Raw genomic sequence first — 72,089 nt, forward strand, 5'->3', positions numbered from 1 at the left:
ACCCAGCCATGACCCGACCCATGCTCACTCACAAACAGAGACAAAAACAAAGCAAACCGGTAATGAAACAGCAAATAAAGAATGTAATGAAAACAAATGAAATAAGAAAACAACAATACCACCCCTGTTCCCCTTACGGCAATTACATATTAAATACAACAAAGCACAAACAAAACACACACAGTAAATCATGAAAAAGTTAATGAAAAACGGCAACAGTTGAAATGTAATGATGAAAATAGAGAGTCCAGAGATCCGCACGTTGAATGTAAATGTAAAGATAGTCTTACCAGTAGTTCCTGAAATGGTGAAGATGGGTGGACGGGTTCAGGATTGCTCCTTTCTTTGCAGGATGGCCATGAATCCACTTACAGTACTCATGTACACAGGCAGACGGCAGACAAAATGAATAAGTACAGGTAATCCTACAGAAGGCAGGCAGACAAGAACTTGTAACACAAATTACAAAAACTTTTTTTTTTGCTTTTGGTCACTGGCTCCCTTTTTAAAAGCCACGCTGACATCCTTTGACCTCAACAGCCCCAGCACCCTCAGCAGAAGACCAATCAGAGCCACTGCAGGGACTGCTGGGAGTTGGAGTTTCAAATTCCATTGGCTACTTTCACCATCCCAAACCATGGTTTTCTCTACAGTTGCTTTCTGTTCTCTCTACAGCATAGCATTGCCACGAAAAAAAACCATAAAAATTGTGGCGGATATTTGCAGTTTCTGCCAACAATTATTAGTTAGGTTTTAAGAAAAAATTCGTGAATGACTGAGGCCGCAAACTCTGAACCGCGGAGTCTACTGTATAATTTTAGCAATAAATGTGACATTTTTATTATTAATGTGTATTATTAGTGGGGCAGTATGGTTTCATGCCAAGAAAGAGCACCACAGATGCAATATTTGATCTGAAGGTATTGATGGAGAAGTATAGAGAAGGTCAGAAGGAGTTGCATTGCCTCTTTGTGGACCTAGAGAAAGCATATGACAGGGTGCCTCAAGAGCAGCTGTGATATTGTATGAGGAAGTCAGGAGTGGCAGACAAGTATGTAAGAGTTGTACAGGATATACTGTATACAAGGGAAATGTGACAGTGGTGAGAACTGCGGTAGGAATGACAGATGCATTCAACATGGAGATGGGATTATATCAGGGATTGGCTCTGAGCCCTTTCTTATTGGCAATAGTGATGGACAGATTGACAGATGAGATTAGACAGGAGTCCCCGTGGACTATGATGACCTTGTGACCTGTAGCCAATTGCAAAAACCCAGTTGGGGAGTTGGGGTCAGATGTGTAGAGTCTGCCCATTTTCACCGTTGCAATGGAAGGATTTTCAGGATCAGATAACATTATCTCCCATATGTCCATTGGCTTAAAAGGAGTACCGAGCAATGTTCCAGGGCTTTATACTTTCTTTACGTGCAGGACCCCACTCCTGAACTGGATTTTTGCCGTTGGATTCCTTCACCTGTTATACAGCGTAAGCCATCATTAAACAAAGCTAAGTTATTTCTCCTATGTGATTTCTTATCGCCGTATCACTAAGGGAGGGGTATCACCTTTTTATATCACATCTATATAGCTTACAGGTTATGTAACACGCCACAAGTATAAAACAACTCATTCCCAGGGAGCTATCGCCCCCTGATGGAAACAAAATGGCATAGTCGGCAGGATTGTGGCTAAATTACTAACGGCATCATATTTAAAAATGTATCATATATAAAAAATACGCTTCTGATAATGTCGCCATGAAGGTCTTGGTCAGGTACTGAGGATACCGGGATGGTTGCGCACACAGTCATGGACTACCGTGGCCAAGTTATACTGCTCCAAATGCCTGGCCCGAAATGGAAGGTAACATTAACCCTGAGAAAGTTCAAGAGGCAGTCTTGGAACCTATGTTAGAGTGCAGGGGCAAGAAAGAAAAGACAGCTGCCAGCGAATTGAGGTGGGTTCTGTTAATCGCATTACACGGGTTGGACTTAAAAGTCCAAAGTATCTCTATAAAATGTGGGCATCTTAAACAGAAAATAGACAACTTACAAGAGAAACAAATTATCTCTTGAGAGTGCATGGAAAATACCATGTCCCATGCGGATGAGTGGAAAATAAATGCACTGCTTTAGTAGTACGCTTAGTGCAGGCTAAAAGATGGAAACAAGAAAAAAAAAACACGCTGGAATTACTAAAGAACTCATTCCCAGGGAGCTAACGTCCCCTGCTGGATACAATATGGAACATGATGATCTACTGTGGCAACCCCTAACGGGAGCAGCTGAAAGAAGAAAAAGCAATTAATGTGACTTTTTCTTTAATCTTTGATATATTTTGGATAATTCTATGGGAATAATCTATTAATTACTGCAGGAAACCAGTTGTTTGCTCTGTTTTATAGGTAAAGCATGCTAGAGTTTTTTGTTTGTTTGTTTTTTCTGTCCTCCTGGCCATCTGACTTTACTTTATTCTTTGTTACTTGGTATTGCCTAATCTTATTTTTGTTTCATATAAACTTTCTTCATCTTGTAAAGCATTTTGAGCTACACCAATTGTATGAAAATGTGCTATATAAATAAATGTTGTTATTTTTGTTGTAGAATCAGATCTGCCCTTGGCTGTTTGTTATTTTCTTCAGGTACTCCAGTTTTCATCCCAAAGAAATGCATGCTAGGTTGAAGAATAGATGGATAGATAGATAGATAGATACTTTATTAATCCCAAGGGGAAATTCACAGTTTTATAATTCTACATTAGTTTCATAACTGTATACATGTGATATGTGAAAGTGCAGAACAGGCTCTTTTTTGAGGGAATAGACATCCTTCACATCTTCTACAACTCTGGTGGCCAATGTCACTTTCTATGCTGTGGTGTGCTGGTCTGTTAGCATCAGTTCATGAGACGCCTACTGACTAGAAGTTAATTAAAAGGGCAGACTCAGTTATTGTATGCACTCTGGACTCCCTGGAGGTTGTAGCGAAGTAGATAATTAAAACAAAACTGAGTATGTTGAAGTATTGAAGCAATAACTTTAATTTTAGTATAAATCAGTATAAATATTAAAACTGTTAATCCATTATACATTGTGCTTGTTATCTGATTCTGTAAAAGCAGGAACAGCACATACCAGCACTGACCTTTGAGATGGCAATTGATAAAGAACTGTAGAGACTGTACAGACACGTAATATAAGAAAGAGGAATTCAGCAGGTCCTGAAAGCCTGTTTGTCCAATGTGTAATGATTCTGTGAGTGAAATTATTAAGCCTATTGTTTTTCTTACAAATTTTTTTGTGGAAGTGTCGAGATCTGGGTTTATATTTTAGCAAAAAGGCTGTGTAAGCCCAAAAGCTCCAAACAAAATAAAGGAATTGCCTGAAAGGCACAAACAGAGCAGAGGTTTAAAAAAATCAACAATCACAGTCCCAAAACGAAATCGAAGGATGAAGTTGAAAAACAAAACACAGGGTCAAAATTTCAAAAAAACAATAGCACCCAAACTCACAACACTCCCTAGCGAGTTTAATGAACTGCCAGGAACTATGGGAGGATTGCCCCTAAATAGAATGGAGGGCCGCTCCTAGAGGTGCTGGGCAGGTGGCCCCACCCCTTGTGGGACCAACCACAAATCACAAGGGATATAACTAAGTCCCTTCCCATTTTCCAACATGAAACCAGAAAAATATACATAATAAAATAAAATAAACATTATTACAAATATGTGACATAAAATTAGACAAAATAGACCCAAGACATGACTATGAACCCCAGCCAGGGGGAAAATGCTGGCTGAAACATGACACTGACAGCACCCCCATTACCTGCTGTGAAAACATCCTGTTTATGAAGGCGATTCTCAGCATGACTTCTATGCCTTTACTCCTCCTCTTGTGAACCTCTGTTGCCTGCCACTTCCTCTGTCAATCATGGCACCAAAGCCAAACTGACTAATCAGATTATTCAGTGGGACTAGACAGACACACACACACACAAACACACACACATGCACACAGAAGAAGTAGCATTTTATTATATTGTAGACCATTAGGAGTTTAAAGAGATACAGTAACTGCAGAATGAAAATGGAATGCAATATATTGTGGGCATCACAGACAGGGATCATCAAATCACAAAGTATGAATAACAAAATCGACATGTAACAGACCTTCAAGTGACTGTATTTATTTTCATATACACAAATTTATACGAAGCTTGCAAAGAAAATAAGCAAAACCAATCAGGCAGCACTATAAGAAAAACAATACACTGATAGTGTGTTCTTGGCTCTCCCCACTATTCGATTAACTTACAAAACATTAACCCACTCTTTAGGGTCACCAAGCCTATCAAAATTACTGTCAAATCAGCCACATCAATACCACTTTGGCAAAATTACTTTGGTATTTAAAATTTTTTTCAGGAAAAATCAAATTACCATATAATGAAGTGATGCAAACCAGAAATGTACATCTACAGAATGTTGATCCCTGAAGAAAATGCCGGTATCTGACTTTTTAATGTCAAAGAACAAGAGTTGATTATGAAACGCATGGGCCCAAAAACAAATCTTGCATACGACCTCAAACAGCTTGTTGTGCTGCTGAACCCTGGAGGGGACACCTGCTACCACAAGGTCCATTCATGCACACTTCCACACTCAGACTCACATGGGGATAATTTAGAATATTTCTTAATGAAAATAGATTTGCTTGCTAATTATGCTTTATTACTGTTTATATCTTGTTTTTGTTTTTGCAACTGTGAGGATGAATGTAGGTATAACATTTTTAACAGCAGGGGATAGATGTGAAGTGTCAATGCCAGAGAGCCAAAAACACTACCCAGAAGTCAAAAACAAAATCATATTTCAAGAAACTGCACACTAACAAAAAGAGTTTTGTCATAGTATCTGGGTAGTGGCATCCCATAAAACTTGATAATATTTCAAACATTAAATTATTATACATGGAGCAAGCTAATTAATGTCAAACAATTCTTTACATTAAAAATGTATAAAAAGACCTGCATATGATGGAAGTAAACAAAAAATAAAGAGAAACTCTATAATAACATTTACTGTATCCCTTGTGCAGTGTATGTAGAAGTTGAGGGAGGAGGGTGGGACTCCCTGAAGCTGCAGCTGAGAGACCACCCTCAGCTCTAGTTCAAGATCCTCAGAAATCTCATTTCTTCCATGACACATTAGTTACATCCTGCTTGTGTGCGTTTGGCTCACCATCTTTAGATAACTGGATATACAATATTGGATTTGTAAGTGCTTGCTTTATGATTCAATCAGCTTCTTTAAGGTTATTATTCTTTATATTCTGAACTTAGTTTTGGGTATTTTTTTCAGATGCCTCTTTTAACACAACATTTCATATTTGCAGTTTTCCGTATTTTCTGGAATAATTTCTTCTTTAAGATTTTGAAATTCTTTGTTTAATAAACTTTTTAAAGGGAAAACATCTGTTTTATTTTGGCTATTTGCCTTAGGGTTCGTGGTTTTTAATGGCTCTCCTTTTTCTACTTTTAGGAAATAAAATCTTGGTCTCTTTTAGTCTGTGCCAGCAGTAAAGTTTTCAAGTGGGAGACACGTTTATTTTTGATTATTTGAGGCCTACAATGTGTTTCTAGGCCTCAATGGAGCTGTTTTTTTTTTTTGAAAATATAGCCTCTTTTGAGTTTAGAGACCCCAGAAACTCATAAAAATAAAAAGCAATTAAGGGTTCAGAGTTATGTAAAATGAAGTACAAAAATTTAGCTTGAGCCATTGGTGATTTCACTACAATAATTAGCTTCTAATTAACAAAGTGTGCTGGAACAAATAACTGCAGTCACTATGGCTCTCTTGGACTGAACTTGGGAAGTATTTGCATATACAAACACAAAAAAACTTAAACTATTATCTTAGCGTATCCACCAAGATAGATAACTCTTTGTGAACAAGCAAAACAGCTCAGAATGCCTAATTTGAATATACTTTGGGCACCATACAAATTTACTAAGTGAAAAATATGACAGCTTATACTGAATTCGAATTAATTTCCTTTTTAGCCCACACTAAAATAAGAGCTTTTTCTTTCCTGCAGTAGATTGAGGGAAGTAACTTCAGCTATGAAGGCATGATGGCATACAGCTGTCGAAATTAATTAAAATGCTGGATTTTTTACTATGTATCTTCTTCTTCTTCTTCCCTTTCTCTATGTTGTACTCTACACATCTTGCATCAACAGACACCTGCTCACTGACACTTCCTTTAAAAACATTCACCCCAGTGTAACATTTCAGTTTAATGTCTGTACCATTCAAAAGCTTAGACATCTGAAGACAGCAGTAAATTGAGTGTTGAAAAAGAACTGAACAGAATGAAAGCTATAGCATCTTTTCACATGCAGTAAATTCTGAAAGCATTTGAAAGTTCTTAGACAAGCTGCTGACATAAACTTCTCAGACTTCATGATTCAGTATGTCAAATGATATAGTTTAGTGTGGATATATTTTTTATAGAAAGAACAGAAAGGAATCCAACATGTAAAGAAGAAAAGGCAGGATTTCAGAATGTACAATAATTTGATGAAAGATGCTAATTTGAAAAGACACAAGTAGAAGGGGTCCATGGAGATAAGTTATTTTGGAAAAAGTTACAGATAGCTTCCAGAGTTTGATAGTGTTTCTACAGTATAATCAATACTACATTATTTCTTCAATTTCTTTCCTTTCATATATTGTAGGTATTGTACCTCAAAAAATCTCAAACTTATAGAATGAATTTATGAAAATACAAACTCACTAGGTTGTAATAATACCACATTTCAAGTATTTTATTAACTTAAAGTATAGATTCCCAGGACTGCAGTGGATGCAGGTTTTTGCTCCAACCTAATTTTTAATGTCATTTAATTCTGTGGCTTGTGGATGCTCTTCTTTCTGCAATGTCAAAATGAGAATTTGTAATGTTGTACATTTTCCTGTTTATGTGAATCTTAGCAGATGAATTATTCTTAGTCATTCACTTGTTTCTTTCTTTCATTAATGTATTTATTTCTAAGTACTTTAAAGTAAGCACTTTTAAATAAACCTTATTACAGATGAAATTCCATTTAAATACGAAAAAAATTGTTTGAGATCTGATTACTGTTTGGGAGGACTTGACCAAATTAACAAACAGGTGTACATACATTTCTTATGAGATCATAAATGGACCACTCAGATCATGATTTTTAGGTGGTCAGTAAAAGCATAGCAAACACTTTTAACACACATGTAAATGCAAATGTGATTTATATGCACATACAACAACCACATATGCAGAACTAGATTTACATGTTGCACGGCAACCAGTGGATCTCTTCCTGTGAACACTGAGGACACATTTTAATGCCATTTGTAAATGTAATCCATCTAGATTTCAATCTGATAATCTGAATCCAATTTATATATACAAAAATTCATGTTAATGCTAGGTGCAAATGTGCCCATTGACAGTGAAATTTTCCAATGGTTACATTTTCTTCATTAATTCAGGACAACACTAATAAATATCTGCCTATTAAACTAAAACCTGACCAGAGAGATCAGGTTCATCAAAATGAGTAAGATGAGAATTCTTGGTAGCAGTATATTGTAAATTATCACAATAAATGATTTATTGAGCAGCAACTCGATACTGAGTTACTCCAAGTAATGCTATTCTGTGATTTGAGATTATTATGATCCCAAAATTGTTTGATATATAAACAAACATTTTATTGTAGCATTGTTTAATCAGATGCAATTTCCAAAACATGTGACTAGTCAGTCATAGCTAAGAGAAATGACTGAAGTGTACAATTTTGAGTTTGGGCAATGTTTTGCAAAGGTTATAGAAAAGTGTATTTTACTGGCTTTCAATTATTATCTTAAAATCAGTTCCCTGTGCTGTCTAAGAGTATGCAGAGTTGCATTATTTTAAAAGCACTACAATAGTTTTGAAATATTACACATATTTTTGTTGCCACTAGACAGCAAAATTTCTAGGTAGACAAATGTGTTACTTAATTAAGTATGTAATTATGAGAACGGACAGCTGTTAATAAGACCACATTAGATGGTGAGCTGTGACATCTTAAGTGTTTGCAATGCATTGTTAGGAAGCTGGTCAGGAAAATAGGAGGCAACTTAAAACTGTAAATGTAACTATACACTATTAAAGAAAGCAATTCATTAAGTGTTCAAACTTTAGATAAAAAGGAGAAATGCATTAGCTGAGATAGCTTGATTTAAAAATTTTAAATTAAATTATAAAAATCTGCAATCACTGGAGCTCCATTGAGCACCCTTCTTAAGACAGATACTCAGTTTACAAAGTTAAGATGCCATCTTTCAAGATGAAGACAATACAGTAATTATTACTACAGGAAATATCCACTTTAGATCAATCAACTTATTATTCATAAGGCACAGATCATGATGTATTTTTTATACAGAACAACTGAATTCTCCATAGATTTTTGCTGCAATAAACTAAAATTAAATTTTCCACCTACACATGCATACTCAAAATTGTTTTCTTCTATATTTGTAGAACAAGGTGCTTGTACGTTTTTTTTATAGGTATAACCACTTGGCTTTTTTGATTTAATATGAAATTAAAATTTATATAAAGTGTGAATAAAAACTAAACACAACAGAATATACATGTAAATCACTCATTTACACTCTACAAGAGCAGGAGTGGCTTTGAAAGCTTGTAACACTTTTAGTGTGCAATAACAATTCTGATAATTTTTATGCTGTCTAAATGCAGTTTAAATGATCTATATTATTTCATCAAACTAATTTTTTCTTTATGAACAGCATCAATAAAATTTAGTATGATAATCTGAATAGCTGTTTATATGTATTTCTTTTTGCCCTTGGTTAGTCCCAAAGTGCCACTTAATCCAGTTGCTTGTTTTGTTATGGCCGCTGGGAAGAGATTATGCTTCTCATGAAATTTATTTCTTTGCTTCTTTGTTTCATTTTTTTCTTTCTGGACACACAGGATTATTACATAAGTGTTAATTTCATGACCTAATAAGCATTTATTTTTTAATTGTAGATATCAAGCAAATGTATTTTAATATTCCTTAGGCAGCATTTAATTATGATTTCAATAAAACATTTTATTATTTATGACACAATAGCTGATCAATAGTAACTGCTAATTAAAGGTAGGAACAAAACTACATATACAAAACAGAATTAAAGTCACTATACTGTAATGCAATGCAACATCCATTATTTAATTATTTATTACATAATATGAATCTATTTCAATATAAAATCCTTGAAAACATATAACATTTAATTTAGAAATAATCACATGATTTTTAAAACAATCATATGCATGTCAGGTTAAATGGCGATTCTAAACTAGTTGGGTGTGATTGACTGTGGAAGTTTGGATGAATATGCCCTGTTATCAACAAGGACTGCCGCCCCAACTCAAACAGAATATTGACATAATGGCTTTTTAATGGTACTTCACTGGATTATCTGGTTCCTTGTAGAGCCCTTGCTTGACAAAAAAAAACATTTCATCCTAGGAAGACTTTTTTCTACGAGGATTTATTTGCATATGGAATTGGTTCTTTCAGCTTTGTAAAGGTTTATAAAATGCAGACAAAAGAGAACTCACTGTTATTTTTGTAAGAAAATGTTTTTTGAAATACAAAACAAAAAACACTTTTAAGGGGAACATAGGCTGTTCAGATAGAGATTACAATAAAATAAACCCCCATGCTCAGCAGCCACCCCCTAACGCAACCCAACTCAACCCAACCCTGCTACATTAAAATTAAGAGCAGTAACAAAAGAATAAAGGAGAGACCATGAGAACTAACAAGTGGGTGACCATGCACAGCATCGACCCCATTAAAGAGGAGAGGAGCTAAAGATTATGGTAGTGGCCAGGAGCTGGGTGCAGCCTTGCTTGGACTACCTGTACCATATCTGTCAAGGATACAACAGATCAAAAAAACCTGTACTCAACCTGTGTGACTGTATGCAGCAAGATTCCTGTTAAAATCAGAAACCCACTAGTGTTTGACAAATCTGTTATATTCTATTCCTGGTTAAGTTCCTAGAGACTGTTACGGATCTACGGTAAACAAATGAAGGTTCTTTTTGGAACTTTGATATGAAAAGTTCTTTTGACAATCAAACATGGTTCCCCTATGGCATTGCTGGTTTGGGGCACTTTGGCATCTTTAGTTTTAAGAGTGTATAGACATTATACAAAGATGAAAGAACATTCAGTGACAGGTAAAAACCTTTTGGGATGCCAAAAAGGTTGCACGTGTATTTGTTGACAATATGGACCAATTAGAGAGCTTTTACTTTTTAGAATGGTCTTACTCAGACCTCTTCATTTCTTTCTTTGTCTTTCTCACTCAACAGTCTGCCTCTACTTCCTCACAGGTCATCACACTGGTCAATGATGTTTACCATTGCATCATTGGCCACAATACATTAGACGGCGGTGCTCTGATATATATAATCAAAATGATAGACAGGGTTTCTAACTGTACCATCTGTTTACATACAGTACGTAAAATACATAATTAATGTTTCATATAATGCTTTAGAATAAATCTACATAGCACATCTTGCATTTCAGGGATGGATACATTTGTCCACATGTGACAATAGTAGTTACAACCTATTGATTAAACTGAATGCCTGCATTGATTTGGATGCTTCCTTTACTCAATAAATATATTTTAATTCAACAAGTATTGTTACAGTATTTAAATAATTATTAAATAAAGCCTGAGGTTGCCAAGTTCCTGGATAGGATGCGGTTCTAGATTACCCTGAATTGGATTAAGTTCTTTTGAGAAATGGAAAGGTATGTGCATTGTTATTATATTAATCAGAATTAACACTGTATGTATACAGTATTTTTAATTTCCACATGATTTTTTTGGGATTTATTAATTTTTTTTCTCTGGATAACTAATTATTGCATTCAATTTTAGGAAGAAGTATATATGTCATCTTAGGTATAAGAAATAAGAAATACAGTTCAGCTAATGAGTAGCTGGAGAAGCAGATCCATTCCTGATATGTTATGCCCTCTAGAAATTAGGGGAATTGTTTTTTTTTTAACATCCCAGTCAGTATATCCACAATATATAATTAATTTTCATTACAATGAAAAATGTTATTGGTAACAGCATACTCTATGTTGAATATCTGTTGAAATAACAAACCATTAAAATTAAACATTATATCTCTAATATAATACAAAATATTGTTCCCCTTTTGACATATCTAATCTACCCCCCAATTACCCCCTACTGAGTGGCATATACAGTATATATTTTTCATATAAAAGTCACAACATTTACAGTATACAATGAATAATGACTAAAAGATCTTCAAGCTGACCTCCATCCTTCCCTAACTTCCATTTCCTATAGTTTTATCTTTCTCATACATTGTTGGCTTTGTATAAAAGAAAGGTACACAATGCATAAGTACATCATTAATTAATTACATTTTTTTTAAATTTGTAGCTGCTCTGCTTCACAGATGTTGAAAAATGGAGAAGGCATTATTTATTCTGCTTGCAGAACATTCTGTATCAATCAAGTCAATAAATGAATGTTACCAATGTATCAAATTAACAGCAACTAGGTTTCCATCATAAAGCTGAAATAATTTTGTCAGTTATGGAACCAAACAAATTACTCTCTATTTATCTAAAGAGATAGAAATAGGACAGTCATCTCCTAGAAGTAGATGGAAAGGACAAAGATTCTTATGGCGAAGTAGATTGTGTTATAGGAAATTAAAATTGCCTGATTACAAATGTCAACACCAATTACTCTTTCCTATACTCTTAATGAAAAAATATAGAATAGCATGTTGACTTAGCAAGTTGGAAATGTAAACCTTTATATTTTTGAAATATAAGCAAATCAGACTGAATATTTATTACATATTTAAAAGAAAATTGAAAAGATGCATTTCATGATGTCTCTGTCAGATTACATCTAATAAAGTTTTGTTATATTTTTTGACGCTGAAGTTGTGCCCCCACTACCTCAGACATGACTATTAGATTCTGTAAGATTATTATTTATAACTGTTGAAAATCATTCTGTAATAAAAGTTGCCAGGTTTTTAGAGTCAGAGATGGTTCAGTATAGAGTAAGTAATTTTGGTTGATTTCATTATTATTGAAATATCAGCTTTCTAGCAATGAGTGCAAGTGCCATTGGGAAGAATGTGAAAAGTACTTTATGAAAGCACCAGTCCATTTCTGAAATAAGTCCAGTCCAACTCTGGATTGTGAGGGTCACAATATAATATTATATGACACCAATTCTTTACTGGCCGCACTCACTCATAATTGGCAAATGTAAAGTAATTAACTTAACATTTACAATCCAGTCTGGGAGAAAAGGAACTTAAATCTATAAAAACAAGACAGATAGCAGCCCTAGTCAGAGCACCAGACCATCTCAGCACCTGCTCATGCATACATTGACACTCACACAGGACCAATTTGGAATCACCAATACTCTGAACTGGCATTTCTTTGTTATGTGGCAGGTAGACTGGATTATCTAAAGAAAAATCCATGCAGACGCGAGGAAAATGTGTAAATTTTACAAAGACAACAACTGGGCTGTAATTTAAACCCAGTCCTCTGCAGCTGTGGAGCGAAAATGTTAACCACCATGTTTCCCATTAAATATTGCAGCTTTTAAGTAAGCATTTTTATTGCCATGCAGTTTGTTCAGTAATAGAAAACATACAGTACCAACCGAGGACTACACTAATCATTATTCCTATGTAGCCCACACACAACTGATGAAAAACAAGCACTGTTAAACATAAACTTAACCTGTAATATGCAAGTCTAGGGTCATCATTGACCTGAGCTGGTTATAGGTTGATCAGGTGAAATTCATGCTTGTACATGAAATTCAACATGTAACACACCACCACTTTTTGGTGCCATGGTTAATGAACATAGCAAGCTTGCATCCACACTTCTGTCTTACATACTGTACCTTAAAACCTTAGAACATATTTGACATAGCCTATAAGCACCAAATTGTGTACCAAACAATACATTATACACCAAGTATGGCATTAAAAAAATGTTTTCCCTTGTTTTAAATGATCCTGCTTGTTTTTATACTTTTTGTAATAGATATCTATGTCTATATAATAACCTTTTGGTGGATTACAGTTAACATTAGCTAGCATGCAGTGAATAAAATTAGTAAGGCTATAATCTAGCATTGTCTATTTATTAAACTTTAACACATGTTTAGCGTTTCGTCAAAGCTCAGCCAAGTGCATCATTTGTAGCAAAGCAGAGTACAGTTAGTGACAGGCAAGAAAACAATTAAAGAGTCAGAGGGACATTACAACATCTGTACAGCCTGTGCTTTTATGTCAGTCAGTATGCTACTATACTTAAAAATTAATGGGAAATATGTTTACAGTCAATGAAAGGGGATACACGGATAGTTGTTGTCTGGCCAATTGTTTTGGGTCAGTCCAAACAAAAGATCTTACCGATTTGACATCCAAGTCCATAACCCCATCTACTGTTTACAGGAGGAGGAGCACAACCAAGCTATATGGAGAAGGCTGATCAAGAACATCGACCCTACAAATAAGTTGGAAAAGATGAAGAGGAAGAAGAAGTTACTATAAGCATGCTTCTGTTTTATGTAATGGAGGATTGCTTCACTGTTTGTCCACTGAATGATCTTGACCTCTTTCTCTGTTAGTTTAGTAGTCACATTTATATCAAATACATCATACAACTTTACTCAGAGGTCCTGGTTGACTTTCCATTTTCTTTGGCATATTTCTTCCTAATTTTCTTAAGAGATACTGGCTTATATTCCATCACTAAGTTGCACTCTTCCTCTACTAGGAATGAAGTCTCGCCCCTTTCACAGGGCTAGTGCATGAGGTGAAGCGATGACACAATTACCACAGGAAGCACTTTGATAAAGTCAGAATTTAAGTTAAGTACCTAGTACCTACCAGTGCCTAATTTATGTACTACTTTTAAAAATCTTTAGAAATATTTTCATTTTATAAGTCTAATATTTCACATAACCCAGTTTATGACTCTTTATCACACTGTGAGCTTTCGAGAATCAAAACAGCACAAGCACACTTCAAAGCCACAATTGACATTAAAATTTTCTTATTTTCTCATATTTCCATAGGTGGCAACAATGTTTTGCAAATCATGGAGTAATACTAGAGAAATGTCTCAATGGTAAAATGAGTTAAAAAATCCACACCAACTGTGTTGGACTGTACAAGATCCTACAGTCTACTGAAGCTACATTAAAACAATGGTTAAAAGTCCTATAATTTGGTTTTTGGCTCATAGCCGATTTTTTTTTGTTTGATTGTTTAGATTAATTTTTGAAGTGATTCAAATCTGATATGACTGTGTTGTGATTTCTATCCTGAACATTTACACTCTTCAAAAATGGTATAAATTGGAGTGTATTAGCAGGCGTTATTTTTTCATTTTTGCATTTCACATTTCTGTAGAATTATCTAAGGAAAGCGCATTATCTCTGCATGGTAGTATAAACAAGTAAAGTTTGGGTTAGCTATATTTAATGTGCCAGTCTGCCAGGAAGCTCTTACAGTGATGGTGACTGTACAATTATAATTTTATTAGTCAGCTGTATGTACTATAACCACATATATTAAATTTAGGACTTTGGACTAAAGTGACTAGCCTAATAAAATCACAAAATCAAATGAAACTGACATATAGTGAATATCTTTAAATATTTACCCATGGATCCTGTTGACTGTATCCTTGCCAATGAATGCAAATAATGCAATATCACCATCCAATCAATAGGCAGCATCAGAGTTCCTAGCAAGAGACCAGCAGTGAAGAAATTTTTTAGCATATCAGGAGAGAATGTGAAAAATGTAAACAGTCAAGTTATATATCATGGAGAAAAACATATTTGATATTTGTGGAGTTTTAACACAAAATTTAACTTAAGCCCATTTGGATAATGTTTATGCTTTGCATTAAAACAGCCTTTACCAAAGCCTTCAGTGTCTACAGCTGCAGTTCTGTTGCCATCTTGATTGTTTAATTCAGGGGTCTCCAACCTTTTTTCCCCTGAGAGCTACTTTTACAAAATGAAAATGGCCGACAGCTACTCATGTTTTCTAACGTTCATTCTCATAGCTTATTTCAGCCCAAACAAACCAAATAAGCTTGTTTTCCCGAAACATTTACAAAATGTTGGTGTCCACAACTCACATTTTGTATTAAAACATTACAAAAAATATTTAGCAAAATACAGAGCGTATGTAGACCCAAACAAAGCAGACATTTTCAGAGCTGCAAGATTCTTTTATCTGGCTCTACTAAGCTCCAGAAATGCTGAGAAAGCTGGTTGAGACTTTAACTGCACATTATTTTGAAGGTTTACTAATATATAATATATAAAATCCAATGTCTGTCTGTCTGTTTTTCACGGAAGAAATACTTAACAGATTTTTTTTCTATAATTTGCTTGAACATCCATCAATCCATTTATTTTCCAACCCGCTGAATCCAAACACAGGGTCACGGGGGTCTGCTGGAGCCAATCCCAGCCAACACAGGGCACAAGGCAGGAACCAATCCTGGGCAGGGTGCCAACCCAATGCAGGACACACGCAAACACGGGCCAATTTAGAATCACCAATCCACCTAACCTACATGTCTTTGGACTGTGGGAGGAAACTGGAGCGCCTGGAGGAAACCCATGCAGACACGGGGAGAACATGCAAACTCCACGCAGGGAGGACCCGAGAAGCGAACCCAGGTCTCCTAACTGCAAGGCAGCAGTGCTACCACTGCTCCACCATGCCGCTGTGCTTGAACATTCCAGTTGATTTTGTGACTTCTTTCATTTTGCTATGTATTATAGTTCGCTTGCGGTACTGAACCATTCAGTGGGCCGAGGCCTTCCTCACTGACTCACCAGCTTCAGGGCATGTACCTTCACTCCGCTTAGCTAGCGAACAAGAAAACAACTGAATTCAACTTTGTTTGATATTTAAAATAAAGTGTTACTTAGGTCTTAATGAGTTTGAGTCTGGGTATTCTCCTAAGTGTATGCCACATTGAAAATATAGATTGCAATTCAGATTGTGGATTGTGATTTTGTGTTAAAAGGATTGTGATATGATTTTTTGGAAAGATCGCCCACCCCTAATTTGACTAATCAAGTTTTCAAATTTATGTAGGATTCATTAACCCATTGCCAAGCTACATGGAAAGGGGTTGCGAGCTACTGGTAGCTTGCGAGGGACGTGTTGGAGACCCCTGGTTTAAATATACTTTGCCATGTCAGTTTTTCCTAGTCTACACCAGTTTGACAACCATTATTTTATTATTACTGTTGTTGTTGTTGCTAGATTATTATATTGTAACCAATATTTTTTCCCCTTTAAACAACATTTATGATAGGTCAGCGCCCATACATATTGCACTGTATTTGTACTGATTATGCCATTTTGTAAAATTTTGTAACTTGTTTAAGCTGCACTGCATGAAAAGAGGTGTATCTGTACTAGGAAACTCCTGTATACACCACTGATTTTCAGAAGTATCTACAAGTACCACTGAGCGTATACATCACATTCCACCAACTTAGGATACTTCCGGATTGATAACAATTCAGATGTATCTTGCTGAGGGATTCTTCCAGGGTACAGCCATTTGTTGCCATGGCAAATAATCCACTCAAGGCTCTGTCAAGGAGACATTCACAACTCAAGAACCATTTGCATTTTACACCTCTGCACAACTCTGCTGTTCTACATTGGTCTTTTATCTCAACATTGATTGGTTGATTTAAAAAAAAAAAAAAACACTTCCATTGGTCACACTTTTTATTCAGCCCAACCCAAGCCCTCATAGCTTAGTGACTTGATTGGTTATTGGGCAGGTATGTAGACGGACCATATACACTCCCCACCCCCACCCCCCACTGTATTATACATTCCCCACACCGTTTAAAAAATGAGAATAAAATCGATTCAGAAATGTTTTTATTAAAGTAAAACCAAACACTAATAAATATACAATGCAAGAATAAGAAAAAACTGAAAATATGGAGAAAAAAATGTGCAAATATGACGGTGCAAGTAAATTAAAAGCAATGAAACAAACTGAAACAAACACATGCACCAGTGCTTATTAAAGTTCCAAAAATAAATCTTCTTCTGGCCCGATTCCATCAGCTCTTACACGCTGACGGTGTAAGAACATAGCGCATATCTGCCTCCAATCTGGACTGAAGCTGCTGGCAAAGCTCAGACAATTGTGCGTTCCTGTGAGGTAGAGACCTCACAACCCACACCTGTCTTCCATCCTCTTCATCGGACATCAGGTCCAGAATTACAGTCTGCCACAGTTCTCTCTCTGCATCTGTTTGAATGACTCTAGACCTGGACTCCAGCAACTGCAAAACACACCATATGTTAATCCCTAAAAACACCCAAAGATGTACCAAACTTAATATATATATATATATATATATATATATATATATATATATATATATATATATATATATATATATATATATATATATATATATATATTAATTTGTACACTTACTCGCCTTTTCCTTTGTCGGTTTTTAGGCCCTATCCTAATGGAGTCTCTTAGCTGGGACATTCCTGGCTGAGACAAAGAGTATTTCCTCCGCAATGTCTCATAGTAAGTCCTACAGCATGCTGAATAAAAAAATAATTAATTTAAGTGACAAAACCAATTTAAATTATTAGAGGGACAACAATAAAGGGGACATGAACATAATTATAATAACAATTCCCCTTTATATACAAATATTAAGTGTATAAATCACCCTTTATACACTCAGGGTCTGCATCTGCAAAAGTCGTCTTCAATTCCTCCAGCAGATATGTCATTACTGTCTGGTTATGAGGTGAACTTATTCTGTGTGGAAAGAGAGTAGTGTCATTAATTACATTTAAAATGATTACATAAAACCCCATACATAGCATATAAAAAAAACACTGCTTACCCAGTTTGTGGATCATATTTATGCGAGCTGTTTTCCGAATTATAAGGCGCCTTACAGCTTCCTGTAACATTGAATTAAAAACGCTTTAGTAGATACATGCATACATGCATGAGAAACAAAGAATTTTCAAACAACATCGTATAATTCGGACGTGACAAATTGTTAAATAAGCTAGACGCAAGGAACAAAAGTAGATGTGTAGCTAAGCGCTAACTTAGGCTAACTTGGCGAGGTATAATTTTCTACTATATTGTCGGCTAACATAAAGCTCAACTTACCGCAATGCCCACGTTATGTGCCCTCTTGACTCTTTTAAGCGCATGGCTTGACTCTTCCTGTGGTCTTTGTTCGCCGAACTTGCGCTCAAGCGCATCAAGACACTGGATAGCCTCTTCGGGAAGAGCAGTATACTGCCTGCTGCTAATCCCCCCACCCGGCTATGATAACAAAGACAACACCTCTACTTGATAGTCATTAACATATGAAAGGCTTTTACACCTCACAGCCATCACACCTCATTGCTAGGATTCTTGCGAGGATTCTTTGAAACTTCCACCGATTCCTGTATACATCCACATACGTAAGGTATCTGGTTGTTTCACAAAATTTCCTTTTGCATGCTATCTTTCCAAGCACTCTACCTCATGCATCAGGCAAACGTAGAGTTTAGAGGAGATTTCCCATACCATATTTGTCCGGATACAGCTCTTTTCATGCAGTGCTGTCAGTCACAATCTCTGTTAAAAATCTCCTAAATTCACATTGCATGTGTATAGTTAAAAAGGACAGGTGCCTTTCAGCTTGCAGGAAACAGTTTGAAAGTTTTGTTTTGCATTCAGGTTCATATTTTATATTTTTATTGTATTTATTGCCTTTTTTGTGTTTTTTTTTTGTTATATATCATTTTTTTCATCTTCATTAGGAGAATATAGCAATGATACTCTCATGGCAAAATAACCAATTAAACATGCATACGTCAGACAAAAGAACAGCAGTAGTTCTGTTCTGTGTTAACAGTTGACAATTAAAGCCTATGTAATGGGGCACACTTGTAAAAACTGCATAAACATTCAGTTGTCAACCCCATGGACTGTAGAGGGTTTGGGCTGCCATAGGCAGCCAGGGGCACCCAACCCTCTAGTGTATAATATGTTGTAAGTGCCCAAGAAGAAAAACAGGCATCCTGACAGGGGTGGAAGATAATTTCTTACCCAGACAGGAGACCAGAATGAAAGCACAGTCTAGTATACCGGACTAATATAAATGATGGATCAGTGGATGTCAGAAGGCAGTTGCAGGAACATTCCCGATATGAGCGGTGGCAATGGTCTTTCCATGGCATCCTAGTTTGGACACCTGCAGGGATACTTGGGGAGTGAAGTATGGAAGTGCAACCTTGTCATGATCCTTGGGTGTCATTACAGTGCGCTGTATGGAGAAGACCTCCTTGGTTTCCATACTACCCAGAAGTGCTTCTAAGAGGACATGCTGGGTCTGGCTTTAAAGGATTCCACCGCCTCACATTGTGGAGACAGAGTCAGGAGGCAGCAGGCAACACTCTTGGAGGAGTGTATTGTGACTAATCTTTGGAAGGGTGATTTGGATAAATCAATACCTTTTATTTAAACCCAAAGTTGTGTTGGGCATTACTGTGTCTGAGGTTTGGGACTCAATGGTGTTGCCTCCTGGTGGATACAATGTGAACTAAGTGTCTAGTAAAGATATTTGAGGTGGATTTGTCTGCAAAAAATGTACCTTGCCTCAGGCAGCATTATTTAACATTCTGCCCCTGTCCTTTCACCAGTGATCTGCTCATATTTTTTCTGCTAGGTGTTTTGGATTAGTTGCTGAAACGTTTTGAATTAATTGGAGTTTCTTTCTGATGCTATAGACAAACAGTGCAAGAAAGATGATTTTTGTCTTGTTTTCACATTATTGTATTGTTGGTTCCCCTTCTGGGATATGAAATAGGTAGTGTGCTCAGTTTCTGATGCCTTATATGCCATATAAAATTTACTCCTCTCTCTGACAGTTAAATTCCCATATCTCTATAGTATTCCACATTGAACAGAATAATAGTATTTCTGGGGAAGCGACCATCCAATTGGAAAAGCCATCCATTGAAGTTACTAGGTAAAATACTATCATCTGTTATGCACCAGCTATTATACTGCTTAATCAACCTGTGTTTCACCATGTTCTCTTCCAAGGACTAGTACTTACCATCATGGTGAACCTCAAGAGCTGGCCTGTCCAAATGGTGGCCCACAGGCCACTTGCAGCCCAGAAGCGACCTCAAAGTGGCCAGCCTGTGGTCCTGCCAGGGCTCCAGACAGCGACTAACATGATTGCAAATGTGATCAAAAATAGGCTTTGGAGATTATCATTTCTACTTAGTTCACCAGTGGCAAATTCAATTACTGAAACTTTAAACTAATTATATTGTAACATACAGTATGCAAAAGGCCATTTTTTTTTATTTTTGAGCGGATATGTGTCGGTATGGGCTCACCCTTCAATATACGTGTGCAGCATAAAAAATGGTTTATACACTTTATGCATCCACGCTGAGCACAACATACGTGCAGTGAAAATCGACTTGGAGATGTGCTAAGATATTTTTAAGCATCAGTGTGGCTGGTGCAGTGGCCATGTATTCCAAAGGGTGAATTTCAACAAAAGTCTGATTATGCTTATGCCAGAATAATGAACAAAGAGCTGAATATGATGCAACCGATCATCAAAACAAAAGGAAGGCATGCAAAACATTTGGAATTCATGCGCTCATCATGTAGATTCCCCTGATGTGAAGATATTTGTGCCCTGTGGAATTAAGTTATACCTTCTGATTTAGCCCAGGCACACTAAAGTGTGATTGTCAAGTATCCCCTCATGTTCACATATCTTTACATGCCTTTTCTCTTTTCATTTAACACATGCTACGTGCAAAATGCCATCCTGTCTGTAAACATGCACATGCATGCTGTTTCCACAAGTACAACAATGTTATGAAGTTTGCGTTTTAAGGTTGCAGGTGTATTACACGTTATTGTCATTTTCCTGGGGTGCTGTGTGATTGAGGGCAGACAGTAAACTTTCCTAAAATGGTATTGATAAATGCCACTTTATTAGATTTGGCGTGTACACGTTCTGTTACCAATAAATTCTTCAATGGGAGCATATCAACAAAGAAACATGGAAAATAAGATTTAATAAAAAATGTATAATATTACTAATTATAATTAATAAGTCATCACTTGACACCCAAGAAATCTGTACCAACACATTTTCAAAACAAATCATTAAAATAAATGTCCTAACCCATTTTAACACCATATGTGGTGCCTTGCTCTTAAACATTTACTCAGGTAGTTTTTTTCTGGGGGAAAAAAGAGAAGAAAAAAAAGCTTTGTTATGGAACTCAACTTTCACCTCTGTCATATGAGTAGTTAAAACCATTTGAATGAAATGTTATATTAAAAAAAAAAATCCTTGCCTGTCATGACCACCCCTTTAAATTAGGGGAGGATCTCATTTTCACACCTGGCATCATTATCCTATAAAACTCTTTTTACTGTATATTATATGAATAGTTGATCATGGCAGATTAAATCTGATTAAAGTGTGAACACTGTGTAGTTTAAATACTGCACAGCCTTCTATAGCCTGTTTATACTGTATCTACTGTGCCCCTGCATCCCTTCTGCCAGAGGGGACACTCATTTCCATGGCTGAGCATTTGCTGTAGAAACATGTGCCTCTGTAAGCTGCTTCCAAAATGAATACTGTATAGCTGAAATTGTTCAAAATGTATTTTAAAAGAATGTAGACTGTAGACAGTCTTCTGCATCAATTTAATTTTTCATGTGCCTCTCCATCCCATCGACTTTAGGGGACGTTCATTTTCCACAGCTGAGTTTTTGTTGTTGAAATGCTCTTCTGTTTACAAAATGAACATTGGACAGCTAAAATTAAGGTAAATCTATTTAAAACAACCCAGCTAGTCTTTTGTCACTTTTTCCTGTACTGTGCCTATTTGTCCTTTCTACTGGAAGACACACTTATTGCTCTAGCTGGAGAGGTGGTGTTATAATGCATGCTCCCTGACTGCTGCTTGCAAAATGAACATTTGGCAGCTAAATGTCTTCAAAATGTATTTTAAAAGGTTGTAGAAAGTCTTCTTTATCACTTTCATGTCTACTGTGGCCTTCTGTCGGGGGGTTTTGTGGGGGTTCACTCGTTTCCACAGCAGAAGAAGAACTATAGAAATGTTTGCCCTCTACCCTCTTTCATTTTTGTTTTTTTAATTTTCATTTTACTGTAGCAGCTATTAACAGTTGTGTTCTCACAATCAAGGTGATATCAAACAGAGCATTAAGGAATGGAAATTTGCAGGAGTTTCTGAAGCACACTGAGATAGAATCACTTGCTCATCATAAAAATGTGGTGTCCCAAGATAACACACAGATCTCGGACAGACTAAAAACTAAAAATCAAGGCAAGTCAGTAAGTGGTACCAATGCAGGTATTACCTTTCAGAATATCCAACACCAAGGCACAAGTCTTATCAGCTTTAGAAATGACCTCCAATTGTTGAAAAAACATTGGAGGTTACAGTCAAGCAACTGGAAAGCCAGTTTGAAAATATGGAGAGTAATACACAGCAAGAAAGCTCACATGGGTCGGAGATCATTTATTGCTTCTCAATCTTCTATAATGATTCATTGCCAGATTATTGAACCACTTTTGAAAAAAAAATGAGACTGCACTTTAATTAACTGGTATCAAGAAGACTTGTTGAAAAATGCATGTGATGTCAAGGCTGTACAAAGGGAATGGAGAAATGGAATGCTAAAAATTCTGATCAAAGGCCAATTCTCAGACAAGTCTGACAACAGTTTGTGGCAAGTCTTATTAACAAAAGAAAATTGAGCAACTGAGCAATTTCTTTTTCTTCAGTTTAATTCTTGAATAAAAGCATGCTTGGTTTGTTATACCCTTTGTGAAACTGTTTATTGGATATTTGGGTATTTGTCTTCACACATTCTATGTTTCACGTCAAAATGATATCATTATTACTATAACATATGAAAACATTTTCTGTTTTCGCTGTGTATTCAGCACTTCTCTATATTTACACAGATTGTTGTACACGGAACATATATGAAACGTATGTATTTCAAATCATGGTGTTTCATTATCTGTATAATTCCCTACAAATGCATCACCAGATAAATACTTCAACAGAGACTTCAGCTGTGAGCAGGACAATGCCTTCATCTAAATGAATGGGGGAGTGGGGGGTGTAGCAGGCTGTGTTCTGCTACACCACACACTTGCAAAAAAAAGTGGGTGATTATTACAGTGATAAGGAGCTATGCATTTCCTGGTGAAGAATTTAAGAAGTTTAGGGATGACGAAAGAAATCATAAGCTTCAGGGATTCAAGTGTTAATGACGATACATAGTTTGAAAGCTACCCAAAATATCAGACAGACATAAAGGCACAAGGGAAGGATGCATTGCAAAGGAGTAGGAAAAGAATTAGGCACATGTACCTGGAGGTTAGAAACAAGAGAGACTGAAAGATTAATATTTTAGCACCTGAATTAAATCTTTGGGCCCCTAATTTTTTTCTTTTAGGAACCACTGGCTCCTTGAGGTGAATTATTGTCTGGAGTGCTGGGTCCAACACAGAGAAAAACACTTTTCGCAAGCCTTCAGAAATTCCTACATAAACTCTTACATAGCACAGACCATAAATGAAACACTCCATGTAGCCTAGCAACATTTAACCCACAATGCAGCAGTAGTGGTAGTAGTCCATGATACTGTGACAACCAGTTGAATAAGACACATTCTTCAGGGGAATCTTCAAAATGCCGACTGACTTTTTACTTGGTGTGCCACACTATGTGATACTCTATCGTTCTTTGTCTGGACCACGGGGACACCTCCAAAACAAAAAAAAGAGAAAAGATAGCCTTCCTCTTTTCTGCCTCTTCCTGCTCTTTTACCATTTACTCCCCTCTCACCCTGATCCTGTCACTCAGCTCTCTCTAGAGAAGTTCGCTTGGCCCTCACAAAGTACTTTTCCCCTCAAGTCTCCACCCCCCACAGCCCATGCAGTAGTGAGACATCACAATATCAACATAATGTGAGTTATGTAATAAAACCATGCCTAATCACTCATGTGGTGATTTAAAACAGACCTGTGTTCCCTCAGTGTACAGTAGACGTATTTGTGTGTGTTACTCACTGTTATCACTTATTACAGGTCTGTGCACTGATTCTTTGATAGCATTGATAGTTTTTTTTCATATATATATATGACCACAGTATTTATTTTATTTCAAAAGGGAAACAAATGCTATTGCTAATACTGTGTACTATTTTGCTTTTATGCACTTTGAGAAGTCCCTATGTCAGACGTGAGCAAAATGTTTATTTTATTTTAAAAGGGAAACAGATGTTATTGCTAATACCGTGCACTATTTTGTTGATATGTACTTTGAGATGTGCCTAGGTCACATATTACCAAAATGTTTATTTTTTTATTTCAAAAGTGGAAATAAATATTGCTACTGCCTCAGATTCTGTTCAGTTACAGCTTTTATTGTTGTTCCGTGCAGTACTTCTTCTGCTCAGATCCATTTTAGTTGTGATTAAATAAGTTTACCAGTAGACTAGTAAAGCCAGAAACAATGTTATCTCTGAATAGGGTATAACCACACAAGACTATATACATTATACGTGTAGCACTAGCCCCACACAATAATGCTATCCTGTACCCTATGGTCAAATGAGTCATACCAGCACAGTGTAATCCTGTGGAACCTGCTGACCTCTGTGCCTCTGTACATCATTATTTACAGACATGACATACAGAGGAAGGCATTACCTTATTCCCTTATTCATTAAACTATAAAACAATTACAACAACCAGACAAGATACAGTACAGAGTTGATCTCTTCTGTTTTTTATACGTCTATAAAAGTACTCTCAGTATAGTACCATTTTCTTATAAAAAATAGGAATGGTATCAACCATATGAATTACCTGAATGGAACATAATAAAGAAAATTGTTTTGTCTTGGAAAATGTAGTAATTCTACAAATGAGTACATCTAGGTTTCTTTCAGACAGCTGCCTTTTTAAATTCTTTATTGATTTTCTCAGATGCGTAGGCTGTGATAAATTGCAGCTTGTAGTCTACACTTTTAATTACAGTATGCATTTCTTTATGTAAGAATGCATTTACTCTCATTTTGGATAGAAGGTTCTGACAAGAATGATGCTTTAAGCTGCTATACTCATTAAATTTCCACATAAGTACTTTCTTGAAAAACTATGCAAACTATAGTTTTATTTTTTGACAATTTATTAAATGGCTTGTTGGTGGGAATGGGTGGTTAACTCCTGGGACTTGTGTCCAATTCCTAGCCTGGTCATTGTTGTATATGTATTCCTTGGATGTCCATAGATATTTTTTGGTTTCCTTAATTTTGTTCCCTTGTTACTTAATACTAAAACTTTATTTCTTGTTGTTAGGCTGTTTTGTCTCCACAAAGCTGTGGCCAGTGATTTGTGTAGAACCTCAATTTCCATAATCAAATATAAATGATAAAGAATATTGTTACACACGTGCGAGTAAGAGGCAGCTAAAGGGTCTGAGTAAGTGTAATAAAACATCCGACCAGGGGGTGGCGGAGTGCGCTGACTTTCTTTCTCAGTTCCCTACAGACCTTTTGTTTTTTGTCTCTTTCTGATTTCAAACCACATATTAGTTCTATATACCCAACAGACAATAATTTATCCCATCCACTACTCTAACATGCTTGACTCCCACCCAGAAATATTTTTGACGTTATTAAACAGGTCGCGCAACTGACATGAGGCATTAGTGTATCATTGTCTAAGTTGTTGCAAACACCATTTCTGCGTTTATGTGTTTGGTAAAAAATTGATTGGGCTGTGGTGAAGTATTCTAGTAGATGCCTGCAAAAGTCTAGACGTTTCCCTTATCATATTTATGTACGAATAAATTGTAAGTAATGCAGTTTTTATAAATATATAATTATTTTGCTTTATAATTTTCTATATATCCATCCATGTATTTTCCAACCCGCTGAATCCAAACACAGGGGTCTGCTGGAGCCAATCAGGCATCAGCACAAGTCAGGAACCAATCCCGAGCAGGGTGCCAACCCACTGCAGGACACACACAAACACCAAGCACACACTAGGGCCAATTTAGAATCGCCAATGCCCCTAACCTGCATGTCTTTGGACTGTTGGAGGAAACCCACGCAGACACGGGGAGAACATGCCAACTGCATGCAGGGAGGACCCAGGAAGCGAACCCAGGTCTCCTAACTGCGAGGCAGCAGCGCTACCACTGCGCCACCATGCCATCCTAATTTTTTATATACTTTCTTTAAAATCATTTTTAAATGCGTAAAACGAATTTTTTCTTACAAAAACTAATGACGTATTTAGATTTTAAAAAACACGAGGTGGCATTATCATTTTCTGACTTATATGAAATTTGTTTCTTAAAATACTATTATTTTAAATACATTTTTTAAAATAGTTTTTCCCTTCCCCATTGTATTTTGGCAAACAGGAGGGGGCGCGAAATCTTCAGTTGTTCCCGGGCACTGAAAACCCTAGCTACGCCTTTGCTCAGAAGACATCACTTCTGGAGCTGGACCCTTTGCTGGCGTCACTTCTGAAGCCGGCCCATTTGCTGACATCACTTCTGAAGCCGTCCCCTTTGCTGTCGTCATTGCCGAAGCTGGCTGCTTTGCTGATGTCACTTCTGGTTCCGGCCATTTTGATGACATCAGTTCCTCTACAGGCCTTTAAAGCCTCCATCTTGGGCTACTATAGTCAGTTCGGTTTTGGACTCTGTTATATGCACTTGGTGCTATTCATTTGAACCCTTTTGCAGCTGGGAAAAACAATATATGGGTGGTTGCCCAGACTTTTTTGATGTCTTGGACTCTTGATTGTAACAATATATATAACAGAGGTCAGTCTTGTTACACCATGAGGTGTTTGTCTGTAGGTGCACTTTACTGAAAATTTGAAACTGTGACCCTGTCTTACTAGAATAGAGAGCTTGTTGTGGTTATGTATTAAGTAATCCTTTCTTCCAGCATTCTCTCTTTGTTTTATACATCTCGCATTCCTTCAGTGAGATTATGCCTTGCAGAGCCAAACTATCTAACAGTGTCTTCCATTGCTAAGTTCTAGCACCACACTTCTTTCAGGTTAAAATGATACTTATCGTCTAGTTCAGGGCTCATTTCAGAAGAAATGAGAGCACCAGATGTTACTGGCATGTATTACAACAGGATAGTGCTGCTGCTTTTTTATTGGATCTCAGTTAATTTCCTTCATCTAAATCCACTCTTTTGGGTGTTTATTACTGCTACTTTTGTACAACAGGACTTGCATCATTTAATCTTTGGTCAGTCTTCTCGATGACCAAATTAGGGAAAATGATTTTGGGAGAAACTAAATTGACCTGGCTGAAGAGTGGTGTCACTTTGTCTTAATTAACTCTACTACTCTCAGACATTTATTTTTGGATAAGTAATAATAATTTTCTTGTGGTGGGTGATGTATACTTCCCAAAGGATTCTAAAAAATATATCTTTTTAGTCTTATTAGGAATTGAGCATAACTAAATGAAACAAGACTTTAGTTTTGCAGGAATTCAGCTAAAATGAAGGTTAATCTTGATTCTTGGTGATGGAAAAGAAAATAAAGCTATGCTAGTAAAGTCCTACACTTCACACTTGCCACAAATGGTGAATTTAAATTAGCCCTGTTGATTTGACAGAGGATGGGTGTATGGCAGTGAATTGTAATGACCTAATATTCTATCATCCTTGGTTGCTGAGTTAGGCTCCACCTCCCAAAATCCTATAATCAAATAAATGGATTTCGACAAAGAACAGATGTATAATTTTACTTACTGCATATTCATTTTTATTAAAGTGAAAGGTCACCCTTTATCTGTGTTATTGCACTCTTCATTCACATACTATTAGTTGCAAAACCTTGGATATTTATTTTCACATGACTCCTCATGTGCAGTAATAAACAGTTTAAATATTTTTTCATTATAATGTGAAATTACATGCAGATAATGTAGTTGTAGAATGGTAACGCAGTGGCTAGCACTCCTTCTTTACAGTTCAATGTATCTTATTTAAAATCCCAGCTAGTAACCTTATTGAGTTGTTTCATGTTCTCTGCAAATTTATGTGGATATTCAATTCAATTCAATTTATGCTTGTATGGCATTTTTCACTATTCTACTGTAGTTCAATTGCAAAGATGATTTTTATTAAATGAATTAGTTACTGTACAGTATCTCTCTGGTTATGAGCAATGCCCTGCAATCTACTGGCATCCCATTCAGCTTTGGTTATTGCTGTTTTGCTTCAGGTTCCTCTGACTATAAATTTGAATTGTCATGGTTCACTAAAGGAACAGATAGACAGACAGATTTAACCTGATGCCTGGCTAACATCAGACCTAAACCTAAATCCGATGTATATAATGCAAAGTATTTACTAGCAGTGCATCGATTACAGTTTTCAGCTCTCAAATAACACTACAAGTTTTTGATTTTTAGTTTAACCTTAGAATTTCATACAGCATTATTCAACTTTTTAAATAGGCTGGAAAGCATTTTTCTCTTTTTCTTTTGCCACTGGCAATTTTAATGAGAGGTGTAGGAATAAAGCATTGTTTCAATGTATTGGCATGAAACTGAAAAGAAAAGGAAGAAGAAATGAGAAGGAAGAAACAAATGTTGAAGTTACAATGCATGAAATTAAAAGGGCACAAAATATACTTTCTACCTTGAGTGTTTTATTGCTTGCATTCAGTTTTCTCTGCTGACCTGGGAACGCAGTCAAACAAGTGGAAAATCCTTCTGTTCACATTCATGAGTTCGACATTGCAACTCACACACACATTTTCTGTTTCCTTTGCAAATAAGAAGGGGAAATGAGACATCTTCAGTCTTTTGTGTGAAATGTTTCTAACACATTGAGATGATTGCCGGCTTGTAAAAACCTAACTCACTTTAAAAGGCTTCAGGAAAATTGTGATAAATTTGCAGGTTTGACATGAGAAAAAAACTATTTGGGTATGAAATACAAGAGACAGACTTGTCTGTCAGCAAAGCAGAGTAGGAATAGCCTATGGGACCCATATTGCTGTTCATTTGTTTGGAGTGGACAGTGAAAGATTTCAAGCAGTGCAACTTTTAAGAGAAGTCTATGTTCGTAACAGTCTTATGCCAGTAGGTGATTTCTGCTTTGTCAGATAATGCTGTTATAATCTTTAAATCACTGTTGTTTGAAACAAACATTTGTGAAGAATGCTTTCCACTATACTGTGATTTAAAGCTTAGCTTTAGAGCTAAATTGGTTTGCCTACTAGAGCTGAAATACAAGAGGTGTGGAGTATGGGCTGTGATAACCCAGCATTTGACTGCATCTGTTCAGCATGCTGCTAACACCAGTTAACTGATAACAGTTTTATTTTCATATTGAATTGTACAAGCAGTTACATGATGTAGGGCAGCATGGTGGAGTGGTGGTTAGTTCTACTGCCTCATGGATCTGGCTTCTAGGGTTCAAATTCCTCACCCAGCTGTTGTCCTTGTGTTTATGTGGCTTTTCCTCTGGGTACTAAGATTTCCTGTCACATCACCAAGGTCATGCAAGTAAGCTTAATTTCCACTTCTAATTTTGCCCTATGTTAGAGCTCACAGACGCTTCATGAGCTGTGCAACCCTGAACAGGATTAAATCGGTTACCACTAGAACTGCCACACATTTTTTTTTCAGTACTATAATAGCTAAGGCAGTGCTAAATGATGTCTGAATCCTTTTGTCCTCAATAATGGCCCATTAACTCAGCATCCTATTAGAGCATCCCTATTGCCTTTTCACTTTAAGTGCTAGCATATGTTTTCAGTTCAAAAAAACAAAAAAAAACTTCCAGGGTTGTGCTGCTACTCATCAGAAAACATCTTTAGCATGTATTGGTGAAAAGCAAAAGACCACATTTTAAGTGCCTGGGAACATACAGTATTCACTTCATTTATTATTTTATTTGTTCAAGAAATAGCTAAACAACTCACAATTATACTCATGTATTTGTATGGCTATGCAAACATTTTTAAATGGCAGGTGTTACGTAGAGCTACTGCAAAACAGGTCACATCAGTAGTCAGCACAGATCCTTGACATTTTCACTGAATCACTTTACACCAATTTCTTTTGTTTTATTGTGTGTACATGTTCCTAATTTTGACATGGAAAGGGAACTGCAGGTCTGACATTGTGTTCAGCAATACAGGGGCGCCGCAGGGGACTGTACTTTCTCCGGTCCTGTTCAATCTATATACATCAGACTTCCAATATGACTCGGAGTCCTGCCACGTGCAAAAGTTCGCTGATGACACTGCTATTGTGGGCTGCATCAGGAGTGGGCAGGAGGAGGAGTACAGAAAGTTATTCAAAGACTTTGTTAAATGGTGCGACTCAAACCACCTACACCTGAACACCAGCAAAACCAAGGAGCTAGTGGTGGATTTTAGGAGGCCTAGGCCCCTCATGGACCCTGTAATCATCAGAGGTGACTGTGTGCAGAGGGTGCAGACCTTTAAATATCTGGGAGTGCAGCTGGATGACAAATTGGACTGGACTGCCAATACTGATGCTCTATGTAAGAAAGGTCAGAGCCGACTTTACTTTCTGAGAAGGTTGGCATCCTTCAACATCTGCAGTAAGATGCTGCAGATGTTCTACCAGACGGTTGTGGCGAGTGCCCTCTTCTACGCGGTGGTGTGCTGGGGTGGCAGCATAAAGATGAAAGACGCCTCACGCCTGGACAAACTTGTTAAGAAGGCAGGCTCTATTGTCGGATTAAAGTTGGACAGTTTAACATCTGTGGCAGAGAGATGGGCACTAAGCAAACTCCTGTCAATCATGAAGAATCCACTGCATCCACTTAACAGTGTCATTTCCAGGCAGAGGAGTAGCTTCAGTGACAGACTTTTGTCACTGTCCTGCTTCACTGACAGACTGAGGAGATCGTTCCTCCCCCACACTATGCGACTCTTCAATTCCACCCGGGGGAGTAAATGCTAACATTAATTTTATTTTAATTTTTTTCATTTTTATTACTATTTAATTTAATACTGTTTCTTTGTATCAGTATACTGCTGCTGGATTATGTGAATTTCCCCTTGGGATTAATAAAGTATCTATCTATCTATCTAACACACAAGATAGCACATTGTGGAAAAAACAAACTGTGAATAAAGAGCACACAGATTTTAGAATACGGCCAGCTCATGCTTTCACAAACACTACGGACCCAACAATGTATGCAAATGAAAAAAGAAACAGTCAGCTTTCTCAGTCAGTAATATTAGATTCTAGGTGAGAACCCTGGATGAGGTAACATGCCACAGAATTGTAACAAATTATAAATGTTAAGCACAAATTATTGTTTTGGTGGTGTATGGAAATGCCCATTACACTTATTTATATGACCTCAAATGACTGATCAATTTAGTCATTGAGCCAGAGATCCTGAGACAATGGGAGCAGTAAGTTCAATTTGAGATTGTGTTCCAAAAATCTGTGTTCTTCTCCCTCTCCTTCTGTTTCTGTCTTTTGCCTAACACATTAGAGGTTGTTGTCCTTAAGGAGAAATGCTATTTAATGGATCATGCAACACCACAGTGCATGTAATGATTTTGCTCCTTTCAGAAAAATATCAATCTTCTAGGTTGATATGGAGAATTAGTTTTTTTGTGAATGAAGCACTTGACTGACCTACCTGCACAGTCCAGGGCTCCTGATTGTTTATTAAAATCACACTTCATCTTGGACAACTAATGAGAATCTGTTACTCCATCTTGTAATCTTTTTGTCCATAGCCATGTTTTCTTCATGAATGTAGTGAGTTTGTCACTGACCTCCAGGATAGATGTGTATCTTTCTTCGCCAGAAAAATTGAGGCTGTTAAGCAAGTTGAATATGTCAGCAAGATCGGGCACTTTTGGTATAAACTCTGCAGTTTTTTTTCTGCGTTGCAGTTTTTTCTACTTCAATGTCTTGTTTTACATTTTTTACAAACTCTGAAGGCTCCCTGCATACCTCAAACACCCTCTACAAAACTTTGTTACAGTACAGCCACCACACTTCAGAATGAAACAGCAGTTCATCATATTCAGCACTCATATCCTTAGAAAAGTAAACGAAATAACCATGACTGTAATGGTTATGACTTAAGAAAATTCACTGCCGTCGCAACTGTCTTCAAAACTGAATGAAGTTTTGGTTGCATACCTTTGAAAGTAAGTGCTTGTCATTGCAACATGTGGTGTGTAGTTATGACATTTAAGTTGGTAGATTTTATCCTAGCCATAACTTCAATATTTTGACCCGTCATCACACCTGCAAATTTAGTACAATAGATAACACATTTTTCAAAGCTCAGTCCCACATCCATCATGAGATTATTCAACAGTGTGAATAATTCCTCACTCAGTGTCCTCAAGACAGTTTTTTTCCTTTCCACGGGTAGCAAACCAAAAGAATTAAATAAGCTACATCAGCAATATCTGTTGATTCATCCAGCTAAAAAGAAAATAGACCACAAGTACTCGGTCTGTACAGTAGCGGAAGGCAAATCTCATGTGACATATCTTCAGCTCATTTGAGACAGGAACTGTTTTCAGCTTGCTAGCAGCCTCTGTCCCAAGCATAACTTTTTACACTTCGTACTTGGAAGGATGAGTTATTTGCCAATTGCTTGTGCTTTTTTGCTGTTAACAATCCACTGAGCAACCAGGTAGGATGTTTTCTGTGCTTTTTCTGAAATTTATGCAAGTTTATAAATTTGGCTCTTCTTTCAAGTGTATTCCTCACCTTTTCGCCTAACAAATTTCTTGGGTTTGCTTGCATACTATGGGTGTCTTTTCAGTTTAGTTGGCTTCATGGCTCCATTAGCCAGCAACTGAAGACAACTGCTCTCAACTAAACCAAACTCTATATAATTATTATCACATTTATTTTTTTAACATGAGTTGGCTTTTTTTCACTTGAAAATCTAGATGCTCGACCCAAGAATTTTTCCATTATTTAAAATGTTTTGGGTTTTTCCTCCAAACTAGATAGCTTCATTGCTATCAAAGCACTGTCATGAGTGATTGACAGTATCCATCCATTATCCAACCCGTTATATCCTAACTGCAGGGTCTACTGGAGTCAATCCCAGCCAACACAGGGCGCAAGGCAGAAAGCAATCCCCAGGCAGGGCGCCAGCCCACCACAATGATTGACAGTAGTATATACAAAATGATAATTTTTATTGGCGCAGAATATCATTGGAGTATAAGTTCATGTGCTTATGCTCATTCTTGGTGCAAGAGGTCTCACCATGTGTTAAAAAGGTCAGGGTTACAGATTATTGTATTCACTTTTAGAAGCTGAAGCACAGGGCAGAGTGGCATAGCATACAGTCAAATTTTTATTGCCTGTTGGAGAAACAGTGTTTATGGAATATGCTGATTACATCATATGTAGACATGGATGTGCTGTCTGAAATGTTTGTAGCTTACGTAACACTTGTTTTTTTGCTTAATAAAGGACATTTTTTGCATTCTAATCAGATGCCCTGTATACATAGCTTTTATAAATTACTTAACGATTTTACCAAGTATTTTGTGGACCCCCTTGCCATGTATTACAGACCGCAATTTAAGACTATTGTTATAGACCATTAACATAACACTATCTCACAGTGTCTACAGTTTACAAGAAATTTCCCCTTTGGGATTAATACAGTGCACCAAACATTTTAGTGCAGATTCCTGAAGGAGATGTTGGTAATGCTAATGCTATCTCACTAGCAAACCTACTGCTTCCTTTCCACCCTCCTCACTTATTGATTGCATAGCAGAAATCAAATCCTGGTTTTCTTCAAATTTTCTTAAATTAAATAGTGACAAAACTGAGGTTTTCCTCATTGGTACAAAATTGACATTATCCAAAACTGATCATTTTTCATTTGTTATTGATAATTCCTCTCTCCCCTTCCCCACAGGTTAAGAGTCTGGGTGTCATCCTTGACAGTACTTTATCCTTTCAGTCCCACATCAATAACATCTCTCCGTCTGCATATTTCCACTTGCGTAACATTAATCGTATTTGCTCCTCCCTCACTCCCCTCACCACTGTTATCCTTGTTCATAGCCTTGTCTGGATTATTGCAATTCCCTTTTCTTTGGTCTTGCTTGCAGATCTCTTCATAAGCTTCAACTGGTCCAGAATTCAGCTGCCCGCATCATTACTAGAACCCCCTCTATTCACCATATCACTCCCATTTTGCAGCAGCTTCACTGGCTTCCAGTTAAGTTCCGCATTCAATTCAAAATTCTTCTGTTAACTTTTAAGGCTATCCACAACCTTGTCCCTCCATATCTGTCTGACCTACTCCATGTTGCCATTCCCTCCCGTACTCTTAGATCCTCTTCCTCCATCTACTTGACTGTCTCCTTCGTCCGTCTTACCACTAGCTCTGGAACTCACTACTATCTGAGCTTAGAAATATTGAATCATTTTCACTTTTCAAATCTAAACTTAAAACTCATTTGTTTAAGACTGCTTTTTCTCTTTGATTACAATTGCTCTGTCTTATTTTAATTTTGTATTTTACTTTTGTTTATAATCTGTGTTTTATCTATGGTTCGGTGTGTTTGAGTGTTTAGAAAGGTGCCTACAAATAAATAAATTGTATTATTATTAGAACTTCCATGGACCCATTTCTTTTTTGGAGGAGTTGGCTATTGAGACATTGACAGTGGCTGACACCTCCAGCCTTTCTCTAGAATTGGTGATTGCCAGGAGCTCATTTACCTGAAAAATATACAATAAGAAAGCATACGTGGCTTAGAATGTGCAATATTACAACTGTAATGCAAATTTACAATAAGGCAATTGTACTTATAAGTACAAATAGTTCTAACGGGAGCACTTGATTGAGTGCGTTTATAGCTCTTGGAATGAAACTGTTTCTGAACAGCAAGGTCTGTACAGGAAAGGCTCTGAAGCGTTTGCCGAAGTGGGAGAATTTCAAATAGACTGTGCCCATGGCTGAGGCAGCATGTGCTAGAAGCTGTATCCCAAGAGGTGCACTGAAAGTAACAATGCTAAAATGGCTATGGTATTTGGAATAGTTTGGCCATTCAGTGCACCATTATATGGTTACAGATTGATTACAATCAGATGCCTTGAACTAAAAAAACAATATGCGGTTAATTTCTGTGTATTTGTTAAAGCTGCGTCAGGGGTGTGAATCTAAAAAAGAAAGGGAAACCACACAGGAACAGTAACACTGCTTTGATGCTGGGTGCTGCCAGTTTACAAAACCGAGCAGAGAACTTGCATAAGCAAGGGACTGAGCTGGGGTGAAAATTTTTGTGACTTTACGGCAAGTTTAGTTTTTATACATCGATATGTAGAAATGGGCGCACGCAACATTTTTGTGTGTACACAGTTTATACATGGGGCCCCTGATTTGAACTGATGTAGTGAAAGATCCATTTGTAGTCATCTGGTTGTACAGCAGGCTTGGAATAGTGATGAGGTTGGTTGAATACCTTGGGCTAGTGCTGTTGCCTGACAGCTTCAAAGTTGTAGGCTCATATTCTGGCCTGGTTACTGTCCTTGTGGAATGTGCATATCCTTCTTGTATAGTATTTTTATCGGGGTACTCCAGTTGTTGTCCCATATTCTGAAGATGTTAATTGGTGACTTGAAAATGACTCTGCAACTCTAAAACTAGGTTTAAGAGAATTCAATAAATGGGTGGGCAATGTGAAGTCCATCCTGAAAGTCAGCCTGCAATACACATACTAAGAATCTGATCCATGTGTATGCAGAAAGTACGGTGAAAATGTAAATGTAAAATTATGTTTTTTAGCATAGACCACAGACAAAGAAAATATTCATTCACCCATTATTGAACCTGCTTAACCCTAAGTAGGTCTGGGGGAAGAATATGTCTGTTGGTGTGTATGCAATAAGCTGCTATATCATCAAGGATTTGTTTCTGCTTTCAGCTTGAAGCAGCCATGATGCTAAACCTAGTGACCTGAACTGGACAAAACAGATACAAACTGACATACTAAATAAGTATATAATAAAAAAAATTCATTGTGTGGTTTTCCATTATTGCTGAACTCATTCTTAAATAAAACAGCATTCCAATATACTGAGATAAAATACGTGATGTACTGTATAATGTAAAAATTGAGGTTTATAATAATATTTGTAATATAATATTAGCTATATCTTTACAAGAGAAAACATGTTTAGAATTGGTAAATATTTAAATATTTAATTTCAAGAAGTCACAAAAATCAATATGAATTAACATAAAATGATTGCCTCAATTAATGCTATTTGTTTCTTTCTTCTCTTTAAATATTGTTAAATGTGTTCTCCTACCCTTACCGCTAACATTTTACATTTATCTTGAAACATGCATCTCATGCTGTGAAAATACAATAAACAAATCATTCAAGATCATCTAAAATATGCTAAGTCTTAAAATAGTACTTCATATTTTATTTTAAGCTCCTGTTACACTTTCTAATTGCAGTGATTTGTTGTCACCGCGAAGAAGTACGATACCGAGGAGTGAAAACCTGAACAAGGACAGTACTTTTTGAGACATTTTCTATAAAAATGGTATTTCTTAAATGAGAATTTAATTAAAATGGTAAGTTAAAAGTAGGCTACTGAAATCTATTATTATTCTAAATTAGGCCATGGAAAAATTAACTTTTAATCATAATTATTAAAATGAATGTTATGTAAGAGTAGTTTCTGTTACACTAATGGTATATAATTTTAGTTTAACTAAACAGTTGATATTTTATGTGTATATAATTAGAATTAGATATTAAATTAGATATCTCACAGAAGAGGAATTTAGAATTGTAATAATAAGGTACAAAACACCATTATTTTTACTGAATTTGCTTTGCTGATATGTATCTTTCTTATATTCTAAATCAAAAAGATCCATTCTGTTCATTTAATTAAATTTTATTAAAAAACAGGAAATATAAAAGCTATGATAAAGTAACACAGTGCTGTTGAATTTTAGATTACTTGATTTCAATTCTGTCTTCATTTTGTCTAAGATGCCCAAACAAATGTTTTAAAAATAATATTTGTTAATTTTCAGAACCTGCTTGGTTCAAGGAGACGACCTTGGCAGAAAGGTATGAACTGACTCTGACTGGAACATGAGTTCATTGCAGGAGCCACTTGTACACATATTCACCTTGAGTCAATTTGCCAAAACACATCTAACCAGAGCTCTGGAAAGAAAAATACACAGACACAAAGTGAAAATTCAGATGCTGGGATTCAAACTCAAGTCCTGGGACCTTGCTATCCATTTTTTAAAGTACTATATGCTTAATTTCATTGAACATGTAGAACAGAGGTACAGCATTTAAAGCTGTTTCCTTACAATCTCAGAGCCTAGCTGTTGTCTGTGTGGAGATTATCATGTTTCCTTTGCCTTTACGCAGAGTATTTTTCAGGTACTCCACCTTTCCTTCACATCTCAAAAACAGAATAGGATGACCATTAACCTTAAAATGGCTTGTTGTTATTGCGTGTGTTTTGTGATGAATGCCATACATATACAGAGTGGATCACTTGCTCCATCCTTCTTTTACGTTATATTTGAATTAGCAATTTTGAAAATACAGTATATTTCTTTAGAGAACACAAATAATGGGCCACTGTGTGTGTCAACATTTAACATGTTCTCCACAAGGTGACACCTACACATAAGGTGTACAAGTCAAAGTCAGTTCTGTTACTTAATGATCCTGTGATCTTCATAGCCCATTTTAATGATCTTTTTCTTGACAGAAAAGTTGTCTTCCGGAAAAAAATGGCTCTACCAATTGTCTAATGAACATGAAAGCCACAATATCAATATGTTGTGGCTTTACCAATCTCCAAAACTAAATCCAATTAAACATGAAATGAAAGTCTTAAAACAGTTCCTGAGAGGCAACCTTAGAAATCAAACAAAAACATGAAAGATGTCAAATTGCATTAAAAAGTCACTGATGCACACATTGCTTAGTGTTACAAAAACAAAACTGCAAAAGTGTAAAATATTTCCCACAGGTATCACAATCTGTGCTTTTCTCCACCACAACTTTTTTACCTCCTTCTTTGATTAATTTTTTATGCCTTAATAAAAGGAAGGCACTAATAGCAACTTATAATAGTGCATTCATATGAGTCAGAAACTTGTGGTAAATGTTATGTCAACATAACAGTATCGAAAGCGTATTTTATCTGTTTGAGGCACGTGTGATGAAAGAGAGTGATGGTGCGGGTCCACTCCATGTCCCCTCTTCCTGTTTTGGGAGCCTCTTGAACCCAACACCATTGATAACGTAACCTAATGAGCTGGCAGAAGAGGACAAATCACACATGGAGCAAGGGGAATTGTGTAAAGTGTGCAGTGCTTTTATTAAACAATAAAAATCAAAGCAGTGTCCAAAGTGCAGTTCTCCAAGTTCATAAATGAATAATCCATAAAAACAAGGTATAAAATGTGGAGGTTAAAATTGCAAATAAATACTTCTAATAAAATCAAGGTTAAAACGACTGACAGGAACCTGTCCATTAAAAATGAGCCTTGGGGCTATCCTCCAAAACCGCTGTCTTCTCAGCTTAACCCCAATGGGACATAGCAACTGAGAAGACACCTCCTCGACAAGCACAGCCTTCCATCTAACGTGGTCAACAGGTCTGGGTCCCTGCCGCTTCCATGATTCACCGCAGGACTCCTGATCTGGGCCCAGGCTCAGGTCCTTCCCGTCCATGGACAGAGAAAGGCTCCTTTTCCGAACCTCTATCGCCAGCGGCACAACTCCTGGTCACTCTAGCTCTGTGAATGATCAGCTAGAGCAATCTAACACCGCAACTCTGAGTGTTGGCCACACTCACTCCTCCTGGGGCTCTCATCCTCCAGGCTGTCTGCTCCCTCTCACACACACCTGCTCTCTCTCTCACCACTGCCTTCCCTCCAGGTAACCTCTGTTTTGTTTCTTTTTTCCTTCTTCCCTTGCACTTATGCTTCTCCTTAAAAATGGCGACTAGCAGCTCTCGGTATCAGTTACAGGCACGGGCAATTCTGCACCTGTGCACTTAACTGCGGGAACACCCACGCCTGCATCGCTTTCAGGGACCACTCTTGCCATGCTACAACACATCAGTTAAGCCACAGGTGTGGAGATTATTTATTTAAAATTACACTGAACAGCCGCAGACCTCACTTTACCACAAGCAGGTTGGCTCCTACTCTACATAAACCATATTGGGACCCCCTTGAACCTGCATCACCTATAACATAACAAAAGATGAGCCGGGGAAATGAGGACATACATATGCAGCAAGGGGTAGGTGCAAAAGAGAATAGTGCTTTATTATAAACAAAATCATAGTGTCCAAATTAAGTGCAGTGCTCCATCCATTATAAATAAATAATACAACAAAACAAATTGCTGGTGGAGATTAAAATCAATCCAATAAATATCCCATTAAAAGTGAAGTTAAAAATACAGGCAGGTATTGTTGTTTACAAATGCAGGCCCCAGTGCATCCCTTTAAAATGTACATCTCCTCAGCTTACCTCCAAATGGGACCTCGCAGCCGAAGAAATGCCCAGCCAACAGTTCAGCCAACCTTCTGCACAAAGTTTGGGTCACTGCAGCCCATGAGTCCCAGCAGGGCACCATGCCGAACTACATTGTTCCTAGGCTTGGGTCAGTGCAGCTGTTAGTGGCCCCAGCAGGGCATGATGCAGAGCCTCCAACTCCCGCTACCAGGCTGGTGTCCCTACAGACCATAGCTCTCCTGGAGGACACCACACCAAGCCTTCTGTTGCCCCTGCAGTACCCGCTTCCTCTGTCTGGTTATACGTGGCGAGTCGCTTCATCCAGCTCTCTGAGCCACTCAACTGGGGTGATCTTCAGTAGCCCTGTGTATTGACCTCATGCTCCCCAAGGCATTCTACTCCCAGCTGCCTGCCTTCTCTCTCTCTCTCTCCTTCCTGCCTGCTTCTCTCATTTCTTTAACCTCCGTCTTCTTTCTGCCGATCTTTAATCTAACTCATCTTTCTCCTGTGCAGGCTTCGCTTATCTCCCCTGCCTAACTGGGCACAGGTATGAGGAGCTGCTTCCACCATGGCATGATTGAGGTGCATGACTTATCCGCACGCCTCTGCACGTGTATGCGACTGGCTGCTACTTTGCTTTTACTTTCCCTATTAGAAGATGTTTTCTCTTTATTTATTTATACTCCAGGGAGCAAGATAGAGTAAATGTTAAATGCAGCAAAGGAAATAGGCAATAAGTTTTATTCATTCATTATAGTGTTTATTCTTAATATGCTTAATATGCCAAAAGCGAATGAAAACCAAATGAATGTGGCAAAAATAACCTAGATGAGTGAAGAGCTGTACAACATTGTTGGCTGACAAATCCAGTTTGTGTGGTTTAGTCTCTTAAGGTTACATTGCTTGGCCTTCTTGGTGACTGTGTTCTTCCTTCCTTCGCTTTTCTCTCTTTTTTTTCCCACTAATTTTACTTTAAGCTCACTACCTTTTAAAACTTGTCAGATCCAAGATGGACACTCCTAGCCCCTCTCTGTCCAATGTCATTAAGACATACCTTATCAGAACATGAGGTGTGCATGCATGAAGATAACCAATGATTCTTAAGTCTTTTGCTTAAGTCCAGAAAAAGACAAGGGGTGTCATGTAGAAATTGTGCATATGCACAAAAATGTTGTGTATGCCTGTTTCCACGTTCACTTCAAGATGTATAAAAACTACACCTTATGTTAGGCCATGCACATTTTCATGGCAGCCTCGCACCACGCATATGCAAGTTTCAGCTTGGTTTTCCAAATGGGTGGCACCCAACATTAAAGCAGTGCTGCCATTTCTGTGTGGTGTCCCTTGTTGTTTTTAGATTCACATCCATGATGCAGGATTTATCAAATATACAGAAATGAATTTTATATTGTTTGCAAAACTTAATTCACTTGATTTTAATCTTTAGTCTGTAACAATATAATGGTGCACAGAATGGCCAAACTATTCCAACTACAATAGCTGCTTTAGTGTTGTTAGAACACATCACAAATGGAAGAATTAGAAGAGAGCGAGGTTTTATAGATGATGAATGGCTTTTAATTTGATTTTGATTTCCAAGAGCTATCCTCTTGGACCTGTGTGATGAAGTAGTGCCAGCTTTATAAAGGCAGACTTTGAGGAATTGTGCTCTATCTGTTCCTTTGCAAGTTCTGTCCACCCACGGATTTTTAGCCACAGCAGCTTTTCAACTGACTGGGTATTTCACAACCATCACTGAGTCGCACCATGCTAGATGTATGTGATGGTATTATCCACTAATCATCTAAAGATTTCCTTAAATTGTGGTTGAACTGGCAAATATCAATGCACAATCCGCAGCAACATCTGGTTTTCCAAATGTAATTGGAGCAGTCAACTGCATGTACATTGCTATTGCAGCGGCACTGGACAAGTTACCAGGGAAGAATCACCAAAAAAAAAAAAAAATCACCATTAAATTATTTATAGCAGGAGAATAGGAAAGCCTATAAAAACGGTGCTTATTCCAACTAGCGCAGCAAAAGGTAAGAGTCCTTTTAGGGATAGTGAGTCACCTCAAAGAGCCATGTAAATAGCAAAGAATTTATCCGTTGAGGCACTCTGCTCCAATGCTACACTATAAGGGTGCCTTCAGAGAATGAATTTGCTTATGCAAATGGAAAGCATTTCTACTCTATGAATGTACTGCTCTATAGTCCACAGAAACTGTGTTATACTATGCAAGCATGTAGCGTGCCGCCTAATGTGGCACACAATCGTGACTTGCCTGTACCTGAAGAGATGATAAACCTGACCAGGACCCTTCAAATGATAAGCCAAATTAGACAGCATTACAACTTTGTTTGAATGTAATTAGCAGAATATAGAAAACAGGTAATGAGATGAAGCATTTATTTTTAACCAGTTCATTTAATATGTGGTTAACATCACACAGCACAGCCCTTATATTTCTTAGTTCATTGGCCACATCTCTAACAGCATCCACTATTGCATTTTGTGACTCCAGAACAGTGTCCATCACGGCCAGATGGTTGCCCAGCAGTTTCTGTGGCAGAGCTGAGTGTGCAGCCAGTACGTGAAGATATGCTGGGCACAGCAGCATCATCACCTTCTGAAGTCATGAACGCGGCACGGGGATCAGCTTCTGTAATACTGTCTGAAACAAAATAAACAGATGCGACTTACCTTTTCACATCGACTTTGATATCTGACCACTTCTTTTCATTTCGGGCACTGTGCGACTTTCTGAACTTGAACTCTCAAAGTGTCTCCACCATGCTTTATCACTCCATCAATTTATTTTTATTGGTAATACCACTACTTAAGTCAAAAAATGGTATGTTTTCCTTGCCTCCACTTCGTATTGGCTGAAATTCTTCTTTTTTCCATGTGCTTTTGGCATTGCCTTTTAATAAAACATTGAATGAAAGGTAGGGATGGCCACATCGATACCACAGTAATCGATAATATGATACTCAAACTGTACTCATTTGGTATCAAGCACCATTCAAAGATATCGATTACTACTTTTTTCTGTAAGATACAGTAGCAAGGTTCTTGTAGAGTCATAGTATTGACACACTTTCCATGCTCACGTACTAAAATGAGCAGACACGACGTGACACCAGAGTGCCATAAACCTACACCCCTTGCACAAGCGCAGACTTATGCCAATGGCAGACTGAAAGCATACCATTGCATGCTGCTACTTTTTACAGATGGAAAAGAATACACGCGCCCAATGCAATATTTGTAAGAAGAATCAGCAGATCAGTGGCAAAACAAACAGCCCCTTTAAAAATTTAAAAGCACACATGCTGTTCAACAGAAAAGTTTACTGAAAACTTTAGTTGAGTTTAACATTTTAACATTTACCACTCATTAATACTTAGGAAATATAAAGCCCATTGTTAGAATAATGGAGGACACATAATAGTGAAGCATAACTGTCAGAGCATTTTGTCACTGTCTGTTTTGTTTTTTCTTCTAATTAAAATAACGGGTACAGTGTAACCAATATACATAAGTAACAATGTATAAAAGTCTTAACACTATGCAAAAATAGTTAATAGCTATGTCTAATTTGAAAATGAAAACTTTAACTATAGTTTTTCTTTCGGAAAAATAAGTGCCAGAGTAAATTTTAATAAAAATATTAATTATTTTGCAAGTTTAGCGGATTTAAAAGTACTTTCATTGCCTTAGTTACAGCATCTAGTGTAATAAAATATAATTTTCTGCTTAATTTTGTATTGTTAAAATTGTATTGTGCTCCCGTTTCCTCCCACAGTCTAAAGGCCCCTGGTATGTGTGTGTGTTCACACTGTGATGGGCTCTCGCTCTGTCCAGGAATTGTTCCTGCCTTGCACCCACAGATGCAAAATAGGATTAAGCTAATATGACAAAATCTTTCTCAATATAACAGAAAAGCAGAATATAAAAGAAAATGCAAATGTGGGAATATTATTTGTAAATGTTAGTGTTCTAAGAGGATCAGTTTAAGTAAATTCTTGAAGTGATTCCATGTTTTAAATGTATTAAACAAATAACCAAATCTTTATGAAAACATAAAAGTTCATATTATCTTTATTATGTTTGTATGTTCATTCTTTGCGACCCGGATCCTCCCTGTGTGGAGCTTGCATGTTGTCTCTGTGGCTGCGTAAGTTTCCTCCCACAGTCCAAAGACATGCAAGTTAAGTGAACTGGCAAAGCTGAATTGGCCGTAATATGTGTTTGGTTTGTTCACCCTGCAATGGATGGGCGCCCTGTCCAGGGTTTGCTTCAGCCTTGCACCCTATGGCAGCTGGGATAAGCTTTGGCACCCTCCCATAGTACTGGACCTGAGTAAGCGGGTTAGAATATGACATGACATGTTCATTCTATTAATATATATTTTGTAATAAATTTGTTATTGTGACCTGTGGCATTAGTTAAGTTAAATACAGATTAGCCCATTAATATTAGCCATTCTAAAATATTATCATCATTTGTAAACAAATTCCTATGCTTTTTAAAAAATACTCAGTATTGGTATCGTAAATCTGACACATAAAAAACTTGTATCGATTTCAAAAACAGTGGTATTGCCTATCCGAAATGAAAGGGGCTATTTATATCTATACTAATAAAAGGCAAAGCCCTCACTGACTCACTCACTCACTCACTCACTCACTCACTCATCACTAATTCTCCAACTTCCCGTGTAGGTAGAAGGCTGAAATTTGGCAGGCTCATTCCTTACAGCTTACTTACAAAAGTTAAGCAGATTTCATTTCGAAATTCTACAAATAACGGTCATAACGGTCGACAAAGTCTGCCACGTTGAACTTTCTTATTTATGGCCCCATCTTCATGAAATTTGGTAGGCGGCTACCCTGCGCTAACCGAAACCAATGTATGTACTTATTTCGGTGGTATGATGCCACTGTCGGCCGCCATATTGAACATTTCAATGGACTTTGTTACTTATTTGCTCATCTTCAAGAAATTTGGTACGCGGGTTCCCAACGCTAACTGAATCCTATTTACGTACATATATACGTCCATAGCCTGCATCTCGGTCACCGTGTGAGGTGGCATTGGGTCCCCCATCCCAACACCTCCCACGTCGTTGGCTGCCTGCCTATATAAGGCCGTCCGTCTCTCCAGTCTCTACATTCCCTTCCTTGCTACTCCACGGGATTCACGTCTCCCTGCTGATAACTACAGTCTTTTAATTTAATCCACCGCTTCTCTGCTGTTTTATTGTTCATTTATTACGATTATAGTTATTGTGTAGGTATTTTAGACTTACTTTACATTGTTCAGGTACCCATTTCCTTTATCATTCCAACCATACCCCCATTAACATGTCTATCAAGGTGATCACCATCGATCAAAGAACTGTCAATTACAGTGATTTCCTTGCCCGGAGATGGCACCTGCCTTTTCCATTCTCTTTGTTACATATTGCACGGCCGTATCAGGCTTACTCTTGATATCCGGAGGAACATTGTGTCTTATGTATTTAATGACTGGGACAGGTTCAAGTTGTGGACTGGTGACGGTACAGGAGATAATTATACTACACAGGAGCACTATAAAAGTGAAATGCTTAAGCCCTTCACCTATGGATCTGCATGTGAGTTGATGGCTGCCGCTGAATTGTTCGGTTGTCGCTTTCAAGTGTACCGAAATGGCCAAATATTTTACAACTTTCGACAACCGCCAATGCCTCTTAAACATCTTAGATTCACAGGTGACCATTTCAGTAGTGGACAATTTGATGTTTATGAATGTTTAAACTCTCAAAAGCTGTATGTGAAGTTATCGATGAAACCTGTTGTATGCTTACAACGCTTGACAGATGCCGAATGACTCTTCAACACAAGTCCTACAAATACTGTCATAATTGAAACAAACCATGAAACTCAAACCGATTATGATAGCAGCAATCCAAGCTGTGAGATTTGAAACAAGATTACTGTTCACATGGCCAACTGTACGTTGCATGCTCAAGAGTAAGCTCAGCGCACAGCTTGGTCATATTACAACCGGAGGGCCGAACTCACAATGTTGTATACAAAGAGATCCATAACAAATAATTATTGGTATATTTTCCCTCAGTTTAAAAAGGTTTAATTTTCTTCTTAATAAAAATTTTAAGGCAGTACTTCGCCTCAGCGAAGCGCGGGTATTTTGCTAGTTGATCTATATATTTAAATATGCTCTATTAGGGGAGGAGTTGGGGTGGGACTGTGCATGTGCGTTAAAATTCACATTGATTGGGATTTATAAAGGGAAAGTTTGTGGAACTATGCTTACGCACAGTTTTGTGCATCTGAAATGTTTTGTACATACACAAATTTCCAGTGTTTGTCTGTATGCCATATTTTATTTTGAATTTTATGAACATGAGGCCCCAGATCTTTAATCTTGCTAGACTAACTATTTTAGAGTTTACATTTTTCCTTGTATAGCCTTTTGTCTGCTGTAAGTACTCATACTACCTCTTTCTGTATTTAAAACTTGCTGCTTTTACAGAGATCAAACATTTAAGTAAAATAAAAATAGAAAAAGTCACAGTTCTGTGCTGTACTTCTCATCCAGGAATATGCTTTTAATAAACAACTTAAAAAAAGAAAGATAACTAAAACACAATTTAACATTCTTGAATACTTTGGAATAACTAATTAACTTTAATTTTCCCTAATAATGCTCAGCACTAATCATTTTTCTGTACAGTATTTGTGGTGGCTTTGTCAATGTAACACTATATAGTAATGCTTATTTGTAAAATACATTGCATTTCTCCAAGTAAGATGTAAACATGAGTATTTTAAGTTTAGAGTTAAAAAATGTAAGTGGTCTGGATTATATAACTTATTTGGGTTTAGTGGGTGTGGTATCCTGGGTTCAAATTCTATGTCCACTTATTATTCTTATAGAGTGTGTGGGTGTTTGTGGGATTTTCCTCATATATCCATGAAGACATGTAGACTAAGTTAACTGCCCATACAAAATTGTGCAAGTGTGGATGTGTCTGTGAGTGAGTCTGCAATGAAATATGAAATATGGCCATCTTCTGGGCCGTTTTCTATTTTGCACTAAGTGTTGTCACAATAGCTTCTGTCAGCCTGCAACCCTGAATTGGATTAAGTGAGTTTTAGAATAAAAATATGTATGTACACCTTTACACAAATTGTAGAGACATTGTAATATGAAACTATCCAGACATAGTTTAAATATACAAGGAATAACGAAAAAGTAAAGGCAATTTGAAAATTACATAGTAAATTCAATAGATAGAAGCTAATGTAATACAACACTTTCACAATGACTTATAGGTAGTTTGAACACACACAACATAGTGATCGACTGTTAGTCTAGTAGAATCCAAGATCAAATGAACATGGATGCTCCATTATGGAATTGCAGCACCGTTAAGCAATGTGCAAAAGTGAGATTTCTTAGAGGGAGAGAGTCCTTGCAAGTCTAATTCAGAATTGCACAACAAAGATACATGTATAGTTTGGGAATGACTTAGACCTTTCACAAAGATCATAAAAATGTTATAGTCAAATTTAAATGTAGCAACTGTTTCTTGAAATCCACAATTGTTCCTGTGTTAAAATAGCTCTACAAGGAGAGTGGGCCATAATTCCTCAATGGTACTATAAAACATTGATCAAACAAGGAAACCTTTGCTTGAAGTTACCAAACCTTTTATTACATAATCTTCTTTAAAAAATATATACTGTATCCATTACAATTTTGTTTCATGTTTATTTATGGCCCTATTTTACCTAATATTATAATTTTGGATGAAAATCTGCTAACGTTTTTATAATGTAATAATGCAGTAAGCCTTTTTGACTGCACTGTATATGGAAGACTATCAGCCAATCAGGTCATGTCTCTGCGTGGTTATCTGTGCTCCCAGTACTCATGGTGAACACTCCCATGACTGAGGGGCTGCTCATCAACATGGGGATCTGTTGGAATGCATCAAGTGAACTCTCCATTCTACTTTAGCCACTCTAATTAGACATACAGACATATATTATATAGACATACAGCAGATACGAAATATATTAATTTATCCTATGGACTTTGGAAAGTTACTAAAAAGTTAGAAAATTTAAGTACAAAATGTCTAAAGTAATTCAAGCTATGCCAGGTTTTATGTGAAGCTAAACAGAATTCTATTTTACGTAAAGAATGCAAAGAATTGCATAAAAGTTATAAAAAATAATATATATATAAATGCATTTAATCCTGCTTGTGCTGAGGGTTCAATTTAGGGTCAATGTGAGACAGTGTTTATTGCAGCAGCATTGAGTGTAAGCCAAACAGCCTTTTCATGGTATGCTGTTCCATTACAGCACACAATCACATAGCCAAGCAGAAAAGAGAGTCTCATGCAAACCACTAATGCTCTGTATTTTTGGCAGTATTTTAAGCCTGATTTGCAGACACCTACCGATTTTCTGAGTCTGAATTTCGGTTATATCAGCTGTTATTTCACATGCACTATGAGTTTGGATTAGAGTTATTTCTGTCATGTCAGAAATTTCAGTTGGCTGCCTTGTAGTGTGGGCAGTCTCACAATGTGATTTTCTGATGTTGCTATAAAATTTCAATGTACATCAATCACAGTGTGTTATATATTGGGACTTGCTGTTGTCATGTTCATTTTCACATTTTCAAAAAATCTAATTATCATATAGCAACACATTCAACTAAATCACCAATGACAAAAGCATCTCTACAAACCTTTACAGTAAGAACTCAATATAAACACATGCAACTGTAAATTACAGACTATGTACCTCTAATTTCTTTTTGTAAAATACACAGAACACCTTGTCTGTGCCTCAGCTATCTGCATGCCCAGTTACGTCTTTTTCTTTTCTTTGTACTTTCAGGCAACAACAAGAGTTAGGAATGCAGCTCTTTTCTTTGATGACATTTTGATAAGCCTGTGGCAATCATGTTTTGTTGAATGGGTAAAACTGTCCATCGGGGCCTATGTGCATGTATAGTCTGAGCACTCACGTTGCAGCATTGAAAATTGGATGTAACATGCTCATACAGTTTGAGCACAGATATAACTGGTGACTCCATCATGCAATGTAAGCAGCCGCTTATCCACAATTTCTAAAACTTGAACCAGGAAAGTGGTACTCTCATGTCACATGTTGTTTCACCAAAAGAGTAAGCAGTGCCTTCTGAAACAGAGAAAGGGCCGAAAGAGGTGACTGCTAAGAGTAGACAGGGAAAGAGCCTCAGTTTCATCTGCTATGTAATAAAAGTTTTTGGAATGAGAACTAGCAGCTCAGTAAAGACATTTCCCATGGCCAGAACAATGGGGAAGACAGTACAAAGGTCAATATGTTATTTCATTAGAATCAGTTCTCCCATGCAGCATCCTTGCTTTTGAATCTTCCACCCAAATAAACTGCTCTTTTCTTGTTAAACTGCATTCTCTGGCTCACAGTTTCCTTTCCTTTCCTTTACCTGCGAAACAATCACTTTAATACTGTGTCATACTTTAAGTACGATTGCAGTACTGTTACTAAAACCAAGCAACTATTTTGTCAGTATCGCTTTTACATAATAAAGTATACATGCACCCTTCCATTTTCATTCCAAAGTTGTCTAATAAATTTCTTTTCCAAGAAATTGAGTCCATTGAGTCTCTAATATTTTAGTGCTGTTGCAGTGTGCCCCAGAGCTACAGATTAGCAGCAGACCAAAACTAACACTTAAGTGCAGTTGTAGTATGCTTTTAGGAGTAGGAGATTTGTGGACAAAATTGCATAGTAACATACACAACTATGAGCAGGACTTAGTACATTGGGTAGTGTTACAAAAGGAAAAATGGAAAAAAGCTGGTATGCCATAGCAGTGTGTAACAGTCCACTTCAACCCCCAATCTTCAGTAGAAAGATGAAGATTTGGTGTTTCTAATTAAGAAATAGCTTGGCAGCAATATTCGGAAAGTGCACATTGAACAATGCCACTAATATCTTTCATTCGGTATTACTTTGGAATGTTATGGAGATATCTTTGGGGTTCCCTCCAAATCTGAGATCTCTCACAACATGTAATATACAGTTCTAGCCAACCTAATTATTTATTGATGTGTGAACACTTCCTGAAAGACACAGTTGTTCAGTGGAGTGTGATTTTAAATGTGCATTGAAATATCTCTGCAGTCGGAATGTTTTCGAACAAATTGTGCATTGAAAGACCTGTGTGGAATGCATTTGTTCAGTGGAGTGTGTGTTTAAATCTGCTTTGAGATATTTCTGGAGTGTGAAGGTTTTTGAGGAAATGTTGCATTGAAATTCTGGTGTGAAATGCGTTTATAAATGTTTTTCAGTAAGAGGATAGTGGGAAGATGACGTCACATCAGCGTGGCTGCAGACAAATGTTTGTGTTGAATGGATTTGCACATGGCTGAGGAGATCCATCTCAGCCATGAAGTCCCCGTTACAAAATGTACAACTGAAGGTGTGAGTGGAATGAGCTTGTAAGTCCTTCTTGAGAGCGTGTGTTGTTTTGAAGCACTGCTGGCAATGTTCACATTGCATCATTCGTTCAGTGGAGTGTTTGTTTAAAAGTGTGTTGAGATATCTCTGCAGTCGGAAGGTTTTGGAACAAATGGTGCATTGAAAGTCCTGTATGGAATGTGTTTGTTCAGTGGAGTGTGTGTTTAAATGTGCTTTGAGATTTCTGGAATGTGAAGGCTTTGGAGCAAATGTTGCATTGAAATTCTGGTGTATAATGCTTTTGTAAATGTTTTTCAGTAAGAGGATAGTGGGAAGGTGACGTCACATCAGTGTGGCGATCACGTGTTTGTGAACTTTGTGTGCACATACTGACACTGTCAATAGATGGCACCAGAAGGTTATCACGTGTGTTTTTGAGAGGCAAGAGAACTTCATAAAGCCCTTGATCCAAAGGACCGCTAAAGAGCAGGGATATGGAGAGACATTGTAAACTCGAGGAGATGCATGTGAATGGAGCATTTGGGACATCGCCACAATTTCATCCTCGCCACCGTAAACTCCGGAAGTATTCATGTAGTCAGCGTATTGTTGAGCAGACTGTATGACTATGCTTCCGTGACTAAGAACAACGGACAGCACGTCGCCGAAGTTATCGCAATTTTGGCAAACAAAGGTTACAGCCATGTTGCAAAGTTCAAGAGCAACAGTTTTGTTGATGACATTTTTCCAGAAATATCTGACTGATAGAAACAAACAGTTACCTGATGCATGAATTTGTATAACATTGAAAGAAGTATTGTTTTCATGAAATACATTTGAGGCAGTGGCCATGGTAGGCAAATGAACAGTCAACCTGGCTCACAGCTGCATGTAGACTGTAGCACAGACCAAAGCAAGTGAGGATGTGCTTGGTGACGTTTTGGGGGTGGGCACATGAGCAAGCAGTGCGCATGCCTCGAGAGCGAGGGTGGACGCGGGAGGAGGGTAAGAGTTGGCGGACGGGGCTCTGTCGTGTGTTCCCCATGACACGGGAGGAGGGTTAGAGTGGGCGGTCGGGGCTCTGTCGTGCATACCCTATGTTCGGACGACTTGGTCGATTATATATATATAGAAAAGCAGCCGGAACCGAAAAGAACAATGACAGGCCTGGCCCTGTCGTGCGTATCCCATGGTATCCCATGGTCTTACAGTTGGTGGGCGGGGCTCTCTGTCTTGCATGCTTCTTGCGTGCCCTTAGTGATTTATATATATAGATACACCTTGTGCTCTGCTGTCAAGACTGCATTGTGATTAGATATTCTTTACAAATACTGTCGAGCCTCTGATTAGGTATTTTATATGTTTGCTGACAGTTGGATTAATTCAGTTATTAGAAAAAGCTGGAAAAATGATGAATGATAACACTTTTGCTATCTATATATTTGGTAAATGAGTAACAGTGAGACAATTGTGCTTTAGATTGAATTCTATAAAGTGTACAGTACCTCTTGTCTTCATTATTTTCTGTCTAGGGATTTTGGGGCCTTTTCATTTGCTCGAAGTGAATAACATTTAGCTCTGGCCCTTGGATAAGATGAACACAATTTTTTGGATCCTAAAATTCTTGACTTATCTGAGAGTATATACATCCATCCATCTATTTTCCAATATGCTGAATCCGAACACAGGGTCACGGGGGGTCTGCTGGAGCCAATCCCAGCCAGTATTTGTTATTTCTGACTACATTGAGACCTAGGATTTTTTTCAGTATTTCCCGGTCTACATCTCAGTTATTGATACTTAGTACTATTTAGTAAAACACATTATAGAACAATTTAACCACTGTCAACTTCAACAGCTTTATGTCTGTGAGAAAAAGAGAATGCATCCCCTTCTTTTGCCACTGTGAATCCTGCACTCACAGGCACTTATTAATTATTTTCAAACCTAGGATTTTTCAGTTTATATCCCAGCTATGGATATTTTATACTATTTTGTAGGACACATTTTAGAAAAATATAAACACTGTCAACTTCAACAGCCTTGTGTCTGTGAGAAACAAGAGCATGTATCCTCCAGTTGTGCCAGTGGGAACCCTCCACTTTCCGGCACATTGTTATTATTTGCATACATTTTCCCAACCACCAATGGTGTTTTTCTTTATCAGAATCATTGTCTCTGTATACATTTTAACCACCTTTGAACTTTCAATACTGATTACTTCTACTCCACAAAAAAACAATAGAAACAGTCCCTCATTGAAAATGCATATCGCCTAACAATTCTGACAACCAACTGGCAGGTTACACAACTTGATCACGTTGCACAATGAGTCAGAGATTAGATATGAATCAACAATCTTGTGGTTTGAACCATTCATTTAATCTATTGTTGTAACAAATAATGCAGTATGCTGCAGTTTATGAAAAGTGTAATGTCAAAATGCCTGCCTAACTGTAACACACAAAAAGCTAGGCTGGCAATCTGGCTTTTCTAAAGAATAGCATTAGACATTCATTTCTATATCAACAACCTAATTAAATGTTCATTAACCGCTTCTCCTAGATTACATCAATTGGACATTTCCAGCCAATTCTGCCTACTTTACTAACAACATTTTTGTAAGTTACATTAACTGCTTAAATCTTACTGTTCATTTTCTCATGTACTTGGTCTAATTTGCGTAAAACAATAAATCTTAAAGTCTACCTATTAAAAAATGTGTCTATGCATTTCGAAAAGAATGACAGTTAATACTTTTCTGCAAAAATACAAAGATTAATGTTTAACATACTCAATTAGGCAGTATGTCCCAAAACAATTAACCCAAAATGACTACCTGATTAATTAAAAATTAATAAAACTATCAGGAAAATGAAGACAACATGTTTGCAATGGCACACAACATTTTGTATTTCAGTTCTGTTTTTTTTTTTTTCCAATGTAACTTACTGTGATATTCTTACAAACTGCAAAGTGAATGAAGCACTATCATTCTACAATAGATTCTGAATTATTTGGATAATTAGATTATCTGTTAATTGAATCACACCTAGTGTAATTCATGTAGGACTAGTCCAACCTATGAAGGATTTTATATTTAATAATTTACAGCTTCCTTTGAACAGTACAAGATTGTGCTTAAAGTTTTTAAGCAATTCATTATGTAGGTTATAGTATTAAGGTGGGAAATAGAAAATAATTTTTTATCAACTCTTTTCATTGTATAATTGCAATAGTTGCCTAATTTGACCTTGAGCAGGTGTGTTTTTTTCTCATAACATGTAGAAAGCGCACAAGAGATCAGAGTTAACATCTAATTAGCCAGGATGTCAGCTAACTTGGCTGCAGGCAGCATACCTGCTGGACAGCTCCCTGACATGAAGGATCATTATTAAAACAACAGGATTTTATTGGAACCTGAAACAAACAAAAGGTTATACTGAAAACCATACCAAATGCAGATATTTGGCACCGAAATGTGCAAGTAAAAATGGAATGACGGCAGAAAAGAAGACAAGCCAGATTTCAGTCTCATTATAAAAATAAGCTACTGTTGAACAAGCTTTCATCATTAAATTCAAGCAGGCTTTACCTCTATTCAGTGATCACATTTAAACCCTTTAACACAGTTAACTAAAACCCCAATATGTTGTAGCCCAATGATTTTCAGCCTTGTTCATTAACACACATCCTATCTTATTTATCAAAGGAAAGAGGCAAAACCTCATGACAAAATATATTATGCCTATATATTACAAGTATTTTCTGAGTATTAAGGTTATGTGGGTTGGCCAGGCCCATGCCAATCCTCTTATTTCTTTTTGCTTTCCCCTTGCGGTATAGCCGATGACACTGCACTTGTTCAGGTCCCAAGTGAAATGCTTTGTGCTAGATGTGGCACTTATCTTCTCCCTTCCTAAAAGCTGAAAAAGATGTGTGTACATTTTCAAGTCTTGCTACCAACTATGGCAGGGGTGCCCACACTTTTTCGGCTTGCAAGCTACTTTTAAAATGACCAGGTCGAAATGATCTACCTACATTAAAAATGTGTATATGTATATATATATATATATATATATATATATATATACACACATATACACAGTGCATCCGGAAAGTATTCACAGCGCATCACTGTTTCCACATTTTGTTATGTTGCAGCCTTATTCCAGAATGGATTAAATTCATTTTTTCCCTCAGAATTATACACACAACACCCCATAATGACAACATGAAAAAAGTTTACTTGAGGTTTTTGCAAATTTATTAAAAATATAAAAAAACTGAGAAATCACATGTACATAAGTATTCACAGCCTTTGCTCGATGCACCTTTGGCAGCAATTACAGCCTCAAGTCTTTTTGAATATGATGCTACAAGCCAGTTGGCCAGTTTCACCCATTGCTCTTTGTAGCACCTCTCAAACTCCATCAGGTTGGAAGGGAAGCGTCGGTGCACAGCCATTTTAAGATCTCTCCAGAGTTGTTAAATCAGATTCAAGTCTGGGTTCTGGCTGGGCCACTCAAGGACATTCACAGAGTTGTGATGAAGCCACTCCTTTGATATCTTGGCTGTGTGCTTAGGGTCATTGTTCTGCTGAAAGATGAACTGTCGCCCCAGTCTGAGGTCAAGAGCGCTCTGGAGCAGGTTTTCATCTAGGATGTCACTGTACATTGCTGCAGTCATCTTTCCCTTTATCCTGACTAGTCTCCCTCTTCCTGCCACTGAAAAACATCCCCACAGCATGATGCTCACCACCATGCATCACTGTAGTTATGGTATTGGTGATGAGCGGTGGCTGGTTTCCTCCAAACCTGACGCCTGGCATTCACACCAATGAGTTCAATCTTTGTCTCATCAGACCAGAGAATTTTGTTTCTCATGGTCTGAGAGTCCTTCAGGTGCCTTTTGACAAACTCCAGGTGGGCTGCCATGTGCCTTTTACTAAGGAGTGGCTTCCGTCTGGCCACTCTACCATACAGGCCTGATTGGTGGATTGCTGCAGAGATGGTTGTCCTTCTGGAAGGTTCTCCTCTCTCCACAGACCTCTAGAGCTCTGACAGAGTGACCATCAGGTTCTTGGTCACCTCCCTGACTAAGGCCCTTCTCCCCTGATCGCTCAGTTTAGATGGCCGGCCAGCTCTAGGAAGAGTCCTGGTGGTTTTGAACTTCTTCCACTTACGGTGATGGAGGCCACTGTGCTAATTAGGACCTTCAAAGCAGCAGAAATTTTTCTGTAACCTTCCCCAGATTTGTGCCTCGAGACAATCCTGTCTCTGAGGTCTACAGACAATTCCTTTGACTCCATGCTTGGTTTGTGCTCTGACATGATCTGTCAACTGTGGCATCTATTATAGACAAGTGTGTGCCTTTCCAAATCATGTCCAATCAACTGAATTTACCACAGGTGGACACTGATTAAGCTGCAGAAACATCTCAAGGATGATCCTGGGAAACAGGATGCACCTGAGCTCAATTTTGAGCTCAATTTTACTTATGTACATGTGATTTCTCAGTTTTTTTATTTTTAATAAATTTGCAAAAACCTCAAGTAAACTTTTTTCATGTTGTCATTATGGGGTGTTGTGTGTAGAATTCTGAGGAAAAAAATGAATTTAATCCATTTTGGAATAAGGGTGTAACATAACAAAATGTGGAAAAAGTGATGCGCTGTGAATACTTTCCGGATGCACTGTGTATATATATATATATATATATATATATATATATATATATATATATATATATATAATACAGTGATCCCTCGCTATATCGCGCTTCGACTTTCGTGGCTTCACTCTATCGCGGATTTTAAATGTAAGCATGTCTAAACATATATCACAGATTTTTCTCTGGTTCGCGGATTTCTGTGGACAATGCGTCTTTTAATTTATGGTACATGCTTCCTCAGTTTGTTTGCCCAGTTGATTTCATACAAGGGACGCTACTGGCGGATGGCTTAGAAGCTACCCAATCAGAGCATGTATTACATATTAACTAAAACTCCTCAATGCTATAAGATATGCTTCCCGCGCTGTGCTTGATTGTTTGCTTGTCTCTGCCTCTATCTCACCCTCTCTGACATACTCTGCGCCGGATGGAGGGGGTGTGAGCAGAGGTGCTGTTTGCACAGAGGCTGTTTGCTTAAAAGATACTGACGCTCCTCTAAAAAATGCCGCTTTATTGCGGTGCTCGGCATATTTAAAAGCACACATTGATTTTTTGATTGTTTGCTTTAATCTCGCTCTCTCTCTCTGACGTTCTCTGCGCCTGATGGAGGAGATTTGAGCAGAGGGGCTGTTTGCACAGAGGCTGTTTGCTTAGAAGATACTGACGCTCCTCTGAAAAATGCCGCTTTATTGAAACTTAAAAGCACACGTATTGATTTTTTGATTGTTTGCTTTTCTTTGCGAGCGCTCGCTCTCTCTCTTAAATTCTCTGCTCCTGATGCAGACACTCCTTTGAAGAAAAGATATATTTGCATTCTTTTAATTGTGAGAAAGAACTGTCATCTCTGTCTTGTCATGGAGCACAGTTTAAACTTTTGACTAAAGGGTGTTATTTCATGTCTAGAGAGCTCTAATAATGTTAACAGTGTGGGAGAGTTTATAAGGGCTTAAAATATATAAAAATAACTACACAAACATATGGTTTCTACTTCGCGGATTTTCATTGAGGAGGGATTACTGTATATATATATACTGTATACATATATATATATATATATATATATATACTGCGTATGCTTTATACATAAAATATATGTTGTCGTAACTTGCATAACTAAATAACCTTTATGGCACAATAACAATTCAATACATTTATGGTCACTACAGTATTTGGAGTTAATAATCTTCATGTGGGAAAAGGCTGACTCAAATAAGTAGAGCCGATTTAATGCAGTCAAAGAGGTAGCACATTTCCTCATGTTTGGGTACTTTTCCTTTGTGAGTAAGTTCCAAAACTGTCCAAGAGCCTCAGACTTCAGCTGAATGTCATCATGTAGTGTCAAGATCTCATCCTCCACTGTAGAGAAGTTTTAGGTGAAACAGTGTTGCAATTTCTAATGCGAATGAATCACCCTCAAAATCTTCCCTAAATGGATAGCACTTAAATGTAGCGATTGGCTCAAGTAAAGCTGAGTCTTGAAACCGTCTGTCAAAGTCTGACAGGCAATTTTGAATCTTCTCCGTGTAATGTATGCTGTCAAGTTGCGCACACGCCTTCCATTGCGTCTCCAGCTCTGACGCGAGGTTTTGGATGTTCCCCAAATTAAGGCGCTGCAGCTTTGAGGACAGATGTTGCATTTTTCGTTTGAAAGCATCAACTGAGCTAATCATATTGACAATGGAGTTCTCTTTTCCTTGCAGCTGTACATTAAGCTCATTCAACATGTTGGTCAGATGGGAAAAAATGCCAAGTCTAGTGGCCATTGATCGTTATTAAGTTGCTTGTATTCTGCATGTTTAATGACAAGGAGAAACTCCTTTCTCTCCGACCAGGGGTCTTGAAATCTCAGCAGGAATTTCTCTCTAGCCATCTGTTTCAACGAAGGCCTCTTTTTATCATCTCTATATCTTGGAAGGACTTCTTATGCTTAATGATCGAGTGACTCACCCGGAACGATGCATCAGTGTGTCTGCCTTTGCTTTTGAATTTAGCCGAGTGAAAAATGACGGCTGTCCGATTAACTGCGATTTTAGTTCCCTCACCTTTCTCTTTCTCAGATCGCCTTTCGGAAGGAAGTCAGTTTCGTAGCTTTTATGAACAGTTCGAAAGTGCCTTTCTACATTTTCCTTCTTTGGAATAGCAATGATAGATTGACAGATCAGACAAACGCACTTCGAATGTGACATTGTGAGAAAAAAAATATCCTCTTCCAATTCCACATCCAGCCCATACCCTCCCCAAACAATTTTTTTTTTAAACACCGTTCTTTAGTCGATATAAATTGGAAGGCTAACTAGAGCACAGCCAGAGTTTTGCAGTAGCTCGCACATTTGATCTTGTGCGCGGGATGACCAGTGTGTTACAAGAAAAGAGATCTTAGACTGACCTGCCTGTATGTCAATCGAGTGGCAAATGCCATAGGGAGGATATATGATAGACTAACGTTTAAAAAGATTTTTTTTTTTGGATGCAACGTGATCTATCTGCACTACCTTTTGCGATCTACTGGTCGATCGCGATCGACGCATTGGGCACTCTTGAACTATGGTTATGTTGTATATGGTTTTACCATTTTATCTGTCTTTGAGTGTCTTGTAAAGCAAAATTAAATAAACTTTGAATATTACTAGGGTTTTTCTTTTTAGTACCAAAATTGACATTGGATTTTCTCTGTAAACCTGGAAAACATGCATTCCATTCACAAACTATATTATAATAATAGTTTACCATCAATAAAGGTCTTAACAGTGTACAAATTATATTCTAAATTGAAATATAAAACGGTTGTTGTGACTACTTGATTGAAAATAAATCTTGTTGCTTCTCTGGTAGAACTTCAAATGCTCTATAAGCACCTCAAGCTTTCACTCCTCCAATTGGTGGATTATGAAGTGATGCAGTGGCAGAGCTGATGTCTGAAGCTTGGTGTTCTTATGCAGCCTGCTGTAGCCCATGCACCAAAAATGACACTACTTTTTTTTTATATATTATGTATGGCTAGGGCTATATGTAGTACTGTACTGTATTTGCGTGAATAAATATTGTCCCCAGAAGCCTCTGATAGTAGTGATAGTAAGGTCAAGACAGCATGTGTTCGTATATATTTCTTTTTCAATTTTTTTTTATTGACTCTCTTTTAATGCTGCCTTTAAAGCAAATCTGGAATTTAAACTTTCTTTTCTATTGTAGGTAACCCCATTTCCCTTTGGTGATGGCAGTCACATGATAAATCACATTTATGGAAATTATTCCAAATGTCCTTGAGCTTTGGTTTAACTGCTCTAATCCTTTATCCACGTGTGTAACCCATTTACAACAAACTCTTCCTGCAGAAAGGAAGTTAGTCCCATCATGCTTCCTGAAATGTAGGGGTTCTGATAAATTATGCAAAATGAAATCCATTGCAAATGGTCCACTTAATAGGGCTTATCTCATTTAGTGAGCTTTAGCATCTCACACTGCCTGTTAGAATTAAGACTGATAGATAGAACTGTGATTAACACTTCCCTTAAAAATGTAACGCCCAGGTATGCAGGGAACTCGTGCTTACATCGACTGCATAGGCTCTGGAAAGGACACTACATCATCACAGGTTGTACTGTCAGGTTATTATCAATGATATTCTCTTTAAAGTAATTATTATGTCTTATTCTTTTGGCCGCTCCCATTAGGGTTTGCCACAGCAGATCATCTTTTTCCATATCTTCCTATCCTCTGAATCATACTTTGTCATAACCATCACCTGCATGTCCCCTCTAACCACATCCATAAACCTCCTCTTAGGCCTTCCTGTTTTCCTCTTGCCTAGCAGCTACATCTCTAGCATCTTTCTCCCAATATACCCAGCATCTTTCCTCTGCATGTGTTTAAACCAACCCAATCTTGCCTCTTTAGCTTTGTCTTTGAACCATCCAACCTGACCTTACCCTCTAATGTGTTCATTCCTAATTCTGTCCATCCTCATCACACCCTCTGCAAATCTTAACATCTATAAGCCTGCCATCACCAGCTCTATCTTCTGTCTTTATCTCAGTTTCACTGTTTCCAACCCATATAACACAGCTGGTTTCAATACCATCTTTTAGATGCTCTCTTTCACTCTTGCTGGTACCCTTCTGTTATAAATTACTCCTAACATTCCTCTCCAGCAACTCCACCCTGCCTGCACTCTTTTCTTCACCATTACTCTGTGCTGCTGATCCCAACTATTTAAACTCATTCATGTCTACCATCCTCACCATTCCTCTGACCTCCCTCTCATTCATACACATGTATTCTGTCTTGGTCCTAATGATCTTCATTCCTCTCCTCTCTAGAGCAAATATCAACATCTCCAGGGTCTCCTCAACCTACTCCCTCCTCTCATTACAGATCACAATATCATCCACCTACATATTCCATGGAGACTCCTGTCTAAGCTCCTCACCAATGCAAATAAGAAAGGGCTCAAAGACAATCTCAATGTAATCCCACCTCCACTTTGAACACATCCGATACTCCTACCGCAGACTTCACCACTCACTCACTTTCCTCGTACATATTCTGTACCACTCTTACATACTTCTATGCCACTCTTAACTTACTCATACAATATCACTACCTCTCTCTAAGTACCCTATCATATGCTTCCTCTAAGTCCACAAAGACACAATGCAACTCTGTTTGGACTTCTTATAACGTCTTCATCAACACCCTCAGAGCAAACATTGCATCTGTAGTGCTCTTTCCCAGCATGGAACCATACTGCTGCTTGCTAATCATCACTTCCTTTCTTAAGCTAGCTTCCACTACTTCTTTCCATAGCTTCAAGCAGTGGCTGATTAATTTTATCCCTCTGCAGTTACTACAGTTCTGCACATCACCATTACTCTTAAAAATTGGTACCACTGCATTTCTTCTTCTCTCCTCAAGCATCCTCTCACTTTCCAAGATTGCATTAAACAATCTGGTTAAAAATTCCATTACCATTTCTCCTAAACACCTCCATGCTTCTACAGGTATGTCATCTGGACCAACAACCTTCCCATTATACATCAACTTCATAGCTGTCCTTACTTCCTCCTTGCTAATCCATTGTTCTTCTTGACTCACTATCTCCGAATCATCCAACCTTCTACACCTGTGTGCATCTTCCTCCACTCTTGTATGTCACCCTGTGTTCCTCCCTCTTTTTAAAATACATATTCACCATAGTCATGTCCATCCTTTTTGTAATATCCACTACCATATGACCTTCTCTATTTCTCTCCTTGATACCATACCTAACTGTCACCACCTCCTCATCCAGTCTATTCCCTTGACCACTATGTCCATTGAAATCAGCTCCAATCACCAATCTTTCTCAACTTGGGTACACACTCCACCACTTCATCCAACTCACTCCAGAAATATTCCTTCTCATCCATCGCACACCCAACTTGTAGAGCATATGTACTAATAACATTCATCATCACATTTTCAATTTGCAGCTTCATAGTAAACACTCTGTCTGACAATGCTTTTACCTCAAAACACTCTTGACATACTGTTCCTTCAGGATAACCTCTACCCCATTTCTCCTCCCATCCACATCATGGTTTAACAATTTGAACTCACTTCCAATTCACCTGGCCTTACTCCTTCCAACTGGTCCCTTACACACATAATAACCTTCCTTCTCTCCATCATATCAGCTAACTCTCTCCCTTTACCAATCATACTGCCAACATTTAAAGTTTCTACCCTCATTTCCACTCTTCACCCTCTCCTCCTGCCTTCAGACACGCCTTTTCCCTCCTCTTCTCTTTAGTATCCCAATTTCTTCCAGCACCCTATTACTGGTGGTGGCCATTGTTAACCCTGGCCTTGACTGATCCAATATTGAAAACTGCATTGTTGTCTGCTTATTGATCAGGCAAAATTTTACGTTGAATGCCTTTCTTGACATAGCCCTCACCATTTATCCAGGCTTGGGACGGGCGCGAAGACATACACTGGTTTGTGCATCCCCCATTGCTGGGTTCTTTAAAGTAATCATGTACTACAGTACACTAAATCCCTGTAATTCCTTTAGCTATTTTAATCTTTGATTGTGTACTGTCTTTTATTCTTTCTACTTTTTACTTGCATATACTTTATTTCTCTAACTTTCTTTTTTCTTTTATTTCATGAGGAAAGGGAATTTAATGTGACTAAAATCTAATACATTCAGTATACAAGTCTGTCTAATTCAGTGATTTGTACTCTATTGTTATTCTGAAATTAATTTAAAAACAATAAAATCCAGTCTGTTTTATAATATGTTAACTGGTATTATATTCAATGCATGCATGGCACCTTTGGCACCCTTGTGTATTTAGTTATATTAAAATATCTGAAAGATTTTGATCAGCAGTTAAGGACTCATGCTTGAAGCTGATTGCACTTTACATGCAAATTTTGCTTTTCATAGTATAAAAACAAATAATAAAAAATGAACAGTAAGCAATTATGCTGGAAATTGCTTGTCTGTATAATTCTGAGTTTAAGATTCAGTGGTAGTGAATTAAATGAACACTAGCATTAGTACATAAGATGCTTTCTAAAGAAAACAAGTAATTCAAGAAAAGCTGTACTTAATAAAACTTTAGGAATCATCTTGGGCCAAACCTTAAGATTTATTAAAAAAAATAATAATAATAAAGTATCTCTTTTACCAGTGTGCAGCCTAATGTAAGATAAAAAATTACATTTAAAAATGTTAAAATAGTACATTATATTTAATATTTATTTTACATTAAATAAAAATGAAAAGCAGGCTGCAATAAACAATCACAACTATACCTAGGATTAAATTCCATAAACTGCGGTAGATTGGCATCCTGCCCGGGATTGGTTCCTACCTTGTGCCCTATGTTGGCTGGGATTGGCTCCAGCAGACCCCCGTGACCCTGTGTTCGGATTCAGCGGGTTGGAAAATGGATGGATGGATGGATAAATTCCATTAAGCTCAGCAATTTCTAAACACACACCCGTTACCAATGACTTTTTTCTTCATAGAATTTCATCATTAAATACACTTTCTTAATTCATTCTAAGGACTGGTACTGGAATCTGTGTTTTCAGAGACTTTGTTGTAAGGGAATCTATAACTAGTATTATTTTTTTTTATTTGGGAACATTTAAAAGGCAAAATATAGATTAGTCAGAAGAATACAAATAAGAAATTAGAAAACAAGAATAGTAATTCAGTATGTGAATGGTACAATAAGACACATAAACTGCTCTAGAGGAAACCTGCTAACTGCAAGGCTAAGTTGCCAGTCTGCTCACCGCTAGCTACAACATGATCTCATATTATGCCAAATAAGATCTAAAATTGGTATTCATGAAATATATATTTTATAATGCCCTCTTCAATTTATAAATATGATATCAGAAGAAAATAGATGATACATTAATTTTTATAGGTAAAAAAATCATAATTGACATCATAAACTACAGTGTATAGTACACAATTTTCCTTTAACAATGTTATTGTCATGAAGTGGCCTGAATGCTATGTCTGTTTTTTGATATATCTTGTCAATTTGTCTTTACTAAATAAAAAGTTGATCACAAAAAAAAGGTTACAACAACAATTCCAAGGTTGCCCACTTGAGGGGGAGACACTGTAAAAATAACCCAACTAGAAACAGAAAGGGCTGAGACGAATCTTGATAAAATAAAAGATATATTTTCACCTAAAGGCTGTGGAAACCCCAAAGCTCCAATGAGTACAAGGAGATGCCTGAAACAACAAGGCGATACACAGTTAACAAAGTCTGAAACTGGAATCCAAAAATTGTAGTTGAAAAACAGAGCAGAGGTTGAAAAATATCAATAAGCCTGTTATCAAAAAACAGAATCCAACAGACGTAGTCAAAAGCACAGGGTCAAAGTTGCAGGAAATTAAAGCAATAGTGCACAAACTCACCAAAACACTCTCCACTCCCAGCACATTCAATGAACTGCCAGGGACTATGGGAGGCCCTCCCTTATATAGGATGGAGTGCTGTTCCTGGCAGTGATGAGCAGGTGGCCCTGTCCCATCCCTTGTGGGACCCACCACAAAGTACAAGGGACATAACTAAGGCCCTTCCCATTTTTCAACATACAAACAAAAAATGTACATAATAAATACAATAAACATAAATGCAAATAACTGACATAAAATTAGACACAATACACTCAAAATATGGAATGAAACCCCAGCAAGGGGGAAAATGTTGGCTGAAACATGACAGATTTGATTTCAGTCCTTCTCCAAAACATGCCTGAATTCTTCAAAAAAGATCTAAGGCCTGCAAAAATAACTTAAAGGAAGAGGGAAACCACCAAAGCCCTGGCCCAAATAAACAAATCATTAATATTCAATGTATGAACGAAATAATTAAAAGCACAGTAAATAAAATTATTAAATAATAAAATATTAAAATTCCAGACGTAAATATTTAAAATAACAGAAAAAAATATAAAAATATAATTAGCAATAATACATCTGTAAACTAATAGAGAAACTTAACAACCAGAAGGAAGATTCCAAACAAAAATAAAAAATAAGAAATAGGAAACACAAAAAGGATGGCAAATATCAAAAGTAGAGAAAGGTAATAATCAGGCAAAATATATACAGTATGGCTGGTTAGGTTACACCCATAGGGAAAGACTATAACAAAATTATAAATAAAATAGAACAAAAGCCGCCTGACCCGACACAGATGGACACGGAGGCACGTATAAAATAAATAAACCGTTTATTTTTCTTCGTCTGTGGGCTATGCCTTCCTCATACCCACAGACACAACACAGTCCCAAGCACAGTACAACAGTTACACCAAGCACTTTCTCTTCCTTCACCACCCCTCCCTGGCAACCTCGTCCTCTTCCTCCTGATTCTGGACACTGAGTGGTGGTTGCTGACTCCTTTTATAGGGCACCCGGAAGTGCTCCAGGTGTTTGATTGCTGCACTTCCGGGTGTGACGAATATGCTGCCCAGACATACTCAGGAGTCCCAGCTGCAGCACCCCCTTGTGGTAACTGCGGAACCCAACATGGCTGCACCAAACTCTAACCCTCATGAAGCCCTGGAGGAGTCCGAGGCACCGCTGCAACCCAGGGAGGCTGCCATCTAGCGTCCAGGGAGAGATCCTGGGTTTCCCATTGTTGCTCCCCCGGAGGATATGCTGCCGGGGCGTCCCGGCCGAGCATGGGCCCCGGCTGCCTGCCACACCTGTTAATAATTGTTTATGGTAACTAAAAGCCATACCCAGGTTTTTTCAGTGTATAGAACAAGTTCCTTTTGAAATAGACTACCATTCCAGGGACCCACAAAGTCATGTTGTTTTCTGCCCTACAAATTTAAAGCAACAAACTTGTTGGAACTGAAGGTAAATATTTCCTTTATTCGATACTGGAATAGATATTTTAAAGATTTTTTTTAGTTTATTTATGCTGAGATTAAATTGAGCTCAGAAAATTAACAGTAAGTAAACATCCAGCACAGTTGGTTGTTTCCTTGGATTATTTTTCCATACTGTACCACTAAACTTCTATATGCATGACATGGACAAGCCGTATTGATCATCAACTTTAAGTACATTTTATAAGGATTAAAGTTAACAAACATTATTTTGCAGTAAAACTGTGAATCTAGTAGCAATAATTGAAGCATCAGCCTTCTAATTTAACTACTGTTAGATAAGGAGTTAATTAGCAAGGGATATACAAAATTAATTTGTGTGGCAGTAATGGTGATTAAACCAAACACCTGGGACATTTATCATACATATTGCTCCAGGAGATACAGTATGTATTCATTGTAAGAAATGGGAAATTACTGAAAAAAATAATAAAAACTAAATAAACTAAAAGTAAATTAAAATGAAATTTACCATGTTAATGTTGAAAGAATAATACGAGAAAATAGTTCAATATTTATGAGTCATTGTCATGTTTTAGGCAGGGTCTCAGGGCTTTATTTGTTCTGGTTTGCTTTTTTTAGGCGCACCCTTTTGCTTCTTTTTGATGTTTTTATATATTGCTATTTTACTTTGAAATACATCTTCTCATAATTTATGTTTTTTTCCACTTTTATAAAACATTTTGGCTAGTGAAGATAAGGGATTGTTTTGGTGTCAGGCATTCCCCTTTTAAGTTCTTGTGTGGCTGAAGCCTACATAACATTTTGGGAAAACTCATTTTGAACATTAGGCCCTGCAAGCCTGGGTCCATATTTTGAAGATTATTTTGTTTTTTGACAGTCAAGATCATTGGAAACAAAATGACAGTGCATATTTTTGTAAAGATGAAAATTAAAACCAGTATTGGTAACACAGTATACTCAGACCTATGTAATCCAGTGTAGGGTCACTAAGGCCTACCACGGCAACATTAGGTAAAATGCAGGAGCTAATTCTATATACAGTTAGATCCATAAATATTTGGACAGAGACTTTTTTCTAATTTTGGTTCTGTACATTACCACAATGAATTTTAAATGAAACAACTCAGATGCAGTTGAAGTGCAGACTTTCAGCTTTAATTCAGTAGGGTGAACAAAACGATGGCATAAAAATGTAAGGCAACTAAAGCATTTTTTAACGCAATCCCTTCATTTCAGGGGCTCAAAAGTAATTGGACATTTGACTCAAAGGCTATTTCATGGGCAAGTGCGGGCAAGTCCGTCGTTATGTCTTATCAATTAAGCAGATAAAAGGCCTGGAGTTGATTTGAGGTGTGGTGCTTGCATGTGGAAGATTTTGCTGTGAACAGACAACATGCGGTCAAAGGAGCTCTCCATGCAGGTGAAAGAAGCCATCCTTAAGCTGCGAAAACAGAAAAAACCCATCCGAAAAATGGCTACAATATTACGAGTGGCAAAATCTACAGTTTGGTACATCCTGAAAAAGAAAGCAAGCACTGGTGAACACAGAAACACAAAAAGACCTGGACGTCCACTGCGTATCGATATCCAAGTCTACCATAAAGAGAAGATTGCATGAAAGTAAATACAGAGGGTGCACTGCAAGGTGCAAGCCACTCATAAGCCTCAAGAATAGAAAGGCTGTATTGGATTTTGCTAAAGAACATCTAAAAAAGCCAGCATAGTTCTGGAAAAACATTCTTTGGACAATGAAACCAAGATCAACCACTACCAGAATGATGGTAAGAAAAAGGTATGAAGAAGGCGTGGAACAGCTCATTATCCATTATTCATTATCATCTGTAAAACACGGTGGAGGCAGTTTGATGGCTTGGGCATGCATGGCTGCCAGTGGCACTGGGACACTAGTGTTTATTGATGATGTGACACAGGACTGAAGCAGCCGAATGAATTCTGAGGTGTTCAGAGACATACTGTCTGCTCAAATCCAGCTAAATGCAGTCAAATTGATTGGGCGGCGTTTCATGATACAGATGGACAATGACCCAAAACATACAGCCAATGCAACCCAGGAGTTTATTAAAGCAAAGAAGTGGAAAATTCTTGAATGGCCAAGACAGTCACCTGATCTTAACCCAATTGAGCATGCATTTCACTTGTTGAAGACTAAACTTCAGACAGAAAGGTCCACAAACAAACAACAACTGAAAGCTGCTGCAGTAAAGGCCTGGCAGAGCATTAAAACGAGGAAACCCACCATCTGGTGATGCCCATGAGTTCAAGACTTCAGGCTGTCATTGCCAGCAAATGGTTTTCAGGCAAGTTTTAGAAATGAACATTTTATTTAGAGTTATTTAATTAGCCCAATTACTTTTGAGCCCCTGAAATAAAGGGATTGTGTTAAAAAAATGCTTTAGTTGCCTCACATTTTTATGCAATCTTTTTATTCAACCCACTGAATTAAAGCTGAAAGTCTGCACTTCAACTGCATCTGAGTTGTTTCATTTAAAATTCATTGTGGTAATGTACAGAACCAAAATAAGAAAAAAGTTGTCTCTGTCCAAATATTTATGGACCTAACTGTAGACACAAATCCAACTGAACGGCACACTTATGTACACACACACCTGCTGTTCACAATCGGCCAGTTTGGAATGGGCAATCAACCTAGCACACAAGTCTTTGGGGTAAAAAACCTTGGAGGAGTACCTTGACAAAAACTTGCAGAGAAATGGAGAGAGCATGCAAATCTCACAAAGACAAAACTCTGCATTTGGACTCGGCTCCAGCTGGGCTAACTACTATGTCAACATCCTGTGCTGTACCAGCACCTTTTAAGCAGAAAAATTTGTGTCTTTGAAGTTTTATTTACTTTTTTAATTTTATAATCAGACATACTTGTCCAGTGCCTTAGGACTGAATTCTGGCAGAAGAGTTACAGTTATGTTGCAAATGTCACTTCAATTCAACAATTAGTCAATAATTATTCTTAGTAAATTAGTAAAACACAGTAATACTATTGGGCATTGCAGTGTCTAAGTGATTAGTGTTGCTGTCCTATGATTCCAGCTTTGTGGGTTTGAATCCAACATATTGATGCTGGAAATGTGTAGAGTGCAGTTTCTCCTCATGTCTGCGTGGGTGTTCCTTGGCGTACTCTTTTTTTTGTTTATCTTTTTTCTCTTATAACCTCTGAGATGCACAGGTAGGTGTAGTTGTTGATTTTGAACTGGTCCCATCGTGGGTATGTGCATCTGACACACACTGTTCAGGGTTAGTTCTTACATATTGTGTTGCTGGGATTAGCTCAGTCCCACCCTAACACTGAAAGGGATGAAGTGGGTTTAAGAGTGTAGGTATCCCAAATAATAATGAAATAACAATGTTAAGTTTGAATACAAAGATGAGTGTGCCTACTTTACCATAGTATTTACTTTACCGAAATAAGCTCATTAAAAATAGTGAAGTTGTAATCTATTTTAGAAAAAAGTATGTGAATTCACATTACAGCTTGTTAATGTATAGAAAAAAGAACCAGCCAGATATTATGAACAATTCTGTTAAAGTTTATTGTGGTATTCTTTGATATGGACGTTGACAGATTTAAATAATCTAATTAGTCTCCTGATGCATAGATTTATTTCAGGACAATTTTTTAAGAATTACTTTATACCTTTTTCTTCCTGCAATTGTTCAAATCCTCATTTTACAACTCCACTTCTGCTTTTAATATAGAGTGCATTTCTGTCAAAAATGTCAGGTTATTTCATCTAGCTAATTATCTGATCACCCAGTGTTCACCAATTAATGCATTCCATCCAACCAATCTGTCATGTACTTAGCCAGGGAGCCTACTGAAGTAAATGCATCATACTAGCTGGATTTTAAAATAAGCAGTAAATCAAAGTATGAAAGGTAGCCTTATGAAAATACATTATCCCTTAAGCTCTGCATGTATTTTGTTTCCTTAAGAAACAACATAAGCTGGTGTTAATTATTAGTGTTGTCTAATGGAATCCTGCAGGAAAGCCATTAACACATCATAGAGGTTTGTGGCATCTTGCTGTGAGAAGAAATATCACCTGGTGAAGCAAACAGAGCATAAAATACTTGCCGAGTACGAACAAGACTTATTTAATGAAGATGTGTTGGTTTAGCATGGTTTCTAGTACTATAGCTATTTTCATGTTGTCATTTTTGGTGAGTAGTTTTTGTTATGTTTTCCAAGGGTTTTGCTTCTTTGTAACTTGAGACAGCACATCTCTCTCTGTATTAAATATTACTCAGCCTCTTGTGGCATTCTACATCTTAATTTATTATAAACTTATACCTTTATATACTACAAAGCAATTTCTTGAACTTTCAAAAGCCTCTTGTTAATGTAGTATACTAACAATCCATCCATTACTAAACCCTTTAATCCAGTTCAGGATTAGGGTTCTGAAGAGACTATCATAGCAATATGATATGTATTTAAAATGAGTTTGTCACTAGCGGCTCTCCAGCAGTAATGTAATCTAAACCTTTAAATACAAGTGGTTTATATATAGTTTGGAAAGCTTTTAAATACATTTTACAGACTTTGTCTTCTTTTCATTGTTCTCTTAAAAAAGAGGAATTAAAAAAAAACTTTTAACATACCATAAAATAATTAAATTAACTTAATCCAATTCATATTTAGTAAAAAGGCTCTTGACAGCATTGTTGTCAGGACAGGAACCAGCCCTAGATTAAGTGCCAGTCACAGGAACCACACACACACACACACACACACATACAGAAAGTGCAACTGGGTGTGGGAATCAAATTTAGGATGCTGACTCCATGAGGCTGTCGTGTAATCCAGTGCGCCCCTGTGCTGCTCTGTTATGTTCCTTGGTTTAGCTATATTAAGTTTTCTATCAGATATACTGTACAGTATTATAGTGATATGCTTACTGGGATACTTTGTCTTTTTATACACAGGGGTAATCAGTCAATAATAATAACTACAAGTTTCATCAACTCTATAATAATTGCCCAAAAAAGTAAAAAGCAAAATAAAATTCCAGAAAATAATATCAAGAGTGATACACTCATTTACATTTCAATACAATATATGTGTATATACATGTATTTACACACACAGACACACATATGTACTATATAGATTTGTATGCATATGTGCGTATGTATATATTGTGACTTAGTTAATGAAGAGGTGTTGCAGTGCCAGGAATAAAAGGGACATGTTAACAAATTCTTGTAAATGACAAAGGATGATCAATGTCAAAACAAATATGGGTTAGCATCTGCTGGAGGAAGGATATAAGAAAAGGTGTCAAAGGCAATACTATAGGATGTGATGTCCTTTAGAAGAAGCCATAATTTCTAAGTGCTCTAGAAGTGATTACTCTGGTGGCACTAGTACATTGTTGAGGTCATTTTGAACATTCAAGGTACCTGAGGTGTTCTACCAGACTATTGGTATATTAAAAAGTCTGAATCTTTAAGATACAGTAGGGTTCAGCAATGCAGCAATGCCTAATGTTGCAGGGAACATTTTGGTGGGCATTTCTGACCCTAGATGTGGTTCTTGGGACACTTCAGAATGAACCACAACAGAGGGAGACAAAGTTGTCCCTTGACAAAAAAGAGGTTGGAAGGTGATCTGGGAAAAGACTCTTTCTGGTAGGAAATGAGCATGACAAGTATTACAACAAAAGGAATAGAGTTAAGGAGCTCAGTGGGGAAATTGTGTACAGTGTGATTCTTTGAATTACTTTTTGGTAGTTTTTTGTTTCTTTTCCCATCCCTCACTTAAACATTATTTTGTATTAAATGAAATGTTTTATTTTGATAATGAACTACCTTTTGGGCAGACATTCATGGTAAGGGTTTTACAAAGAGGTGCTAAGTGTCACAATTTATAGATTTGTGTGTATATTGTGACAGTGGAAGTCCTCTGTGTCACATTCTTTCCTAGAACGGTGTCAAAATAAGTTTTTTTTTTATCAAAATAATGGTTAATTACAACTGTAAAAACACAGAAGAGGGTTCGAATAACGGAGCAGAATGCAGAGCACCAAAACAATCCTGTGGTCTCTCTTGGATTTATTTCACAGTTGTTTAGTTCATGTCAACCCAGTGGGGAATCTGGTCTACTGCCCAATAATCTAGATGCTAGATTCACATACCCCCGTCCTTCACCACGGTTTGCCCATAGTGACCACAGCCAGTTCAAGCCCTTGCCAAGCTCACTCCCAGACTCTTAAGTTTAAATAGATTGTGGCCATACAGTGGCATTATACCTCACTCTGAAACACTTCATTGAACACAAACACTCCCAGAACATTACAATGCACAGTTAAATATCAAAGCTATTTTATTTTTCTCAAATTTGCAATAAGTCAGAGGGTACACATTACTTTTTAACAACACACATCGTAATTTAAGAATCTGCAATGTACACTCAACAACTTAGTAAAGAGTTCAAAAGTGCTCTGTTAATTAAATTAAATAAAACACACAGGGAAGGGCACAAGGTAACTAAAGATCAAACAGATTACGAATCTACCTCTAGGTCTAACTGCACTTGTATATCAACTCTTGTTTATGGGGTACCAATGAAGCCCTTCTTGCCTTCATGTTCACTTCTCTAGTATAACCAAATCATTTTCCCTTTCAACCT

This window comes from Polypterus senegalus, chromosome 4 (assembly GCF_016835505.1).
Source record: "Polypterus senegalus isolate Bchr_013 chromosome 4, ASM1683550v1, whole genome shotgun sequence".
NCBI classification, from domain to species: domain Eukaryota; kingdom Metazoa; phylum Chordata; class Cladistia; order Polypteriformes; family Polypteridae; genus Polypterus; species Polypterus senegalus.